Source organism: Sapajus apella, unplaced genomic scaffold (assembly GCF_009761245.1).
Source record: "Sapajus apella isolate SASKATOON/1434 unplaced genomic scaffold, GSC_monkey_1.0 scaffold35, whole genome shotgun sequence".
Taxonomy (NCBI): domain Eukaryota; kingdom Metazoa; phylum Chordata; class Mammalia; order Primates; family Cebidae; genus Sapajus; species Sapajus apella.
The window spans coordinates 9,992,878-10,064,846 of record NW_022436975.1 but is presented as its reverse complement, the minus strand read 5'-3'; the positions used below and the strand labels follow the sequence as shown (position 1 = coordinate 10,064,846).

Below are 71,969 nucleotides of genomic sequence, written 5' to 3'. Positions count from 1 at the left end.
ACGGAGTTTCACTCTTGTTGCCCAGGCTGGAGTGCAATGGCGCGATCTCGGCTCAGCGCAACCTCTGCCTCCTGGGTTCAGGCAATTCTCCTGCCTCAGCCTCCCGAGTAGCTGGGATTACAGGCATGCGCCACCATGCCCAGCTGATTTTTTGTATTTTTAGTAGAGACGGGGTTTCACCATGTTGACCAGGATGGTCTCAATCTCTTGACCTCGTGATCCACCCGCCTCGGCCTCCCAAAGTGCTGGGATTACAGGCGTGAGCCACCGCGTCCGGCCCTCAACTTCTGCTTTTACCCAGTTACAAAGTCACTTCCACATAAAGTATCCTTATAGCAGCACCCCACTCTCTGCAGTACAAATTTATTGTATTTATAGCAGTACCCCACTTATAGGACTTATAGCAGCACCCCACTTATGGCAGCACCCCACTCTCTGCAGGGCAAATTTATGGTCCATTCTCATACTGCTATGAAGAAATACCCAAGACTGGGTAATTTATAAATAAAGTGGTTTAATTGACTGACAGTTCTGCATGGCTGGGGAGGCCTCAGGAAACTTACACTCATGCTGCAAGGCACTTCTTTACAGGGTGGCGGGAGAGAGAATGAGTGCTCAGCAAAGGGGGAAGCTCCTTATAAAACCACCAGAACTCATGAGAACTAACTCACTATTATGAGAACAGGATGGGGGAAACTGCCAGGTGGAGTCAATTATCTCCACCTGGTCCCTCCCATGACATGTGGGGATAATGGAAACTATAATTTAAGATGAGATTTGGGTGGGGCCACAGCCAATCATATCACAGTTTCAGGAAGAATCTTGTCTGCAAACAGGGAACAAGAAGTTGGTGTGACAGCATAGGTCTGGGAGTGTGGAATGGAACAAGGCAGATAAAGAAAAACTCCAAGGATGAACAGTTGGAAGGACTTGGAAATAGAAATGTTGCCCAGCTGTGGTGGCTCACATCTATAATCCCAACACTTTGGGAGGACAAAGTGGGCAGATCACTTGAGGTGAGGAGTTTGAGACCAGCCTGGCCAACATGGTGAAACCCCGACTCTACTAACAATATAAAAATTAGTCGGGTAGGGCCGGGCGCGGTGGCTCAAGCCTGTAATCCCAGCACTTTGGGAGGCCGAGGCGGGTGGATCACGAGGTCAAGAGATCGAGACCATCCTGGTCAACATGGTGAAACCCCGTCTCTATTAAAAATACAAAAAATTAGCTGGGCATGGTGGCACGTGCCTGTAATCCCAGCTACTCAGGAGGCTGAGGCAGGAGAATTGCCTGAACCCAGGAGGCGGAGGTTGCGGTGAGCCGAGATCGCGCCATTGCACTCCAGCCTGGGTAACAAGAGCGAAACTCCGCCTCAAAAAAAAAAAAAAAAAAATTAGTCGGGCATGGTGGCATGCACCTTGTAGTCCCAGCTACTTGGGAGGCTGAGTTGAACTGAGAGGTGGAAGTTGCAATGAGCTGAGATTGTACTACTGCACTCCAGCCTGGGTGACAGAGTGAGACTCTGTCTCAAAAAAAAAAATAAAAATAAAAAAAATGAACAAATGTTGAATATTCTGTTGCAGTTGTTTGTAATGCTGTATTATTTCATTCTTCTTCTCCTGCAAGCTTCTTTTGTTAACATGGGCTGCGAAAATCAAGAAGGTTTTGTGTATTGAGTTTTGTGTTTTTTTCTTCTAGGGTTTTCCCTTTGGGGAGGGTAAGGTGGGTGCAGAGACCATAGAGGTCTCTAAGTTTGACATCTGTGTGAAGGTAGTATGAATAGATACTGCATGCGGGGGCACAGGGATGATCATATATCAAACTGATTAAATAGAAGCAAGGGGTTTCAGGTAAGGATGCTCATAAAAATGAAGTCTCTTGGGGATGTGGGGAATGTGGGGAAGGGCTTTTCACTTTCACAGAATATAGGATGGAGTTGGAGCCAAACTATCTAGAAGTTAAAAAGAAGAGAAAGCACAGCTACTTCTGGTAAAATTCCCTTGTCTATTTGCCTGTCTCTGTCTCTCTCTTCAGGCAAGGAGGAGTGTGCCTAGTAAATATGTAAATATATTTACATAACTTTTAATGTTATTACCTTTGCAGGATATTATTAGCTTCTTTTTTTTCTTTTTCTTTTTTTTTTTTTTTGAGATGGAGTTTTGCTCTTGTTACCCAGGCTGGAGTGCAATGGTGCAATCTCGGCTCACCGAAACCTCCACCTCCTGGGTTCAAGCAATTCTCCTGCCTCAGCCTCCCGAGTAGCTGGGTTTACAGGCAAGTGCCACCATGCCCAGCTAATTTTTGTATTTTTAGTAGAGACGGGGTTTCACCATGTTGATCAGGATGGTCTCGATCTCTTGACCTCATCACCCACCTGCCTTGGCCTCCCAAAGTGCTGGGACTATAGGTGTGAGCCACCGCACCCGGCCTAGCTTCTCTTTCATTTTACAAATGGAGACACTAGCGCTCCGAGTAACTTCTCCACAGCCACTCAGGAATAAGTAACAGAGCTAGGAATTAGCTGAGCTCTGTCCAACTCCAGGGCAATATTTATTCCACCAGGCCACACAAAAGTGATATGAACCCTTCTGGAACTGAGGAAGGGCATGGTTATGGGAATGGGGAGAATGGCTGGTGACACATAATCTAAAAATCTCAGTTTGCCATATATTATTGACCCTAATTATTTATTGATCTATATATTCAGATCACTAAATAAATTAGTAGACGCTTTCAAAGGAATTAATTACCTTTGCTATAATATCATTTTTATTTTATGTTTCACTATTAGTTCTTCCTTAGAGTCGGTTTTCTTGGGTGAATTTACTCCAGAAGATAGAATGTTTCTGCTATTTACACAGACATTGGAGGAATTAAAAACTAAATATGTGAAAATATGGGGAAACATTAATTATTGGTAAATGAGGGGTGAATGAGAGAGAATGTCAAGTAGACTGAAGTCAAATGGTAGAATTAAATTACTGGGAAAGTAAGAAAGTTAGATGGAAATTAATAAAGATGAGATTGTATTTTAATTACAATCACTAGTAACTGAAACATTTGAAGATTTCAGCTAACAATGGGGATTTTGAATTTAGTTAAGAAAGAAGATGTTAAAAAAGACATTATGGTTGTCTGACAACCAAGGGTGACAGAAGTAAGAGCCCAAATTGAGGAGAGTATTGGAGAGGGGACAGCTGAGGCAATTCAAGTGCATATCCAAAGAACTTCAGAAGCAAACTTTGGGTTGGAGTTTACTCTCTCTCAAACTTTGGCTTAGGTACAAGATAAAGAAAATATGAGAATGTCAGAGGTGTAGAAACTTTCAACAAGAAAAGTGATTTTTCCCTTACATCCCTTAGTACTGAGAGTGAAAGGTCTATATGGGAGGGTGTGGGGGGTGAGGAGAGGGAAAGAGAGAAAGAGAGATAGAGAGAGAGAGAAAGAAGAAGGAGAAGGAGAAGGAAGAGGAGGAGGAGGAAGAGATTTTAGGAATGAATGGCTAAAGAAGATTATGAAGAGTCAATAAGAAAACAGGTATTGTCCTAAATGAAGAGCTATAATGTGACTAAGAGGCAGGGATTGTTGAACTTTTTAGAGACAAGAAGACCTAAGAGGTGAATAATTATGTAATGGGGTACTCAGTGGCATAAACACAGGTAACAAAGGGTAACTTCACACTGAGTTCTCATAGTGCACAAACAGATCGAAAGAATCAAGAGTGGGAATAAGAATGAAATCCAGTGAAAGCTTAAAACAGAGAGGAACAAAAAAGAGATTAAAAAGAATTAAGAATAGAAAAAAAGAACATGGGCCAACCAGCAGTATGTTAGTGGGGAACTCACAGTAGTTCAATGTTAGAGTACATTATATGCATCATGTCATGCAATTCCCATTATCTTTGAAGGGTAGTACAGCCAGATGAGGTTATTAAGGCAGAAAGAGCTTAATGCCTTGACCAAAGGTCACTAGCTAGTAAATGAAGTCAGGTGTCACACCAGGCCTTTCTCCAAAACCTATACCCCATCATCATTTGCATTTTTGAAGACTTTTTAATTTAAAGTGTACAATGTGACATTTCAATATAAGTATAACTTATGAAATGATTATCATGAAGCTTGATTTAAGCTTCATCATCTCACATTTTTTTTGTGTGTGGTAAGAGCACTTGCAATCTACTCTCTTAGCGAATTTCAAGTATGTAATACATTATTATTAACTTCAGTCACCATGCTGGACATTAGGTCGCTAGAACTTACTCATTTTATAACTGAAAGTTCATGGTCCTTGATCAATATATTTTTGCCCCACCCCCAACCCCTAGTAATCACTGTTCTATTGCTATTAGTTCGACCATTTAAAAAAAAATTTCACATATAAGTGCTCATGCAATATTTGTCCTTTTACCTTTCTGCGCGTGGCTTATGTCACTTAGCATATTGTCCTTCAGGTTTTTCTATGTTATCACAAGTGGCAGAGAAAAAATAGAAAATTCCTATTTTTTTGAAGAATGAATAAATGGAATATATTTCGTTGTGTATATGCACCATGTTTTCTTTAAACGTTCGCCTGTTGTAGAACAAACACTCCGGTTGTTTCCACGTCTTTGAGATTGTGAATGATGTTGCAGTAAATATGGCAGTGTAGACATCTCTTCAAGTCAGTGATTTTATTTCTTTTGGACATAAAAAGTCTAATTTATATGCGGAAGTAGGATTTCTGGATCATATGGTAGTTCTATTTTTAATCTTTTGAGCAGCCTTCATATTGTTTTCCATAATGGCTGTACCCGAAGGACTATGTTCTATTCTCCTCGTTCTGGAGATGAGAAAGTAGAGACTTGCAGAGTTGGTGTTGGCATGCCTAAACATTTGGGACATCCAACTCCTATGCTAATTCTCTCCATTTTCATTTTGCAGCTTTGGCACTTACATCTCTGTTAGCACACTTGATAACTGTAAAGTTGCAACAATATTTTGCAAGAGGGAAAGGTAAAGATCAAAGTAGAAGTTGGTATGGTGAGAACTGGGGACTGCATAGGTAGAAAAGAGCCAGGAATTAAAATCCGAGAAATCAGAATTTAGCCAAGGAAAACAGAAGGAGATATGGAATGGGTTTAAAAGAAAAAAAAGGAAAAAGAGTTAGAGACTAATTTTTCTGACAGTGCATTTAAATAGAGAATGCATTATTGAGAAGGCAGGGGAGCACTCAGTGGGCATTTTAAATGCTGTCCAGGGAGCATGGTCAGTGAGTAATACAATCAAGTAATGACCATCTGGGAAATATCTGATGGGCAATATGACCCTAAAAGGACCCAAGGCCAGCGGTGCAGTGGCTTATGCCTCTAATCCCAGCACTTGGGAAGTCCAAGGCAGGTGGATCACCTGAGGTCAGAAGATTGAGACCAGCTTGGCCAATATGGCGAAACCCCATCTCTACTGAAAATACAAAAAAATTAACCAGGTGTGGTGGCGAATGCCTATAATCCCAGATAGGAGGCTGAGGCAGGAAAATCGCTTGAACCTGGGAGGTGGAGGTTGCAGTGAGACGAGATCACACCACGGCACTGCAGTCTGTGCGACAGAGCAAGACGTCATCTCAAGAAAAAAAAAAGAACCCAAGGCCTACTACGCTGACATTCTCAATATTTTTATGTTTTGACATTAGCTATTTCACATTTCTGAAAATGCCAATTATATTCAGACAAATATTCCTCATCTATACTGCAGGAGATCACAGAAACTGTAGCTACATGATACTGATGTCTGGGTAATTTCTAATTCTTATTTGAACAAGTAGCTTTGATCCTGTCCCTTTCTTTTTTTTTTTTTTTTTTTTTTTGAGACGGAGTTTCTTTCTTGTTACCCAGGCCGGAGTGCAATGGCGCGATCTCGGCTCACCGCAACCTCCACCTCCTGGGTTCAGGCAATTCTCCTGCCTCAGCCTCCTGAGTAGCTGGGATTACAGGCACGCGCCACCATGCCCAGCTAATTTTTTGTATTTTTAGTAGAGACGGGGTTTCACCATGTTGACCAGGATGGTCTCGATCTCTTGACCTTGTGATCCACCCGCCTCGGCCTCCCAAAGTGCTGGGATTACAGGCTTGAGCCACCAGGGAAAGATACTGGCTTAGATTGTCTCCCAGGACCTATACACCCCCTGGTGGAGACAAGAACAAGTGACCGAATTCCCATACTCTGATGACCTGATGTTAACTTGTCAAAAGGTAAGTACCGTACACGATTTTGGTTTACTACCAGTAACACTTTGATTTTGTAAAGATTAACAGGCTCTTTGCCCCTAAGTATTTATTGCCAAATAATGACATGTTGGGGAATAAAAACCAAAAACTGTTCGTCACTCATTGTTACCTGACCATTGTTACCTGATGTGGCTGCTCGAACGTACATACCTATCAGCAGGTGGAAATCACACAGTTCTTTGTCTTACAGCCTGGGTCTCTGTATAAGATCTAAGTTACTCTGTCAAAGAAGTGCAAATGTAATAAACAATAGTACTCTTGATACTTCTAATTGCCGTCAACCGACATCTGATGTAGTCCTCTCTTTTCTGCCTTACAATTGAATAAGAATACCAGATTCTTGCACTAGATCAATGTTAAAAAAAGAATTTGATATTCCTATCTCCAGTTAAAGAAAGACATAATATACTTACAGAATTAGTGCCAATGCCTTTCAAATACTCTGCTTTTTCCTGCCACATCATTTTTGATGTAATAATGTTTCTTTTTTTGGGGGGGATGAAGTCTTACTCTGTCACTCAGGCTGGAGTGCAATGGCACGGTCTCGTCTCACTGCAACCTTGGCCTCCCGGGTTCAAGCGATTCTCCTGCCTCAGTCTCCTGAACAGCTGGAATTACAGGCACCTGCCACCACATCTGGCTAATGTTTTGTATTTTTAGTAGAGAGAGTGTTTCACTATGTTGGCCAGGCTGGTCTCAAATTCCTGACCTTGTGAGCCACTCCTTGGCCTCCCAAAGTGCTGGGATTACAGGAGTAACCCGTGCCCGGCCTGATGTAATAAAGTTTCTAGGATAAGTTTGAAAAACAAAAACAACAAACTTTCAAGGAAAATATATCAAAACATTAAAACACATTAGAACATTCAATACAGGAGAGTTAAATAGAACCCAAACTACCAAATCTTCATACATTAACATTTCATCTGAGGGTGTTTTTGGCAGTGAAGCCAAGAATTATATTTGTGGAATATCCATTGAAAAATTACTTAATATGCTGAATGCTATTTAATATGTTGAATACTCACCATATTTGCAGAATATCCTTAAACTACTTAATCCTTTATAATAATCTACAAAATGAATATTTCAATGTCTCTGTACCTACAATGCTATTTATTTTTAAGAAGGAGGCCGGGCGCGGTGGCTCAAGCCTGTAATCCCAGCACTGTGGGAGGCCGAGGCGGGTGGATCACGAGGTCAAGAGATCGAGACCATCCTGGTCAACATGGTGAAACCCCGTCTCTACTAAAACTACAAAAAATTAGCTGGGCATGGTGGCGCGTGCCTGTAATCCCAGCTACTCAGGAGGCTGAGGCAGGAGAATTGCCTGAACCCGGGAGGCGGAGGTTGCGGTGAGCCAAGATCGTGCCATTGCACTCCAGCCTGGGTAACAAGAGCGAAACTCTGTCTCAAAAAAAAAAAAAAAAAAAAGAAGGAGAGTGTTTGTTACCCAAAATTGTAAAAGAATGGAAACCGAACCATGTCAACCATAAAAAGACACTGACTTCATCTTTACTCACAGTGTGATTCTTCATGTCACTTAACTCTTACCCATGAACGTAATGGGGCTAAGATTTATTCTGCTTATCTCCAAGGGTTCTTGTGGAGGCCATATTTTTGAAATAATGTATGGAGGGAAAGCTATACAAACTCAAGTGCTGGCATAGTAGAAATATTTTAGGATTTATGTTTATATAGGATTTTACATTGTTGGTATTTATAGCTATATCTCTGTTTACAAATGAGATGACCCCAAGTGTTGAATGTAAACTTATTTTTATAGTTAAGTCATTCAGATTGCACTTAAAGGGACTCGATAGAGAATCACCAATAAACAACTATTTTATTTTGCAGTTGAATTGGCACCAATACCGATGTTATTTTATATGTAAAGATGTTCCTGATGAAAGCTGTCTGTGTTATAGGGTTTTGCTCTTCTAATCCTATAGTAAACCTTTTTAGAGCTGACGATGCTTCACCTCTACCCTGCTGCTGGCAAGATTCCACCCACACTTGTACTTCTCCTGACATGTTACTGTCAGGAGAACTCAATGTTCCAAGGAAAGCTCTCAGTGAGTCAGAAAGTTTTGGAAGTAATATTTAGAAGTATATGGAGAACAATGAGAAAAAAGAACATAAGAGGAATGGAAGTGAAAGTTTATGAAGGGTTTGAAACTTTGTGGAAAGTTTATGAAAGTTTATGGAAAGTTGGTTGGAGATTTAGAAGTATATGAATAAAATGAAAAACCACCACCACTACCCCACCCTACATACATATAGGATGAAGATTTTTGAGATATTTTGGCATATGTACAACAATGAGTAAAAGTAAACACTGACTTGCTTACAGCAGGAAGAATAATGAGGAAATAAACATGTTTTTGCATATACTTAAATGCATTATCTAAGTAAAAGCTTTGATTGGTGAACCATCAAAAGTGATAAAAAGTAGAATTAGAATATTTGTGTGCAAGTATAAAATAACTTGTCATAAATGTAACTTGTCATACATTTAAAAACTGTTAGAAATGCAAATATCTTTTATAATTTTATGATTTTCACTAATTTAGAACTAATTTGGAGAGAGAAAAAAATAGTTTGTGAGTCATCCAGTGATCCTTTGCATCTGAGAAGGTTGTGTCACGTTAATATATGCCATGCACTCACTGTGGCATGAACGTGACCTAGAAACCCATCAACGTTTTTTGCTGTTTTCATTATACCCAAAACAAAAGGATTGAGATGTGTGTGGATACAGTCCTATGTTAAAAGTAATTTCTAATTTTAAGAACTAAATATAGAGAACGCCTGATCTCTTGTAAACTTTAGTGCCATTTTTAATGTCAAATATACTTAAGATTTTTATTATGAGTAATAAAAACCCATAGAAATTAAGTAATTACTGGTTAAATATTTTAGCATGCATAAAAGGGCACTTTTAAGAACTAGCCAAATTAAGAGGAATTTATAATATCATTTTTTTCTGAAGAATAATTCCAAAACCAACATCGAAACTCAAGCATGTTTGCAGATATCCTTGTCTGTTTATAAAGGTTATTTGGAAATCTGTAACTCCAGGTCATTTCTACTGCCTTTGCTTGCGTGGAAGATTGCACAAGTGAGTTAATTTAGAGAACAAGAACAATGTATAATGACAAGTGAGAATTTTTTTGTAAGTTCAGCCAAATTGAGTGGGTAGCCAAAGTCAACAGCTACTTGAACTGGTTTGATTTCAGAGGCATGAGTGCCACATAATTAAACCCTCTAGTATCATCTAATCTTCTGCAGTTTTTTATTTAAAAAGTCATTACGTAGATTTAGAATCTCATTAACTCCTCTTTTACATTTTTAGGTGTCAGTAGTCAGGTAACAAATAAATAATGATGAGATATTACATTCAAAGCCTGAAAATGTTGGAATATGTCAGACTTACCAAAAAGAAATTGAAGAATGGCTATTGCACAGGCTTGTATTATATAGCCTGTGTTATATAAAGAGAGCTTATATATAAAAATAAAATCTGTAAGAATCATACTGTAAACCATCAGACTGCATGACAAGTGACCAGGAAACTGGTTGTTTCAGAGTAATCAAAAAAATAGTTACTGAACAGCTTGAGGTTTTTCTACAATGTTTTCATAGCACAGTGTTCTTCCTTATTTCCAGACTTCTAGAATCACAGCAGTTACTACTGCTGGAATCAAGAAAATCTAGCCAGGTCCGGTGGCTCACACCTGTAATCCCAGTATTTTGGGAGGGCGAGGTGGGTGAATCACAAGATCAGGAGTTCAAGACCAGCCTGGCCAACTTAGTGAAACCCCATCTCTACTAAAATTACAAAAATTAGCTGGGCATGGTAGTGTGTGCCTGTAGTTCCAGCTACTCAGGAGGCCGAGGCAGGAGAATCATTTGAACCCGGGAGGTGGAGGTTGCGGTGAGCTAAGATCGTGCCGCTGCACTCCAGCCTGGGCAACAGAGTGAGACTTTGAATCCTCGGTATTTCACACATTGTGAGTTCTTCATATGGACATTCCTTAGCCTTTTTCTTCCCAGTTCTACCATAGGGAACTGCCAAGGACACTTCATTTAAAGCCATATAGATATTACCAACACCCAGAAATGAACACCTCTTCTAAAATGCCTTTTTCCTCCCTTTAAAACCCAATAAAACATATATGTTATGTATAAATATAAATAAATATAAATTATATATAAATACAAATGTAATATATACATTTATATATAATTTAAAAAAATATATATGTATTTATATATTTTCCTCCCTTTAAATCCCAAGTATTTTATATATATTATATATAGTTTTTAAGACTTTGTCTTATATATGTTATATATCTTATATATTATATATATATAGTTTTTGAAGACAGGAGTCTTGCTTTGTTGTCCAGGCTGAAGTGCAGTGGCCTGAATATGGCTCACTGCAGACTCAACCTCTTGGGTTCAAGTGATCCTCCCACCTTAGTCTCTTAGTAGCTGGAACTACTAGACATGTGTCACTGCACCCTGCTAATTAAAAAAAATATATTTTGTAGACACAGGGTCTTGCTATGTTGCCTAGACTGGTCTCGAACTCCTGGCCTCAAGCAATCTTGTTGCCTCAGCCTTCCAAAGTGGTGGGATTACAGGTGTGAGCCACTGCGCCTAGCCAACATACATTTTCTATCACCAGCATCAACTTGGTTGCCACTGCTCTCTCATTTAAAAAACATGAATGTATATATTCTCCCAAGGTCCAGAGGGTTTTATTCTTCATTTGCTGATTTATTACAAATTAACCATTTACTGAGTGACTCCTGTATGTAAGATATTGTTCTGGGCTCTAGGGACACAAAGTGAAGAGTCTGAGGGAATGGGAAAGGAGCATGTTAGTCAAACAAGTTAACAAGAAAATATCAGGTATTGCTAACGCTATGGTAAAAAGTATAAAAACTGACTGAGAGAGAAAAGAGATGACTTTAGATTGAGGCATCAGCAAAGGCCTTTCTGAAGACATTACATTTATCAAGCTGAGGTCAGAAGGACAAATTGTGTAACAGACTGTCAGTTACCCTGAGTAACGTGCTGCCTGCAAATACAGGACTGTGTTCTTGGTAGGCCCTCAGTAAGTGATGGTCCAAGTAGTCATCTCTAAGTTATGTACTCCTGTCTGGGCGCAGTGGCTCACACCTGTAATCCCAGCATTTTGGGAGGCCAACGTGGTTGAATCACTTGAGGTCAGGAGTTCAAGACCAGCCTGGCTAAGATGGTGAAAACCCATTTCTACGAAAACACAAAAAAATGAGAAGGGCATGGTGGTACACACCTGTAATTCCAGCTACTCAGGAGGCTGAGGCAGGAGAATCGCTTGAACCCAGGAGGCAGAGGTTGCAGTGAGCCAAGATTGTGCCACTGCACTCCAGCCTGGGCAACAGAGCAAGACTCTATCTCAAACAAAAAACTAAAACCAAACCAAAACAAAAAAACCCCCAAAAGTTATGTACACCTTATTGCAAATGCACTGTACACATGCTTAATATTAAATAATATAAAGTCAGATTAGTTTGGGTTGCAACAGAATACTAATGTACACAATATTCTAGACACTAACATCTAGTCACATTACAAATACTTATAATAGGTTTTCAAGGGGAAAAGAAAAACCTCCTAGCCTCAATATTATGTATTTTCTAAGTACATGTATAAAATATGGTATTTGCAGGTAATTTTGCTATATTAATAAAAACGACCACCTCATCCCCTGAAATGTTGAAACTCCACTTGTATCAACTAGCTCATGCTTTTACTTTCAAGTCTACTGGTGCTCTGAATATCTGTTGTATTTATTGTTGCTGCTTTTTTTTTTTTTTTTTTTTTTTGAGACGGAGTTTCGCTCTTGCTACCCAGACTGGAGTGCAATGGCGCGATCTCGGCTCACCGCAACCTCCGCCTCCTGGGTTCAGGCAATTCTCCTGCCTCAGCCTCCTGAGTAGCTGGGGTTACAGGCACGTGCCACCATGCCCAGCAAATTTTTTGTAGTTTTAGTAGAGACGGGGTTTCACCGTGTTGACCAGGATGGTCTCGATCTCTTGACCTCGTGATCCACCCGCCTCGGCCTCCCACAGTGCTGGGATTACAGGCGTGAGCCACCGCGCCCGGCCTTGTTGCTGCTTTTTAATCAACATAGATGCTTATAGAAAACTAAACATTAGGCCAGGTGTGGTGGCTCACTCCAGTAATCTCAGCACTTGGGGAGGCCGAGAAGGGCAGATTGCCTGAGGTCAAGAGTTGGAGACCAGTCCATCCAACATGGCCAAATTCCCGTCTCTACTAAAAATACAAAAATTAGCTGGGCATGGTGGCAGGCACCTGTAATCCCATCTACTGGGGAAACTGAGGCAGAAGACTCGCTTGAACCCAGGAGGCGTAGGTTGCAGTGAGTTGAGACTATGCCACTGCACTCCCGTTTGGGCAACAAGAGTGAAACTCCTACTCAAAAAAAAAAAAAAAGAAAAGAAAAGAAAACCAACCATTATAGTTTTTACCATTCCTGATAAAAATGATAAAATCTGTTCAACAAGACTTTCCCACAAAGATAAAACTGAAGAATAAAATAGGGAAGATGTCAAATACAGAAACTACGAGGAAAGACCTTTTATAATTAAGAATGTTCTAAAAAGTACACTGAAAAGTATACTACGTAAGGTAAACACAAACAAAAAATCAATACAGGCATAACGGAAGGGACATGTCCTCATTTTAAATATTCTTCTATCTCCAAGGTTAAAGTAAGAAAAGGCACTGGCTTAAATATGGACACTATTTGTGAGCCATTTTAAACACTATTTCCAAGCCAGTGTAAACGGAAGGAGGTAAATGGAAGGAGGTAAAGGACAGTAAAGAGAATCTTGTGAGGAAAAACCTTTTAATTTCTTAACCCTGTTTTAATGTTGCCTAATTAGCATACATACCATAATTCAATAATAATCATGAGCCATTAGAAAGCACTGTATTGCTAATTACGTGTGAAGTCTTTAAGTCCATGCTGGTAGGTTAAACTGTTTGTTACCCCCTCCAAAGAAAGCAAGAAGTGTTGCGATACAATCAACAAAACAGTGTTTTACCAACATTCTCTTTGCCTGTAGCTTCCCTTTGAGTAGCTGCACTTGGAATTGTGCCAGAGAATCCACATGAAATCAAACTATAGGATTCAAAGGAAAATTTAAGGTAGCCACTGCTTAGGAGGATTCTGAGTATCTCTGCTTTACATAGAAACATTTATCTAAAGGACAATGAATCATCAAGTTCAAACTTTCTAAAAGAGTGTTTTCCCCTGAACACGTCCCCAGGTCATAGCTATAAATCCCAAAGAGGCAAAACTGTTAAGCTAAGTGGATTAGAGCTAGTTATTAGTTCTGGGACACACATGCTATTTTCATACGCTATAAAACACACACACACACACACGCACACGCACACACACACACACTTTGTTCCACATGTGCACTAGGGCTCTTTATAAACTATTTGGGTTAGAAGATACTTTAATTAAAAACTTGACAGAGGATTATATATATTCACACCATTGATCAGGGACACTCTTACGAGGCAAACAAATACAGGAGCTAGAAATAAATTATTTAGGCCGATAGTGAGGGCCAAAGAATCCTCGGCAGAACTTCCCTTTTAACAAGAAGCAGACCCAGAAATCATTTCTTTTCTAATACAGCAGCCTGAAAGATTGAGCTGCAAACACAGGTAAGGAAGCTGGAAGCTTCCATGGGAGGATGCCTGCAGCTATGCCAATAGAAAAGGGCTACCTGGGGGCCAGGCACGTCCACCATGGAAACTCCATCTTCCTTTGTTAGCACGTGTACAGTAAGAAAGAAATGGGCAACATGGAGAAACTCAGGCAGAGAACCCACCTGCATAACAGAAGATTGGGTTGGGGGCTGCCAGAGATTTGCACCCTATGCTGATGGCACACCTGGCCCTAACTGGTTTTTCATACTCTATGTACACCAGACACTACCTCCCCATTAGCTCGTCTATAACCCTCCCTGCATTTCACTGCGGATCAGCAACAAATTTTTCCAGGACCCCTCTTGGTAGTAGAGAGCTCGTCTCTTTTTATTTTTTTAATTATTTTTAAATTCTATTTATAAAATGCAATCTGCACATCCAAAAATCTTTTTATTTATTTATTTATTTTACTTTAGGTGCATACTATATCTGGCATTTCTCCCCATGTTATCCCTCCCCACTCCCCACTGTCTCTCTCCTACCCCACCAACTGTCCCCAGTGTATGATGCTCCTCTTCCTGAGTCCACGTGTTCTCGTTGTTCAACACTCACCTATGAGTGAGAACATATGGTGCTCGGCTTTCTGTTCTTGTGTCAATTTGCCGAGACTGACGGTTTCCAGATGCATCCAAGTCCTGACAGAGGACACAAACTCATCGTTTTTTATGGCTGTGTAGTTTCCATGGTGTATATATACCACATTTTCTTTGTCCAGTCTATCATTGATGGGCATTTGGGTTGGTTCCAGGTCTTTGCTATTGTACACAGGGCTGCAATGAACATATATGTGCATGTGTCTTTATAGAACAATTTATAGTTCTTTAGGTATATATCCAGTAGTGGGATTGCTGGGTCAAATGGAATTTCTATTTCTAGATCCTTGAGAAATCACCATACTGCCTTCCACAATGGTTGAACTAATTTACACTCCCACCAACTGTGTAAGAGTGCTCCTATTTCTCCACATCCTCTCCAGCATCTGTTGTCCCCAGATTTTTTAATGATCGCCATTCTAACTGGCGTGAGATGATATCTCATTGTGGTTTTGATTTGCATTTCTCTAATGACCAGTGATGATGAGCATTTTTTCATGTTTGTTGGCCTCCTATATGTCCTCTTTTGAAAAGTGTCTGTTCATATCCTTCTCCCACTTTTGAATGGGGTTATTTTTTTCTTGTATTATCTGTTTTAGATCTTTGTAGATTCTGGTTACTAGCCCTTTGTCAGAAGGGTAGATGCAAAAATTTTTTTCCATTCTGTTGGTTGCCGATTTACTCTAATGATGGTTTCTTTTGCTGTACAGAAGCTCTGGAGTTTAATTAGATCCCATTTGTCTATTTCTTTTGCCTATTAAACTTCAGCTCCTAACCTCTTTGTGTGTTGGCATCCTTGATCTCCATGGCCATGAGACAATAAACCTTGGCTGTCATCCCAGATAAGGCCACTTCGACATGATACACTTTTCAACAATATACGTTGCACGAACTCCAAATACCTGAGATGGGTCTCAATATAGGAAGTTTTGCCAAGGTTAAGGATGCGCACCTGTGACACAGCCTCAGGAGGTCCTGATGACATGAGCCCAAGGTGGTTAGGGCACAGCTTGGTTTTGTAGATTTTGGGGAGACATGAGACATCAATCCATATATGTAAGATGAACATTGGATCAGAACAGAAAGGCAGGACAACTCAAAGTGTGGGAAAGGAATTCCAGGGCATAGGTAGATAAGAGACAAACAGTGGCATTCTTTTGAGTTTCTGATTAGCCTTTCCCAAGGAGGCAATCAGACAGGACTTTATTTCCATGAGCAGAGGGATAACTTTGAATAGAATGAGTGGGAGATGGGAGGCAGGTTTGCACTAAGCAGTTCCCAGCTTGACTTTTTCCTTTAGTTTAGTGATTCTGGGGTCCTAAGATTTATTTTCCTTTCACAGTTGTTACAATGTTTTCAGAAATCCACTGTGGCAAAAAAAGAAGCACCTGAACGTTTTTATTTGGGTAGAATAAAAACAGAAACAGTAACAGGAAATTCGGGTAATACTGCTACAACCAGTTCCTTCTCTGTCCCTGAAAAAGGTGCACCAAGGGTAATTAAACCATAGGAAATGTTATTCATGTTAAAATAATCTATTCGGCCACTCAAAACTACAAATCAAGGAAAATTTGAAAAACCTTTAGAATGAAAACATTCTTTATTGATAAGCAGACACTTCAAATTTTTTGATTACATAGATCATGCAAAAATGACTGACCTTACACATGGTTGTCTGTTCACTGTGACATCTTTTTTGACATGATTATAAGAATGACTGCAGTAGTAAAAATAATTCATGAAAATCTCTTAATGAGCAAAACATTACATAGCACACATGAAATACTGTTCATCCCTCCTGGATGTTTAATTCTCTCCTAATGTAAATCTCTGTATTTTGGAAGACTATTATATACAAAAATGGCAGTTATTTCTGTATGTGCATCCATAGGCACCCAACTGATAAAAACAAGAAAATTTCAAATAATTTTACAAGGTTTGGTTATTTTTCCTGTTTTGTTAATCCAAAACAGGACAATGCCCTTTAATTTAAAATGTTCATTTCTTTTAAAAAATCATTTTCTTCAGAAGATGATTTTGACTCCTGAAAAGGTTGTTTTACACCTGGTAATCTTTTTGAATTGGGGCTGGCTGTATACATGTAGTTTTCAGTAAGTGAAAAGGAGTAGGGCTTATTTTGAGAAGAATTCCTCTTCCCTGTGGTGCTGGGATCACCACTTTCATCCTGTGGTAGGTCTGGTAGTACTCTCAGTATGAAAACCCTAGCACAGGTAAATTCACCTCTTTGAAATAAGCAGTGACCCTGGAGAAAGGTGAATTCCAAATCTCCTAGTAGCATATTCAAGTCTTCTGGCAGTGAAGTAGGCATAAAAGACTTTTCTAGGTACTTGGAGTGGTGCTGTAACAAACACCTAAAAATGAAAAAGTAGCTCTGGAGCTGGGCAGTAGGTAGAGGCTGGAAGAATTCTGAGGAGCATGACAGAAAGAAGCTAAATTGCCTTAAACAGACTGTAGTAGAAATATGGAATGTTAATGCTAGGGCAGGCTCGAAGGAAGGTCAGAGTATGATAGCGAATATTTAGACTGCCATAGAATATCTAACTCATCATGAATAGATTATTAATTGGAATAACATTAAAGATGCTGCCATTGAGGGCTTAGAAGAAAATGAGGAATATGTTATTGGAAAACTGGAGGAAAGGGGACCTTGTTACATAGTGGCAAAAAAATAAGCTGAATTGTGTCCTGCAGTTATGTGTAAAACAGAATTTTTAAGTGATGACTTCAATATGTAGCTGAGGATATTTCCAAGCAAACTGTGGAAGGTACAGCCTGCTGTCTTTTTGCTGATTATAGTAAAATATAGAAGGAGGTAGATAAATTGAGGGAAGAGCTGTTAAATAAAAAGAAACCAGGACTTGATTTGGGAAATTCATGGCCTATTCAAATGGCAAAAGCTGCTAAAACTAAAAGATTCACTGTCAGGACAGCCTTCTCTAGAGAAAGCGATGAAGGTATGGCTGTATAACCTTTTGCTAATACTTCAGAAACATCAAAAGGTCTGAGTATCAGGTCACACAAAAGGCTCTTTGAAGAGATTAAGGGTGTGTAACATGCATCCGCTCAGCTATTTCAGAAAAAGCCACAAATAGAGACAGGATTTTCCAGCAAAGATGTGAGCAGCCTCCTATCTAAATGAGAGAATCCCCATGACATATGTAAGAGACCCACAGTTTCCTGACAATGTTATAGCAGCAGAAACACCACCATTTTTAACAGAAAGCTTTAGAAAATATAAAAGAAACAAGCTAATAAGCTGATACTCAGTTGGAAATGTGGGCTACCTTTTGTGAAAAAGTAAAAATGACTCTGAGACAGTCACAAGCCCAGAGAACTGAGATATCACACCCAGATTCTCTCCCAAATTTAATTTAGATGGCTTTAATGTGAGATTTGAGACTTTTGAGTTGGTGAGACTCATATAAGATTTTGGATTTAGAGTTGATGCTGTAATAATGGGTTGTGACTTTTGAGCACCTATGAGTGAGGTAAATTTATTTTGTGATGGCTCTGAATCTTTAATAAAGGGCCACCCTGAATCTTTAACATGGGCTGATGAATGTAGTAGGCAAGAATAATGTTCTATGTAAAATGTTCATGTCCTAATCTCAAAATCTACATGTAACCTTAAATGGTAAAAGAGATTTTGCAGATGTAATTAAGGTTACTATGGATTTCAAGATGAGGAGATAAGCCTAGATTTATCCAGTGGGCCTCATTTAATCATGAGTACTGCAGAGAACCTCCCCAGGCTGGTGTCAGAGAGATGTGATAATAGAAGGGTCATAGAGATGGAACAGTGCTGGTTTTTAAGATGGAAGAAAGGTCACAAGCCAAGGAATACAGATATCCTCTAGAAGGTGGAATGACAAGGAAATGATTCCCCTGTACAGCCTCCTGAAAGGAATGCAGCTCTGCCAACAAACTGATCTTAGCACCGCAAAACCCATTTGGATTCCTAACCTATAGAATTTCTAAGATAATTAATTTGTGGTATTTTAAGCCTTACTTTGTAACTTGTTATGGCAGCAATGGAAAACTAACCAGAAGTGATAACTAAAGATGAAATGGTGTCTCGGAAGAAGGAAAAGCTTCTGGCTTCAGGAGAAATGCAAACATTTATGCTGGTAATTCTTTAGATCCAGTCTGTCTGACAGAATTTACACTCCTGTATTTCTACACTAGTCTTGTTCTGGAGAAGACATTCTAGGTTGAGCACATAGAATAGTGTTTAATGTAAATAGGGAGTTTCATAGAAAAATGTGTTGAATGAATAAATGAATGTGATCAAGGCAAGCTCTGGGAGGAACTGTAATTACTGGATTTTAAAATGTTGTTGCTGTTTACTGTATCTTCTTAAGAACTGCTGACCTTTACGTGTTTTTGTTTTAAGTTCACGACGGTCACAATTCTATAAAACACAAGGCAAAATTGTATTTTCTGATACTAGGAACACACCTAAATCAGTAAGTAAAAAGGATGTGTAAAGTCTTAATAGAAGAAATAATTATTGTATGATCAAACAATTTCAAAATCAAAATAGACGCTTTTCAGTATATATTACAGACAAATTTTCAACTTATGTGATCAAAAGATTTCTTAATGGCTGTTGGTCAATGCTGCATCAAGAAACTTTAGTGCAAATTTTACCGAATGCATCTTATCAAAAAGGGGTTTTGTTTATTTTTTTCTGCAAACAAATGTTGTTACATTAACACTAAGCATGGAACAAACTGATCTGCCTAGAAATCCAAAAACTATCAACATAAGCCAGTCCTTCAACTAAAAACTCAAACATACTTATCTCGAAGTCTATTCCTAATCCAAATTTGTCTATATTCAGGTTGGAAGACAGAATAACAATAAAACCAAAATTTATCTGTAGAAATAATAAAAATAATTTGGTTGTTTTTAATGCTGGAAGCACTGTCCTTATTAATATGGCATATCATCTATTCCCACATGCTACTGCATGGACAGGAGCAGTATTATTTTAGTTGCTGGAGTAACACAGTGTTAAGGATATCTGCTTCTTGCAGTGTCAGGCTTTCATCTGTTAGCTCTTTATTCGGAAATGAAGTCACGAGAATAAAGTCAAGAGTGGCAAATTCAGGACGAGACTGTACAATAAAGTTCCGGACATCCAGGATCCTGAAGAAACAAGACAAAAAGAATTTATAACGTAAAAAATCATATTTTCATGTAAGCTTAAGTTAAAATTAAATCATAAAAATCACAAAATTTTAGTCTTTATAAAAGGTGTTATAACTTTCTTTAATATATAGTATTTCAATTGAAAGATTTATCTTAGGCTTAAGTTAAAATGTAAAGTAACTTTAGAGTGTACTTAACATTTGCTTTTCCTGTAAAATATAAAAAATCTTAAGGTAAGTTATGCATAAAGTAAGTGTACTAATGTTGTTATTTTAAAAGTGCAGGGCTGGCTGTGCATGGTGGCTCACACCTGTAATTCTAGCACTTTGGGAGGCTGAGGTGGGTGGATCACTTGAGGCCAGGAATTCAAGACTAGCCTCACTAACATGGTGAAACACTATCCCTACTAAAAACAGAAGAAGTTATCTGGGCATAGTGGTTGGTGCCTGCCTGTAATCCCAGCTACTCAGGAGGTTGAGGCATGAGAACTGCTTGAACCTGGAAGGCAGAGTTTGCAGTGGGCTGAGATATCCTGCCACTGCACTCCAGCCTGGAAGACGGAGTGAGGCTCTGTCTCCAAAAAAAAAAAAAAAAAAAAAAAAAGGTGCAGGTCCTACAATTTTTTTGGAGTATAAAATATGTTAGCAGCATATGATCCAGAAAAAGGTAACTATGATTGGTCTGTGGCAAAGTGAGTCTAAAACTATGAAATGTGTTGTCATAATTTTAAATAATTACTCTCACATAAATACAGTAATTCAACCAACATCATAAATATATCTGTTAGGGTCTTGCCTCAATGGACAAATCATATGTTGATGTACAAATCAATCAACATAAAAAGAACATTTAACACTATCTGAAGTTCCGGACAAGAGTACAATTCAACTTTATTTACACTATACATTTATATTATGAAGTATTTGCTACATAGAGAATTAATCCCCATCAAAATTATAACAAATTTTTAAATGAATAAAGTCCCAAAAAGGTTTTACAATGTTAAATCTGATTCTACTTCATTATAGTTTTGGCAACAACACAAAGCTATAGTTCTTAATTTATTTTTGTGTGATACCTGAGATCACATTACTATTTTGATAGTTTATACAAACTGTTTAAACACCATATATTTCATTTCTTATACGCAGCTATTATTCTTTTAAAAATGTTTCTTCTGTCAAAAACTTACTTCAAAAGTAAACCTAAAGAATATCATATTCTTCACTACTCATGTTACATAGTTTTACTTAGGTAAGCAACCCAGCGTATAATAGCAAACAGGACCCCCATTGGTCAAGAAGCTTACCTGTGTGTACTATTGAATCTTTGTATCAAACGACTCCCATCTGCTAACCTGATTTGAATTTTTGTTGTTGGGATTGAATCATCAATAAGAACAACTGCATTAAGTATTGATTTATCCTCCTCTTCTGGAGAAGAAGGTGTACTGACTATTTCAGGGGTAAGGCTAAGAAAGAAGAATTAAAGAATTAGAACACAAATCTGAATATGTCAAATATATGAAAAACTGAAGAGAGCAGATAAACACTCACAATATGGCTTCATTTGAGTCTCCTATACTTCTTTCAACCTCTTTCTTTACAGTAAAGTTATTTTGGATCCTATGATTCTGATTTGGTTTATCTAATCTCTCTCAAAAGCCTAACTTTGCATCCTTTTCTCGTTTAACTGTCTGCAATTTCATCAGACTGTTTAGCAAATCAGTGTTAGAAACATGAGCAACTCTGAGTTAGTGTCAAAGAATGAGAGCACAGATAGACATAGTTTCACATCCCAGCAATGTCAATTGTGTAAAGCTGAGTAAGTCCATCAATCATTTTGAATCCCAGTTCTATCATTTACAAAATGAGGGAATAATACTATGTTATGAAGGTGTATTATGCCAGTTAAGTCCTTAATATTGTGCCTAGAACACAGTGGTTCAACAGGTGCCAGCTATTGTGTACGTATTATCAGCACTAAATTCACTTAAACTTGGCTAATATTACTTAAAACCATCTGATTCAAGCACTACTTTGCAAAAGAGAATTTTTAAGTATTAGTGAAGAGTAAAATGTTAAAACATGACAATAAATTCATAATGAAGCTAATTTAATAGAACATCTTACCATCTGAGCTTGGTTACTAGTGACCCTAGCATTGCTGTGTTAGCCCCTTCTAACACTAGCTGGATGATCAGACAGTATATGCCAAAAGCGACTGTCAAAAATACAGTGCCTTTTGGTTAAAAGATTAAAAGAAATTTAGCCCAATTTTCTCAGTCATCTCAAGGGATTTTTGATAGCCTTGAAGTTTATTCTCTTGAACAATAAGATTTACATGGTTTTCTATACATTATTTGGAAAAAAGACACACATCTATCTACATATTTATCAGTATAAAAGTTCTATGAGCATTTGGGCTTTAGTCCAACATAAAACTAAATCATCATGATTCTTACTCCCAATCAAAAAGTTTCTCAGAGTACACAGCAAAGTGGTAAAATTATCTGGTACTAACTGCTGACACTTTTTCATTAGCTATTTCCTGACACTAATTTTAGAAGTGATATGAAAATATATAAAGATATACAAAAGGTTAAAATTATGACTTACAATAAATGACCAGATATTAAGGAATTTCTTTTTAATTTGGAATTGAGGACCTAAGTAATTGCACTGCCAATCTGGTTTACTGTGCCAAAGGTCGAGGGTTCCTTACAGAAGGGAGGGGAACGAAAAGCCAAGAGAAAAGACACGAGACATTGAATGCAAAGGACATCTTTACCTCTTCCTCACTGATAATCGGGTATACACATTATCATCATCAGTACCACCATTACCACCTCTGCCACATTGTTATTTCATTCACATCAGCTTGGGAAGCAGTGTTAACAGCATGGTTCCCGGAGCCGGATTACCTGGATTCAATCCCAACTCTGCACTTACTATGTTACACCAGGCAAGTCACTTACCCTTACTGTGCCTAAGAGACAACAGTAGCATTGTTATAAAGATTAATTAGGACACATACGCACTTCAAATGGTGCTTTTACATAGCTGGCACTACTAACCGTTGGCTATATAATTATCCTAATAACAAATACTAACAGTTGGCATTATAATTATCCTAACAACAACTCTGGAAAAAAAGCCCTGATACTCCTATTGGTAAGAGAGCTGAGGTTTATCTTGGGCTCTTTCCAGACATCAAGTTGCCTCCTTGTTCTGTTGTTTTTGTACTCTACTGCTTTCTGTTTATGGCAGATTCTGACCAGGTACGCTTCTTCTCAAAACAGAAAATACAGGGTGGGGAAGCTACGTAAGAAAATGTATATCTGTCACAATGAAACTACTGTATATGGAATAATAACATTTGAGAACTGGAATGGATGGACTTTCAATATAACTTAGGCTAACCACATCATTTTACCTAAAAGAAACTGACTCACAGAGAGACTAAAAGACATGCTCAGAACCACTCAGACAGACAGCTGGATAAGCTGGTAGTGTGGTATTAAAAAACCAGCTTAAAAAGTTATGTTATTTGTTTTACTTTATTTTTCTGAGACGCAGTTTTGCTCTGTTACCCAGGCTGGAGTGCAGTGGTGTGATCTCAGCTCACTGCAACCTCTGCCTCCTGAGTTCAGGTGATTCTCCTGTCTCACTCTCCCATGTAGCTGAGATTATAGGTGCCTATCACCATATGAGGCTAATTTTTTTTTTTTTTTTTTTGGTATTTTTAGTAGAGATGCGGTTTTGCCATATTAGCCAGGCTGGTCTTGAACTACTGATCTCAAGTGATCTGCCTGCCCCAGCCTCACAAAGTGCTGGGATTACAGGAGTAAGCCACTGTGCCTGGCCAAGCTATGTTAATTCTAATATTTAGCTTTCAAAATCACATCTGTTTGCTATTTAAAACTTTCTCCGTATCATTCAATTGATCAAACCATGGTAAAATTTTTACATTAAAAAGAAACGTTAAGAAAGAAAAGAGAGAGAAATTAATTGGTACAGGTTTCCAGGCAAAAGGCAGGAAAGGACGTGGGTTGTAATTCCTTCAGACAGAAGCACAAATACCCTCTTCTTCAAACTTATGGAGGGAGAGGAGGATGGAAACGACCATTAATAATCCTGAAGGCTGGAGGGGAACATAATAAGATTGTGAATTCCTGTTAGATACTATTTTCTCAGTGAAGCTGGAAGCAAAGAAATTTGCTGACAGTGAGGGGCAGGGGTCAAGGAGGGGGTCTAGAAAAGCAGCTCAGGCTTGTAAGACTGGGGAGGCACAGCACTGCCTGCTCAGCACAGCTGAGACTGTCCCCAGAAGCACTGAGACGCACGGGGCAGACAACCCAGTCAGGCCACAGTTGTTGAAGAGCTGGGATAAGGAAATGCTTTGAAGTTTTAGAGAAGAGAGCCCTCAGGGAGGGCCCCAGATGAAGTCAAATCTCAGGTGAGTGAGAGTGGCAAGCACAATCTTTTGAACAGAACAGTAGGACAAACAGGCAGTGGCTGTTTTTATGCAGATCAAATCACAATTTTTTATCACTATACATGTCAGCTCAAAAGCCTACCAAGCATGCCTACTCACTAGTCCTTCCTATTAAAAATGACTTCGTGACTTTGTAGGTCTTTTAGCTGTTAGGCACTACTCTAGCTCACCAAACTATTTTTTATACCACTGTAAATTTGCAGTTTTACATCTATGGTTTGCTTTCTTCTATTATGTGAGGGTACTATGTAACATTTTTACTGCATTTTGGTTTGTACCACAATTGTATATTACATAAAAAGATTGTTTCTATCTATGTAACATTCTGTGTGTACTTGGACTGCCATCTATGGAAAACAATGGATTATTTTCATTTCTGTTTTACTTGCTTCTTTTTATGTCCTGTTCAGTAAATCTGGAACCCTAGGGAACCAAGCTATTTTAGAAAGTTACTTTCTAATGAAGGTTAACTATTAAACTCTTAATATATGTCTTAATGTAAATCTTTAATATACAATGTTCTATATGTAATTCTTTAGAATATACGATATTTGCTTATTCAACATTTGGGTTTGTGTACATATAGGCTCACATCAAGCTCATCTCCTTCTAGTGTAAAGTCTCTATTAGAAGCTGAAAATTCTAAAGACTACATCTCTCAGACTCTCTTGCAGCTAGGATTTCATAACTCTACCCTTCCACCAAGGAAACAAACATCTACTTGTTTGGTGGAAGTAGCACTGCAAAGTGAAAACTCTGTAGCTCTTCTGGTTACCAAGGCAGTGGAGGCACTTCTTTCTTTTATGACAGAAGGTCCTAGTATCTAGTCCCTAGTTTCATGGGGACAGAGCACCTGATTGGGGGGCATAGGTATGTCTCTAGAACACTGTTCTATTGTGTTTGTTTCTCCTGGCTAAGGAAAGCTTGGTTTGTTTGTCTCTTCCAGATATTCTATAAACTACACAAGATCCCGTAAGAAACCTATTACTACTAGCAAGTAGATTCTGTTTTTTATAATCAGAATCCTGATCAACATGGCTAGTAAATTAACATGGCATTATTACCACTGATCTCTCACTTTCTTCCATCAGTTTCTCCTTTCTTTTCTATTATTTTCTCTACCTATTTGCCTTAAAAGGAAAATGATCTTTGTGAGATAATATCCTTATTTTCATGCATTTAATAACTGCTGGCTCTTCTCAGATGCCTTCCCTTTATGCTACCTTCTTTAATTCCAATTCCAGATTTACTGTATGTCTACTAACAAGGATGTGAGGTCTAACATAAATTCTTGGTCATACATTTAAATAATAGAGAAGGAAAACGTACATAGCAAAGAGATGACCAGGCATTTTATCTGCATTCTACTTAAAAATCATAACCTCAATAAATATTAAGTAAAAATGAGAAGTGTGAGAAAATTTAAAAAATATATATACATATGTATGTTGATCACAAGAGGAGTAAAAACATAGTATTTTACAATTCAAGATAAGCCTGGCCATGGATAGTGGCTCATGCCTGTAACCCAGGCACATTGGCAGGCCAAGGCAGAAGAACAGCTTGAGGCCAAAAATTCAAGACCAGCCTGAACAACATAGTGAGACCCACATCTCTACAAAGACTAAAAAGAAAAAAAATTAGCTGGGCTCAGCAGTGCCTGTAGTTCCAGCTAGTCAGGAGAATGGGGTAGGAAGCTTGCTTGAGCCCAGGAGGTCAAGGCAGCAGCGAGCTATGAGTGTACCACTGTACTCCAGTCTGGACATGGCAGGAAAGAAAGATGAGGGCGAAAATTCCAAGTAGGCCTGTGACTGAAAATTGAAGAGTTTGTGTCCTGAGAAAAACAGGTCAACATAAATTCCTGTATTTCCTTTAGGTCCCCAGAACCAGTCACTATCAGGAGAATACAAAAAGGAAGACTAGAGATAGCAAAGTATAAAGAAGCAATAATGAATTCTTTCCTATCTTGAAAAATGGGAGGAGAAGAGACAACCAGTGTGCACCAGGCAGCTGAAAAGGGCTTGGAAGGGAAGGAATCACATGAAGAGAAGCAAAGGATGCACCAAAGGGTACACTGGAAACATCCCCAATGCGGCAATTCTGTATCACCTGCAACAGTATGTGGACAAGTAGAGGGTAACTTTTACCAACATATTTTACAATTTCTAAGATCACATTAAGCCATGACTATCATAAAGGAACCACTAAACATTCTGCCATGCATACTGGTTTTTAAACTGTGCTCTTCAATGTCCTAAGGTTCTTTGGAAATGTCTGAGAGACAATGCCTTCCTTCACCGACAATCAGAGGAGCTCAGGTTTTACATACCGGGCTTCCATAACTTGACAAGAGTTTGGCTGTTTAAAAACTATTGAAAATCACAAAGCTAAGCACACTGCTCCTGCTGCAAGAGCTTGGTATTACTGATGGCAGACATGCATACTTCAGTTATGATGTAAGATATCCATTATTCTATCTCATCAACAATCCTTTACAATTCTCTCCTTTGAAACCAGGTAATCTGAAAGAGGCATATAATACAGTGGTGAAAAGCACAAGCTCTGGAGTCAGAGTGCCTGGGTTTGAATCCCACATGCTAGCCATTTCTTAGCTCAATCATCCTGGGCAAATTACTGCATCTGCAAAATGAAGTAATAACTGTGTTTATATCAAAGGGCTGTTGTAAGTGAGATAATGCAGATGTAGGTCTTAGAGGGCCAAGAACATGGTAACTGCAATCTCAATATTAATATTATAGTATTATTAATATCAATATCATAGTGATATAACAACATAATACTATTAACAGATTTGTATATCTAATGGGCATAGTTCATATTTTGGTTTTTACTTCACAGGTCATTTTGCTTTTCTTATTCTCAAAGAAAAATTCATGTTCAACAAAGGTATTTTTTTCATTTTAGGATTTTTACCTTCCAAGTTTTTGCCCTTCTCCACTAAAAGCCTTGAACCTCAATCTAGGTTTTATGTATTCTTGATCTTGATGATCCTCCATATCCAAATTCACTTGGCCACCATGAACAAGGCGCTGAAGCTCCAGGGGAATCTCTCTTTTAAAAAGGGGGAAAAAAGGTTATCATTAAGTTTTTCAAAAATTAAATTACATTGTTGAGATTGCTGTAATTATTTCATAAGCTACATTGGAAAACAGAATTTTCTGCTTAAATTATAACACAAAAATTTCCATGATGATTGATTAGTCCCTGTAGATCTTTCTTAAAATTACTTCACATTACTCCTTGGTGGCTCTCAACACAGGGATGCTTTGGTTGTCAAAATTGGAGTGCTTCTGGCATTTAGAAAGTTAAATTTTAAGACAGCAATTTATCTGTAAATTAGCACTAAAAAATTCCTGTGAGGATAAAAGACAATGTGGATATGTATTAATAAACTCTTTGGAGAAAGTTCTGAAAATTGATATGGGTGTTTTGCTTGTTGGGTGTATTAGCCCATTTGTACTGCTAAAAAGAAATACCTGAGGCTGGGTAATTTATAAAGCAAAGAGTTTTACTTTGACTCATGGTTCTGCAGGCTGTACAAGCAACAGAGTACCAGAATCTGGCTTCTGGTGAGATCTCAGAAAACTTACAGTCACAGTGGAAGGCAAAAGGGGACCCAGCATATCACACAGCAAGAGCAGACACAAGACAGAGGAGGGAGGTTCCAGGCTCTTGAGTGAGCTACCAGGCTGAGAACTCACTCATTACGATGGGGATGGCAAGAGGCTATTCATAAGGGATCTACCTCCATGATCCAAATACCTCCTCCAGCCCCACCCCAAGAGCAGAGGTCACACTTCAACATGAGATTTGGAGGGAACAAAATATCCAAACCATATCATTTCCACCAGTGCCCCCTGGCCAAATCTCATGTCCTTGTCACACTGCAAAATACAATCATCCCTTCTCAATAGTCCCCCAAAGTCTTAACTCATTCTAGCATTAACTCAAAAATACAAAATCTCATCTGAGATTCAAGCCATGTTCTTTCTACCTATAATCCTGTAAGATAAAAAAAAAACTATTTACTTATAAGATAGAATGTTGGTACAGGCATTGGGTTAAACATTCCCATTCCGAAAGAGAGATCCTCCAAAAGAAAGAGGCAACAGGCCTCACACAAGTCTGAAACTCAGCAGGGCAGACATTAAACTTTACAGCTCCAAAATAATCCTTGACTCCATGTCCCACATACAGGACATATTGGTGCCAAACAAGGCTTTGGGCAGCTCTGGCCCTGTGACTGCTCTCATGGGTTGGAATTGGATACCTGTGGCTTTTCCAGGCTCAGGATATGAGTTGCTGGTGACTCTATCATTCTTGGATCTGGAGGGTGGCACCTTCTTCCAACAGTTCTACTAGGCAGTGTGCCAGTGGGGACTCTGTCTGGGGGCTCCAACCTCACATTTCCCTTTGGCATGGCCCTAGTAGGGTCTCTCTGAGGGCCCTCTGCTCCTGTGGCAGGCTTCTGCCTACGCACGCAGAATTTCTGATACATCCTCAGAAATCTAGGTGCAGCCTTCCATGCCTCCTTCACTCACACATTCTGTGTGCCTGTAGGCTTAACACCATGTGGAAGCCACCAAGGCTCACAATGCCTTGTGCCCTTGAGAACAAGCAGAGGCCCGTGCTATATCTGGGGCTCTTTGAGCTGTGGCTGGAGTTGCAGCAGCTGGGATGCTGGGAACGGCGTCCAGAGGCTGCACAGGGCAGCTGGGCCCTGAGTTTGACTTCCAAAACCACAATTTCCTCCTAGGACTCTGGGCCTGTGATGGCAGGGGGCTACCATAAAGGCCTCTGAAATGCCTTCAAGGCCTTTTTCCTGACATCTTGGTTAGTAGCACTAGGCTAGACTCTCTTCTTTTCATACAAATCTATCAAGTGGTTGCTCCACAGCCGGCTTGTATTCTGCTCTGAAAATACTTTTTCCTTCTCTACTACATGGCCAGGAAGAGAATTTTCCAAACTTCAACTGGCTCTGCTTTTCATTTAAATACGAGTTCCAACTTTAAGTCATTTATTTGCTCCTATGTCTGACCACAGGTTGTTAGACGCTGCCTTAACACCTCTTGAATGTTCTGCTGTTTAGAAATTTCTTCCACCAGGGCTGGGTATGGTAGCTCACTCCTATAATCCCAGCACTCTGGGAAGACGATGTGGGTGGATCACGAGGTCAGGAGTTCAAGATCAGCCTGGCTAAGATGGTGAAACCCTGTCTCTACTAAAAATATAACAAATAGCTGGGCATGGTGGTGGGCGCCTGTAATCCCAGCTCTCAGGAGGCTGATGCAGGAGAATCGCTTGAACATGAGAGGGGGAGGTTGCAATGAGCCGAGATAGTGCCACTGCACTGCAGCATGGGCAAAAGAGCCCAACTCCATTTCAAAAAAAAAAAAGAAAAGAAAAGAAAAAGAAATTTCTTCCAGATACCCTAGATCATCACTCTCTTAAGTTCAACCTTTCACAAAGCCTTAGAGTATAGAAACAATGCAGCCAAGTCCTTTGCCAGGGCATAACAAGGGTGGCCTTTACTCCAGTTCCCAATAACTTCCTCATTTCTATCTGAGAGTTCATCAGCCTGGCCTTCACTGTCCATATTTCTATCAGTACTTTGGTCACAACCACTTGAGAAGTCTCTAAGAAGTTTCAAACTTTCCTTTGTGTGTCTTCTTCAGGGAAATCCAAACTCTTCCAATCACTGCCTATTACCCAGTTCCAAAGACGCTTCCACAACTTCAGCCTTCTTTTAGGCGATGCCCACTCCTTGGTATCAATTTTCTGTATTAGTCTGTTTGTACTGCTATAAAGGAATACCTGAGGCTGGATAATTTATTAAGCAAAAAGATTTATTTCGGCTCATGGTTCTGCAGGAGGTACAAGTAGCATGGCACCAGATTCTGCTTCTAGTGAAGCCTCAGGGAACTTACAATCATGGTAGAAGGCAAAGAGGGACCTGGTGTGTCACACAACAAGAGTGGAAGCAAGAGATAAGGGGAGATGCCAGGCTCTTTTAAAGAGTCAGCTCTCGCTTGAACTGCCAGAACAAGAACTCATTCATTACCATGAGGATGGCACCAAGCCATTTGTGAGGGGTCCACCCCATGATCCAAACACCTCCCATATGCCCACCTCCACAGTGGAAGTCACATTTCAACATGACATTTGGGGAGGTCAACAACATCGAAACCATCTAAACATCATGGGGATTTGTGAGCACTGCTGTTATTCAGTGTCAAGGTGGGGGATATCAGACGCTCTGCATACTTCTTATAGCATTTGTTGCCTTTGTTTGGTATCCTGACAGTATCTGAATATAATTTAAATTCAAGATTCATGTTAATTAGTCTTCTAAAATACCTTTCCTTCACAGTTCCTCCACTACTTCTATTCCAATGAATTTAACCTCCACTCCATGTCAGCCACTCACCCTGGACATATTTCAACATTTGGAAAAGATCCACCTCCTATTCCTCTATGGAGTATAATCCTGTATATATAACTCTGGTTATAACAGTATGACTTGATCCTTTCCTACGACTTAATTCCCCAGTTTATGCTCGACTTTGGCTTCAACTGTATTTCTACTGAGAAATAAACCCACTTTCAGCTAGTTTAATTATAACACAGAAAAGCTTTTATTATTATATCAAAATCATTTGGTTCCTCATTCTTTAGCAAAAAGAACTGGTGAGTTACAATGTTCTCTGCAGAGCACTGAGTATCTGAGTTTATTTTCACAAATTATAACTTCAAACTAACCTTTTGAAATCTTCTGCCAGCAGTAATGCCACATTAAAAGATTTCTAATGTTAAGTTGCTGAATTTCAGGCATACATGAAATGAGAGTCACCCTGTCAACAGTAAGCAGGATAGTGGCTTAGTTGGTGGGCAGCTACATACTAATTAATTCATTGATTGTCACATTAAGATGTTTCTTCTTGGAACTGGGTCCATAGTTTCATCAGATTTTTAAATGGGCCAATGGAGAGAGAGATCCAAGATGGCAGTTTAGGAGCAGCTCAGGATTGCAGCTCCCACCGAAAGCGCAGAGGGTGAGTGGATGCTGCATTTCCAGACGGATTTTTATTGCCCACAGACCAGGAGATTCCCAGGCGGAGGAGCCCCACGGGTTGCCGGCGTGGCTCTTTTGACTGGCGCAGCTGTTCTCAGTACAAAATACACGGGACTAGGTGCCCTTTTGGCTGGTGACTGGAGCTCCGGGAAGGCAGAGACGCCCATTCAGCTGATTAAAAAGCGGACCAAAACAGGGAAACAGGCCAGGAGATTCCCGGGTAGAAAAGTGCCATGAATCTCAGCGCTGCTGTTTCAGCTGGCACAGTGGGTCACTGCATGGAAAATCACACAGATCCTGGGGCCTTGTCAACAGGCAACTGGAACACCTCGGAGAGAGTCGACCGTTCAACTAAAAAAAAAAAAAGGCTCCGAGCCAGGGAGCCAGGTGATCAGGCTCAGCTGGTCCCACTCCCACAAAAAAAACAGCAATTGGAAACGCTGTGGGTTGAAAGTTGCATAGCAAGCACAGCTGAACCCGGGAAGGTTCAGCTCTGTGGAGGAGGGGCGTCTGCCATTACCTGCTGGGCAGGGCAGCCCTGAAAAAAAGGCAGCAACACAGCGAAAACCTATAAATAAAGCCTTAACTTCCCGGGACAGAGCACCTGGGAAAAAAAAAAGGGGGGTTTATGAGTCCTGCTGCAGCAGACTTAAACGTACCTGCCCAGCAGCTCTGAATGTACAATGGAGCTCACAGCCCAGCCCCTGAGCTCCTATAGAGGACAGATTGTCTCCTCAAGGAGCTCCCTGATCCTCATATACCCAAATAGCTACCTCATAAACGAGAGCTCAGACTGACATTTGGCGGGTATCCTTCTGGGACAAAGACAGCAGAAGAAGAAACTGGTAGCAGCCCTTACTGTTCTGCAGCTGTTGTAGGTGATCCCCAGGCAAGCAGGGCCTGGAGTGGACCTCAGCAGTCCTACAGCAGAGGGACCAGGCTGTTAGAAGAAAAACTAAGAAACAGAACTAACTTCATCACCAACAAACTAGACGTCCACTCCGGAGACCCAATCTGAAAGTCAGTAACTACAAGGATGACAGGTGGATAAATCCACAAAGATGGGAAGAAACCAGCACAAAAAGGCTGAAAACACCAGAAACCAGAATGCCTCTCCTCCTACAGGGGATCACAATTCCTCACCAGCAAGGGAACAACACTGGATGGAGAATGAGTGTGACGAATTGACAGAATTAGGCTTTAGAAGGTAGATAATAAGAAACTTCTGTGAGCTAAAAGGACATGTTCTAACCCAATGCAAAGAAACTAAGAACGTTGAAAAAAGATTTGACGAAATGCTAATGAGAATAGACAACTTAGAGAGGAATATAAGTGAATTGATAGAGCTGAAAAACACAACACAAGAACTTCGCAAAGCATGCACAAGTTTCAACAGCCAAATTGACCAAGCAGAAGAAAGGATATCAGAGGCTGAAGATCAACTCAATGAAATAAAACAAGAAGGCAAGATTAGAGAAAAAAGGGTAAAAAGGAATGAACAATGTCTCCAAGAAATATGGGACTATGTGAAAACTAACCTACGTTTGATAGGCGTACCTGAATGTAACGAAGAGAATGAATCCAAGCTGGAAAACACTCTTCAGGATATTATACAGGAAAACTTCCCCAACCTAGCAAGGCAGGCCAATATTCAAGTTCAGGAAATACAGAGAACACCACAAAGATATTCCTCAAGAAGAGCAACCCCAAGGCACATAATCGTCAGATTCACCAGGGTTGAAATGAAGGAGAAAATGCTAAAAGCAGCCAGGGAGAAATGTCAGGTTACCTACAAAGGGAAGCCCATCAGACTCACAACAGATTGCTCAGCAGAAACCCTACAAGCCAGAAGACAGTGGGGGCCAATATTCAACATCCTTAAAGAAAAGAACTTTCAACCCAGAATTTCACATCCAGCCAAACTAAGCTTCATAAGTGAAGGAAAAATAAAATTCTTTGTGAACAAGCAAGTACTTAGCGATTTCATCACCACCAGGCCTGCTCTACAAGAGCTCCTGAAAGAAGCACTATACATAGAAAGGAACAACGAGTAACAGCCACTCTAAAAACATACCAAATGGTAAAGAGCATCAACATAATGAAGAATCTGCATCAACTAACGGGCAAAACAGCCAGCTAGCATTAAATGGCAGTATCAAATTCACACATATCAATATTAACCCTAAATGTAAATGGACTAAATGACCCAATCAAAAGACACAGACTGGATGTACTTGGTAAAAAAAACCAAAACCCACCGGTGTGTTGTATCCAGGAAATCCATCTCACATGCAAAGATACACAAAGGCTCAAAATAAAGGGATGAAGGAAGATTTACCAAGCAAACGGAGTGCAAAAAAAAAGCAGGAGTTGCAATTCTCGTCTCTGATAAATTAGACTTTAAAGCAACAAAGATCAAAAGAGACAAAGAGGGACATTACATAATGGTAAAAGGAACAATGCACCAAGAAGAGCTAATGATCCTAAATATAAACGCACCCAATACAGGAGCACCCAGATACATAAGGCAAGTTCTTAATGACTTACAAAGAGACTTGGATTCCCACACAATAATAGTGGGAGACTTTAACACCCCATTGTCAATATTAGACAGACCAACGAGACAGAAAATTAACAAGGATATCCAGGACTTGAACTCAGACCTGGAACAAGCAAACCTAATAGACATTTACAGAACTGTCCACCCCAAATCCACAGAATATACATTCTTCTCAGCACCACATCACACCTGCTCTAAAATTGACCACTGGAGTAATGCAGTTTTGGAATTCAGAATACTGAAAACTTTTATCATTTGTTAAATTTCCTTACATGTTTTGATAAAAATGAAAAGCTTCAGACAAATACTAATTGAAAAACTTATACTGAAAGGTATCAGCTTAACAAGTTTGATAAAAGAGCAATTCCTTTACAAGGAAGGTAAAGATACTCGAGCTCTGTCTCTAAATACATATATGCAGACACACACAGTTGACCTTTGAACAACATGGGTTTGAACTGCACAGGTCCACTTATATGTGGATTGTTTTCAACCAAACATGAGTTGAAAAATACAGTATTTGTGGATGCGAAATCCACATCTATGGAGGACTCATTTTTCATACATATGGGTTCTGCGGGACTGACTATGGAACTTGAGTACATATCAATTTTGGTACATGTGCAGGTGCTACAAACAATTCTCTTCAAGAAACGACTGTATATAAATAGCAATTTTAAGAAGGTTTTGTAACTTTTTTTCATGATTACAAGACAAATTTGTTTTACTATACATAATTTGGAAAATGTACCTACATTTATTGGGGAATTTAAAGTGTAAGTTTAGATTACAGACCACATTTAAGAATCTCCAAGGCTTTTTAATAGCTGTAGTATTAATCTTTGTAATTAAATGTGGTAAATCCGGTAAAATTTTTGCAAATTTACTTATAAATCATTATTATTGTATGTTTACTAATATTTCCCTGTACATATTCTTATTTGTAAACAAAAAAAAACTTCAGCTGCTCCCACCTGGATAAATTTCCCTCTCTGGATTCCCCTCCCACCATAATAGCGTGGGAGCTTCTCTCTCTCTTTCTCTCCCTCTCTCTCTCTCTGTTTCATAAAAAATAAATAAATAAATAAAATGGGCCAATGTCCAATGCCCCTGCCCCACAAAGAACCAGTGACTTGCAGGTAACAGTATATCCTTTATATACTTAAGAATATCTATACCCCAGCAACCACTTATTTAATATGTTCCGGGAACTACTTCTTAAAAACCCATAGTGCACTAATAATTAATAGTCATAAAAAAAAAAGTCCCACTCTAAGTAACAAGAAGAATACAAAAGATACATCTTACCCTCTCTTAACAGACTCCAGAAATTGAGCATTTGTTGGGTCATTGTAAGGTCTCAATTCTCCATCATCTAAACTGAAACCGTTGCTCCACAGTTTAAGCAAAATCTGAACCTTTTGAGCATAGAAAAAGAAAAAAATATATATATATATACATATATATATATGCATATACACACATACACATATATATAAGAATACATCTCCCCCAAACAATTTTAAGTTCTAAATGTGATATCTCAAAACATATTTACTTTTTAAAATAGATAGTTATTTCTATTATTCTTTATTCATAGTGAAAGACATTCATGAAATCACGTCTTTGCTTAGGTAGTTTGTATTCAGCTTAACAAACTGACAATGGTTGCAAATACAAAAGGTCCCATAGCTGAACCCTGGCCTTGAAGTACAATTATTCATGGCTGGTTCACTAGAAAATGAAAGTAATGAGAAGAGGTGCACCCATGACTCCCACCATTTTCCTTCATCTGCATCCATGCTCTTCTTTACTACAGAGCCAAGGGAAAAGACAGAATTTTCAGTAACCTTCCAAGAAACTATAAATTTTTAAAATAAAATTAAAACTCTAAAATTTCAAAAGGCAACAGAAACAAAGAATGACTTTAGGTGTTCTACATGTATACCTCACCTCAATTTAAATTATGAAAATATATCATTTTAATAACTATATATTTGTTCAATTTTTTAAAATTGATTTTTTTAAACAGCCAGGCTCTCATTATGTTGCCCAGGTTGGTCTTGAACTCCTGGGCTCAAGCAATCTGTCCACCTCAGACTCCCAAAGTGCTGATTATAGACCTAAGCCACTGCCCCTGGCCAGAGTTCATTTTTTTAAACACTTTTCTTTTTCTTTTTTTTTTTTAAAGAATTAGGGTCTGGCTATGTTTTCCAGGCTGGCCTTGAATTTCTGGGCTCAAGTGATCCTCCTACCTCAGCCATTGGAGTAGTTGGGACTCCAGGTGCAAGTCACTATGCCTGGCTGCAAATTCATTTTGACAATGAATCATACATTCTTTCAACAAATAGTTACATATCTCTAAGTGCAAGGCGTAAGTGCGATACAAAACATAAAAATTGAGACTGAAAACTCACACATCATTGGTCCTTTTAACCCATGTTTTAAAAAGTAACAAAAAGATTATCACTTTTTAACTTAAAAAGTTTTAGAAACTAGAAGCAAATATTTATATTTTTTCATTTTGATTATTGTACCTACATCTTGCAGCTGATTTTCTCCATAGATATATTCAGACCGCTTACAAAAGGAATTACCCAATCTGTATCCTCCACCTGTAAATGACTAAAATACATAGGAAATGAGTTAAAATTCACTAACGATTATTCAGCAAAAAGTTACTATGTGATATGTATTTTAAAACTAGATAAATTCTAATTAGCCAAAATGGTTCATATTGGAGAACCTTCAAGAATCAAAATTGCCATAAGACTTGACTAAAAGATAATTTCAAACCATTGATGAATAATGAAAATAAAACCCAAAATTTAAGTTCCATTACAGCAGTGGCTCTCAACAATGGATGTCGAAATTATCAGAGATTTTTTTAAAAAGACATGTTTCTAGGCATACCCCAAATCTATTGAACCATAATATCTGAAGCCATGAGGCAGTTTAGATAACCTCCCCAAATAATTTTGAGGGAGAAATTTCAGGTTGAGAAATGCTGCTTATAAGAATATATGAAATTATACTCCAAAAGACACTTAAGTGTTGATCTTCAGTATACCAATATTGGGTCAGTTGATAATAATTAAAAGATGTATAGAAGTTTTATAGAAATTTAGAAAGGTACAAAAGCAATTCAATGGAGAAAGGAGTGCCTTTCAAGAAGTGATGCTGGAGCAACTGGACATCCATAAGCAAAACAATAAACTCTGGTGTCGACCTCACACCTTATATAAAAAATTCAGATCGATCATAGCTTTAAATGTAAAGCTATAACATTTTTCTAGATAACAAGGAAGAAAATATTTGGGACTGACAGTTAAGTGAAAAGTTCTTAGACAATACAGCAAAAGCGTGATCCATAAAAGAAAAAAAAATTGAACTTTATCAAAGTTTTATCTTTTGCTTTACAAAAACCCTGTTAAGAGGATAAAACTCAAATGACATTCAGGGAGAAAATATCTGCAAACCATGTATCGGACAAAGGACCCATACCTATTAAAATATACAAATAATTCTCAGAACTCAACAGTAACAAAATAATTCAATTAGAAAATGGGCAAAAGTAATGAAGAGATATTTCATTGAAAAGAATTAATACAGATAATGGCAAAGCAGCACATGAAAAGATGTTCCTCACTAGCCATTAGGAAAATGCATATTAAGATCATTAGTCATTAGAGAAATAAAACCACATTGTATTATCACTACACACCTACCCAAAGGCTAAAATTAAAAATAGTAACAATACTATATGCTGAAAAGGATGCAGAGCAACTAGTTCTCTCATATATGTGGAAATATAAAATGGCAAAACCACTCTGGAAAATAGTTTGGCTGTTTATTAAACTAAACATACACTTAATGTATGACCCAGCAATTGTACTTCTGAGCATTTATCCCAGAGAAATAAAAACTTATATAAGTAAGAAAATCTGGACCCAATTGTTCATAGTAGCTTTATTTGTAATAGTCAAAAGCTGGATACTAAAATATTCCTCAATACATGAATGGTTAAACTGTGGTATATCTAAACCATAAAATGCTACTCAGGAATTAAAAAGGAACAAAGTTGTGATACAAGCAAAAGCTCTGATAGATCTCAAGGGCATTATGCAGAGTGAAAAAAGCTATTCCAAAAGGTCACATATGTTATGACTCCATTTGTTTAACATCAGAGTTTCACCATGTTGGCCAGGCTGGTCTTGAACTGTGATCTCTCTGCCTTGGCCTCCCAAAGTACTAGGATTACAGGCATGAGCCACCACCACCAGCCTGTGTAACATTCTTAATATGGTAAAATTACAGAGATGAAAAACCAATTGACTGGTATTGGCTAGAGGTTAGGGATGGTAGGAGAGAGGGGGTGGGTGTGAGTATAAATGGGTAGGCTATGAAGAAGAGCTTCAGTTGGGTGATCACACATGTGATAAAAAGATATAGACACAGAGAAATGCCAAATTCCTGGCTTTGATATTCTACCGTAATCATGTAAAATGTAACCATTAGGGAAAACTAGGTGAAAGGTACATGAAACTTCCCTGTATTCTTTATGCAAAAGCTTATGACTCTACTAATCATTTTGAAATTAAAAGGTAACTTAAAAAGTTGTTCAGAAATGTAAAAAATTATCTCAACTTTCAATCAATAGAAAGATTATAATTTTATAGAAATGAAACAAATATTTAAAACAGAAATTACAATTAGAAAAACATGTTTGCAAATAATATAAAAATGAAAGAGGAGGTAAATAAGTGTATTTAGTTTAAAACTGTGCACTGACCTTAGATTTATCATCACCTGAAGCTCTTGTGGCTTCATTCAGAGGGACAGCCCCATGTTCCCTTGCCTCTTTGAAAAGTTCATTCACAATTTTCCCAGTTGAAGGTCGAACTATATGTAATCCACTGTATTCATGTTCACTTGAGTAAAACCTTTAAACATTTTAGTTCATGAATAAAAACTCAGAACAGCAGACATAAACTAAATAAAAAGCTAGAGTCTTATGAAAATAAAAGTTTATACAAAATATTTTATTTAAAAAGAGGCATTCTTTTGACTTCTCTGAAAATATTTAATTTTTAAAGTGGGATTAAGGAAAAGAATAAACAAGAAATAAATCATATGCTTTCTGAGTTTGCAGACATTGACTGTAAGGGCAAAGCCTCCAGCACGACAACTGGCTTGCTTGCTGATCCCTCAGTCTTCTGTAACTGCTTATTACATACATCTCATTCACTAATTCAGCACTTCTGATGTCATAGGGAAAGCAGTATCGACAATCAGAAGATAGTCAGAAGATAGTCCCTTCTCCCTAACAAGGCAACACTCAGTAGAGACCTAGTTACTGACGAGATCTCTAGATTTAGACAGTATAAACAGCTAATTCCAAACTAAAGGATTATCTATAGAGGATTTACTCTTCAGAGATTTTTGGATTTAAAAGAGATCTACTCCCTTATAATCCCCTGTGTTTGTTAAAAGTACATAATTTAGGCAGTGATTCTTGGTGACCAATTTCTACTTTGATTCCAACTTTAAAAATGGTCCTAGGAAACATAAAAATTACCTTTACATAAGATTAATAACCTACTTTTATCTTTCAAGATTTTTTCAATCAAGGATATCAGAAACTATATAACCAATGAAGCATCAACATGGAGACTTCCAGGGTAAGATGACAATCAAACCTCATTTGTTAAAATACTTATAACTCTCCAATCCAGTTCCAAATTCACACTGAACTGACACACAGAACGAAACAATGGGGGGAAATTATATCTGCTCTGGAGACTAGGAATGGAAGTCACCTTCAAGGCGGCTTTCTCCTAAATTAGAATATGCAAAACTGAGTGAGCTAGAGGAAAAAGCAGACCAGTTCTCACTTTGGAGTAAAGGAAAGAAAAGATCCATCTTGATGGAGAACAAGGAGACACCAGGAGAATCCTACTAACGGGTGAAGGCGAAGGCGGGGCTTCATCTTGCCAGTGCTCTGGAGAAGTACACTGGGCCCAACTTTATCTAGAGCAGGAGCCTACAGAAGCCTTCCTCCCAAGCTTACACTCAAGGGCCCAGGGTAGCAAGCAAGGTTGAACACTGCCCTAGCTCTCTTAAGACAAGCCTTAGCGTTAGAAGATTATTTTAGGTAGCTACAACAAACACAGAAAAGCAACGCAAAGCTTCCTGCTGCAGCTGTGTGCTGCTGTAACACCCCTTCCCTCCCTGTCCCACATCTCTAATCTGGCAAAGTAAATAATCATTCCTTTTTATCTCAGTCTTAGTGAGAAAGACCTTACTGCAAAAATCAGTCACAGCAAATGATTTCCTACCTTGTTTATGATTTCTATTTGTTGAAATCTTTGCCTACTCTAAGGTCATGAAAGTATTCTATTTTCTTCCAGAAACTTTATTGTTTTAATTTCTCTATTTAGATCCACAACCCATATGGAACTGATGTTTGTAGGTGGTATAAGGCAGAAGGTCAGTAACTTATTTTTTCTCCATGTAAATGTCCATTTGTTCCAGTATCATAGAATGAAATTCTCTCCCTCACTGCTCTGCAGTGTCATAAATCAAGTTGCTTTTATGTGTGACTATGATTCTGAGTTCTCTCTTTTAGTACATAGTCTACCGTCAGTTCTTACTCTCTTAACTATTGCAGCTTTATAATCGGTCTTTGCATTCAGCAGTGGAAGATCTCAAATTTAATTCATGAATGTTCAGGCAACAATATTTATTGACTCCTGAAGTAATTCTCTATACTCATGCAAACTAACTCATTAAATATAAATGAAAAGGAATAAAAGATGTTTAGTACAGAATTGGTACTTAGCTGGGCCTTAAAAGGATTTAAGACATTAGGACTTAGATAAGCACAGAGGACAAGGAACAAAATTCTACGAATGAAGAGGCACACAGGAGGAAAAAAAATCAAAATGACCAGAGAAATCAGAAAAGGAACCAGAGTCTTATAGTTTTCTTTGTATGCAATTATGTCACTGCACATAATAAGCTTTATTTATATATTTTTTCCAATTTGTATACGTTTTTCTTATCTCATTGTGCTGACTAAAACCTCCAGTACAAGTTGAATGAAATTGGTGATAGGGGTTGTTACCCATTGATAGTTCCCAATTTCAGAAGAGTTGGGCGGTTTCAATCTTTTCACCTCCTAATGATGATTACCCAAACCTTAAACATATTATCTGTGACCAGTGCCCATATTTCCCATGCATTTACTCCCTGCAGTAAGATTTTTGCTCCCATTTTGCTACTGAATCTTCGTTATTTAAAGATTCTGAGTTATCTTCTCATTGCCAAACACAACAGACTTCCGTCAGTTGTTACCCACTTTCTGAAACATTTGATCCTTTTGAGCCTATCCTTCTCCCTTTTCTTGTTTCATAATCGAACTCTCCTGGACTTTCGTTATACCAAAATTGCTTGTTTCTTTGCCCAATGGGATCCAACATCTCCTTCTCTACATTAATGAGTTTTCTTTCTCCTTCTCTTACATAAATCCGCCTATATCCTTGACTTCCACTCCCCTCTATTTAAGCTCATTTGATCATCAAAGTATTTATCCATTGTCAAAGATAACCTCTTCTATACAGATGAACCTCAAATATATGCTTTTACCATTAACTTACAGTCCAGTGTTGAATTTAAAACCACCTGCTAGATAGTTTTACTTGAATCAAGTTCATCTCCAAAACTGAAGCTATTTGTACACATAAGCCCTCCCATTAACAATCACTTTCTCCTGTATCCCAGATTAAAAACATTTAAGTCTTCTCTCTTTCCCACTGGCTTACTCCCTATATCCTATGTCACTACATTTCTATAGTAAACACCTTAAAAGTGTCCTTTATTAATTTCACCCTTTTCTCTCCATTCCATTGCCACCACCTAAATCCAAAATTTATTTTATTTATATATTTTTCGAGACAACAAATGGCTCTATTGCCCAGGCCGGAGTGCAGTGGCATGATCTCAGCTCACTACAATGTCCCCTGCCAGGCTCGAGCTATCCAGCCACCTCAGCCTCCCAAGTAGCTGGGACTACAGGCATGCACCACCATGCATGGCTGCTTTTTGTATTTTTTGTAGAGATGTGGTTTAAGCCCTGTTGCCCAGGTTGGTCTTAAACTCACGAGCTCAAGCAATCTGCATCACCTCGGCCTCCCTAACTGCTGGGATGACAGGCGTGAGCCACCATCCTTGGCCTTGAATTCAAAACTTTATTACCTCATTCCTCAGTTTATCTCAATTGTTTCTGTCTTGATTTCTTTCCCTACTTATCCTATTCTCCCCATCATCATTAATTTTATATAGTATTGCCTGTCCTGTTTTCCTAAATGAATAGAACAGTAATAGCTAACATTTATCAAAAGATGACTATGTGTTTAGTTAGTCCTAACAATGTTATTACTACTATTTTACAGGTAAGAAAACTAAGAATGAAGGAGTTTAAATAACTCACCAATTGCCAAAACCTTATTAGAGGATAGAGAAAAAAAATTACAACTGAGATGTGTCTAACTCCAGAGTCAAAGCTTTTAACACTATATTATAGTTTTGTCATTAAATTTTTAACAAAAAAAAAAAAAACTAGCTTTCCACCACCTTCTACACAGGTACAACTCATTTTCGTGGGCTTCAAGGTTGTATCTAGAACTGGCTACATAATTTGTGGGACCCAGTGCAAAGTGAAAATGGGAGTCCTCTTGTTCAAAATCTATTAAGAATTTCAAAACAGTAACAGCAAAGCATTAGTCCAAGCACAGGGCCCTTCTAGGCATGGGGCCTTGAGCAACAGCACAGGTCACATGCCTATGAAAGCCTTCCTGGCTGCACTCCCATCTATCCAATCTTATTTGCTACTAAGCTACTAAAGTTCTGCTGGTTCCTTTTCTGAGGCCTCTGGTCATTTTGATTATTTTCTCCTCTGTGATTCTTTGTTCCTTGAATAGTGTCCTTTGTTGTTTGTGCTTATCTAACTCCTAATATCCCAAATCCTTTTAGGGCCCAGCTAAGTACCAACTCTGTGCTAGGCATCTTATCTGCTTTATCTCATTTAATTCTCAGAAGCAATACTACTATATAATGGCTTGCAGAGGACATATCTAAGTTCCCTTTATGATATGTAACTTTTCACAGATGAGTATGTCAAAACAGGTGTCGGACTATATCCTGAGGGTCTTTCTGTAGGCTACATAACTCCTCTTGTAAATTAAAAACACAGACCATCTTATGTCCAGAGTTTCAGATAATAAAAATATCTTGGCTTAAAATGACAATGAAACAATAACTGTTTTGATTTCTAATACTGCCCAAGGAGGTGGACCATGAAAATAAGCACTGTTTTCTGTACCAAACAGATTAGCAGAAATACAGTGATACTGTGAAAATGTTGATACTAAATATGAAATCAAAAGAAGTGTATGCTTAATATTGGAAAATATCATACTTAGAAAAAAAGATTGCCAATAGTTTGCTATAAATTGTATTATAAACAGAATAAACACAGTCTATATCCCAGCCAATATATTTTGAGGAAGCTCAGCTCTTGAAATGTTAATAATGCTAAAGATCAAATGTTAGGCACAAAATCCTTAGAAACTGACTTACTGAATTATACCTATTAATGGAAACATTGTTTCAGACAACATAAAAGAAAACCTTTCACTGAAATATCTTAGTAATTATATTTGAATAGCAAGGAAAATATTAATACAGTAATCTTATGATAAGAGCTCAAATATTAAGTCATTCAACGTATGTTCAAACTGGAGAAACAGTGACCAAATAGTGAGTAAAATGTAAGTACACAGATAACATATGAAGTACTTTCAAAGCTTGGGAGAATATATAAATTAAAGAAGCAGCTAAAAATACAGTATTTTATATGTATAAAGATAAGAATTAAATGAAAGAATAGGATGTTTAAACAGTGTCAAGATACCAACCTGCTGATTACAAAGCACAAACAGTGTCTATCTTACAATGGAGTGGTGTGGTGGTCAGTGCCTTAACCAAGTGAACATAACACCAATGGTGGAAATTACTGCAATTATGACTCCTGTTATAACGTAATAAACAGCAGACAGTATCACTTATTTCGCATTTTTGACAAAAAATTTAATAAAAATCTAATCACGAGGAAACAATGATCTAGAATTTTAGACATTTTATACGACATCTGGCCTAGACTCTCTAAAAAAGTCAATGCAGTAAATCTTAGATTACGTAGCTGAGCTAAAAATAAAAAGATCGGGAGAATGCTCTGTATTCAAAAATTCAAAACAGGAATAATTAAATGCAATGTCCTTGGTTGAATCCTAAATCCAAAGATAAGGCTATAAGAGATATCTGACTACAGACTATATATTAAATGACATCATAGAATTATTATTATTATTATTTTTGAGACAGTGTCCTCCTCTGTCATTCAGGCTGGAGTGCAGTGGTGCCATCTCGGCTCTCTGCAGCCTCTGCCTCCCAAGTTCAGGCGATTCTTGTGCCTCAGCCTTCAGAGTAGCTGGAATTACAGGCCTGTGCCACCACACCTGGCTAATTTCTATATTTTTAGTACAGACAAGGTTTTGCTGTATTGGCCAGGCTGGTCTTGAACTCCTGACCTCAAGTGATCCGCATGCCTTGGCCTCCCAAAGTGCTGGGATTACAGGTGTGAGCCACTCCTCCCGGCCTGAATTACTATTAATTTTGTAAGATGTGCTATGTTATCAAGGTTATAAAAGTGTGTGCTTCTTCTTGGGAGATGCATGCTGAAGTAATCAGAGGTGAAGTATCATACTGGCTACAATTTCCTTTCAAATAGTTGAGTAAAAAAGAGAGAATCCGTGTGTGTATAAGCGCAATGCAACGTTTTCACAACTTGGTGAATACAGGTGGAATAAACAGTATTTACTAGTCTTGACTTTTGATGGATTGAAAATTTATAAAGTAGACTTTCTGAGACTAAGATATAATGGGAAAACTGATGTTTCTTCCTCAGGGATATTTATAATGCTAAAAAGATGTTAATGAAAATACTCCTGGCAACAAGAAAACTCACAGCAATAAAATACACGTGGTTCTCATCTCTTAAATCTTCATAGTTGGTTGTTTTTATAGTTCAGGGATTTTAATAACAGCAAATAATATTTAGGAGGTCACACATTAGAGGAATCATCACCTAAAGGAGGAAGAGACAGACTTCAGAAATCACAGATTCCTAAATGTAAGACAAAAAACCCACAGAGGCTCCATGGAGAGGCTTCAAGAAGCACACAAACCCTTAAAAACGAATGACAAACTTGCACATGAAAGTTGTTTTGAGAGGAGAATTCTGTAGCTTTCATCAGACCCTTAATGAGTCCCATGACTCAAAAAATATAAAAAAACCATTGTGCCCAAGAAAAACAGTATTCAGGATATAATTTTACATATCTACCAAAATATTAGGTATTTTAAGGTAATTTTTCTGTAAGTTTCTTTTAGCTTTCTGACTGTAAGTTTTTAAACTAGCACCTAAATGATATTAATCATTTCTATTTTTTTAACTGAATCTGCCTCAATCTTGGAAGGAAATAATAATTTTAAAAAATTGTTGAAGAAACCTTGAAGAAGGCCATTTAAAATAATTTGTATGTAGTACATTTTTAGAAAAAGTTATAATTTCTTTTTACAACAAAACAAAATAAAACTTACCGTTGAGGTGGTGTTCGTGGGCTCTTGAAGACTGCAGCTTTAGGTCTATCAGACTTGGAAGATTTGCACTTCACTTCATCTTCATACAATTCTGCCAAGGCCAGCTACATGATAATAGGCTTGTTATAAAGGATAACACTAGCAATAACCTCTTCCATACAACTAGGAGTTACATACAGAACATTAACTTAAAATTGAGTGGTAAAGACTTTTCATGAAAGAAGCTGATGCTTCAAAAGATGATTCCTTTCTGAAATAAACTCACTGAATCTCATTTTATAGAAATAATCAAAATGTCACATCTAAGAGAGTAACTCTAAGTTGTAATAATTATTTGATTATTTTCAATTAACTATTCAACAGTATCAAAAATCTGTTTTAGGTAACAAACCATTTTCAAATTTAAACCTAAAATTCTTGTGCAATTTTTAAAGAATTCCTGAAGATGTTTCACACTAATGTCAGCTTCTTTCATCAGATCTCATAAAATAGTTTCATTTAGCTATTCAAGTTTTCAAACTCCAAGCACATAAAACAATTTCGGAAGTATTCTATTTAAAAATCTACCAGACATAAAATTTCATGGTGCTTAGGAAAATGAGTTTCTGAAGAATACAATACCATAAATTATATATGGTTTATATACCATTTAGAAAGTAATATTACCAAATTATACATCACAGATATTTGCTGGATAGTTTATTTCAAAATGAAATATATATTTGTTCTCAAAATGGAATTTTAAAAAGGAATCCAATATTTCAGTATTGTATAGGTTATTTTTTTCTGACTTTTGACATCTTTGGATAACAACTCAGCAACTTTCCTTAATGCTCCTGCAGCTATTCAATTGTAACTGGCATGACCATAATCTCTGGGTTTTTTTTTTTTTCCCAAAACAACAACAATGAATAAAACCAAAACAAAACAGATTAAAATGCTTCTTTTAGACAAACAAATGATATGAAAACTACCTATAAGAAGAACAGGGCATTGGGGCAAAGTTAATTCTTTGACAATTCTATTAGTCAACTTTTAAAATACACACAAAGAAAACAAAATGAAAGACTATTCTATTCTAATTTTTTTTACTCCCACCCTCCCACATTCAATAACTTTCATATTTGTACCATGGCAACTTTGCTAGAAATCTAAATTATAAAAGTGGTAATCTAAAAGGACTGAATTGAAATCCTAATTTAGGCACTTACTGTGTGATCTTGGGCAAATATTTTTCTGAGCCTTAGTTACCACATCTTCAAATGCCTATTAAAAAATTACCTTAGAGAGTCATTTAAAAGATTAAAGAATGTATGGAAAGCACAAAGCATGTGCTCTATTACTAGAAGATATTATTTTTAAATGTTTAGCAATGATTGTAACAGTATTTCATTTTCCTCAAGATTTTTTTTCCCTAGAGTGTTAAATCTACTAATGGTCCTTTACTACTCTAGCCCCTTCAAAAACAAAACAAAAAAACCCAAAACAAATGACAGAGGAGAGACAAACAGACATGCACATACATATTCTAACGACAAGGTTCTAAAGTTTTCAAAAATTATACCTCCCTGAAATTTCTTTAAAGCAGTATTATTTTATAGATTTCCTTCTGAGCTGATTATGTCAGCTTTATGAATTACTTTTATGATATTCCTATTCTCCTCAATGAAAATGTCGTCTGTATCTCAAAGGCCCATTTCAGCACTCCTTCACAAAACCTTTTCTAATTTTCTTAATACCTTTTTTTTCTAAATACTCATAGCATGTGATACCTCCAATAACATTCATATTAAGCACTATGTTGTCATTACTTGTGTACTTTTGCTGTTTTATTTCCCCAACTAAATTTTAAGTTTCTCAAATTGTTTCTAATATTGTACCTAAGAGGCAAGAAATTCATGCTGAATTATATAAAGAATATAAAATGAATCAGAAATAGATATAGACAGATGGATTTTAAACTGGGGTTATATTTGCTTTAACAAGATTTGAATAAATGCTTCCAATCAAATAACAATTTTCTTTGGTAACATAAATAAAAAGGCAAAAATGTCTCTGACTCCGTGGAATGTGGAACATATATTAACAAAAGAGGAATATGAGGAAAATGATTAAGAGTCTACCTGGCTGAAAGATCCTAGTTATTAATGGTACATCACTAAAAACTTAGAAGAAAATGAGCAGTATTTAGAGGGAGTTGATGCCATGTGGCATCATATGGCATAAGTTCATTATTAAATATTACAAAGAAATTTAATTTATATTATTTAACATAGCAGATGGTATCACATCAAGAGGAAATGATAATTTAAATTGATAAATATTAATTGAAGTACTGGTCAAAACTAACACAACAAAATCTCAAAACGTAATTAAGAAAATGTTTCAATAATACGCAGAGGATAAAGTATCTAAGTAAAGTATTGATAATCTTTCCTCTGGAATTTGAAATGTGAAGAACTTGCAACCTGAAAGCAAAGTAATTGCGTGAGAAAATCAAGTATATAGCAAAGATTAAAAGTACTGGAATTCTAGCCTAAGAGTAAGCAATTCTAGAAGCAGTAATAAATGTTTATTATACAGACACCCGGGAACTTGTAAGAAATGCATATACGTAAACCCCACTCTAGAACCAATGAATCACACTTTGGGGTATGTTCCAGCAATCTTTGACAAGACTTCCAGGTCATAGATGCACACTAGAGAATCAATGATACAGAATAAAGATATTCAGTAGGATTAGGGTACTTGTGGCAACACAGTATCAGACATTTTAATTCTTCTCATTTATAGTACCCACTATTGAGTCCATCCTAACAAATCCAATCATAACCCTGATAAGTACGGAAGTTAACCCTGTTCCCACTCCCCGACTCCAACCTACATAGCAACACAGAACATGTGGAGGAAAACTGGGACATAGTATACGACTAAATACCTTAATGAACATGTGTGTGGATGGGCTGAGGGACACCAGAAGGGAAAGCAATTCAGAAATACTACTGAATACTGATGAGGTTTAGGGCTTAGTTTTGTCACTAACAATCCCACTCCTAACTTACCCTCTGACCATTTCCTTATTTGTGGGGGATGAAGGGAGCTATGAAAATCTATTGTGTGATATGCAAAAAAGATTTCTGAGTCTGCAGTTTGTAAGTTGGGGGCTCCCATGGCTGGGAGGCCTTTTGGGAAACAACTATGCAGCTGTCCTCTGGTGGCACCTGGAGCATTCCCTCCTGATTTAGATGCTGACAAACCCTACACTGCATGGCAGCTAAGATATACTTACTTAGGGGTACTTATACTTGTTCCAATCAGTGATACGTTACCCCTTTACTCGCTCGGAAAGACTCTTAGATCAAGCTGTTTGGGAAGTAAGAAATATCTACTGAAAGCTGCACGAACTGGGTTAACTCTTAAGCATATCTAGATTAAATGATAACAATATAATCTATAAATAATCAATATCCAAGATACCATTTGGGAAGAACATTAGTTAACTCTTTTAAACTTTGATACATACTTTATTTCTTGATATGTCATCCCTTTGGCTGTTTTCAAGTTTCTTTGCAAGTTCTTCACATTCATATTAAGTTCTAAAGAAAAGATTATCAATACTTAGATACTGTACTTGATATACCAAATCACATTAATAAAGAAACCAGTTTTCTTCCTACTGCCCTACCTACCAGAAATAGACAGATGAAAAAAAATTCCCATATTCTAACTTAGGGTGGAAATGAAAGCATTCTCACAATCAGCAACATCTACCAGAGTATCTCCAAACATTAATCATACTTTGAGCCACCGGATTAAGTCTGCAAACAATTTGCCAAGAATCAGGTGGCCATTGCCAAGCTGTTCTCACTTTTCACATAAAAAGCAGAAATGGATTTAAGTTACGGAAAGGACATTAAGCTACATACTATATTAACTTTAATGACATTAAAATGGACTATCCAGTGAAAGTTATAGCATCTTTCTCATTGAGGAAAAAGGAACCAAATATTTGCTCAGTAACAACTGAGCCAGAATAATGTAAGAATTTTGCATAGGCCCTTTACAACATTTAATCCTTACACTACCACCAGCACCCTGACCCTCCACAGTTTACAAATGAAGACAGTGAGGCTCAGAGAAGTTAAGGCATTTCTCCTAAGTTCATAAAACTACTAAGTAGCAGGACTAAGGCAAATCAAAACTGGTGTGACTACTAACTCCGTGCTGTTTCAGTGATGTGGGTTTAAATAGGAAAGATGAGGTACACAACAGCGTCCTATCCCTTGATTATGTTTATTGCTGCTGAGTCAACTATGGCGCTGGGACTATTCTACACTGAGTTCACCTCCTAATCTTACACTCATCTTTCCAGTCTCCAAATTCTTCACTTTGTGCACTGCTTATTTTGGCACCCCATCATACTTCATGGGGTGCCAAAATGTTATGCTAAATGTATTCACATCCCATTTCTCCGAAGAAATCTGTAGGCTTCCAAAAGGTAGAAATGTCTTTTACACTTACATACGCATCAATAGAGTTTAGCACGGACTAAGGATTGATGTCCTACTTATTTCCACATTCCCCAAAGCTTAGTATGTCACCATGGATGGTGGTTTGTTCGCGTTAGAATGAAGTGTGGTTTTAAAGTAATACAGTAGAACTGCTCTACCAAGATTCTCCTTAGTATCTCTCTACTGATATTTACTTGTTAAATAATAGTCTTATAGTGAGACACAAAAAAAGCCTAAAATGAGAAAAATGGCGTCAGTATCTGATAAAACGGGATTTGGTGCACTAATATTTAGCTAACTAATATCAGTGTCCTATACAACATTACGAAGTTTTATTTCCCTGTTTCTTGTGTGCAGTGTTTTAAAGACCATGACTTAGACAACTAGGCTGTATGAACATAGTGTGCATTGCTTTCCTTTGCCTCTTTAAAAGAAAAGGCTACATGATAAAATGGAACCATTTTTATATGTAAGTAATCAAGTCAGAAATAGCATCCAAGACAAAAAAAAAAAGAACAAATCACGCATCACTACTGTTTGGGTGACTGCCTAGTCCCCTGCGGCCACAGTAACCTTTCTTCTGGAGTAAGCTCCAAGAAGGAAGCATCAACCCGTGAAGCAACCAACTGACCCCACAAAATGTCATTCTAAACGAGTAGCTGTTTTTACATCGTACGTGGGGTAGAAGGGAGACAAGGCACCAGTGCTGGAGGGTCGGGCACTAGTGTACACGACCACCACCGTGCTAAGCGCCGACCTGGGGAGACCGGGCGCCGAAGTCACGATTCCAACCCAAGACAGGGTCCGGGAAAGGCTCCGCAGAGGATAGAGTCGGCCTCCGACTCGCACCAGCCCGCGCCGTCACCGGCCCGCGCCCACCGCCGCGCTCAGTCCCCCGGCTACTCGCCTCACCTGCAAATCCCGCGCGCTTGGAGGCCGCGGCCCGGAAGACCTCCGCTCCTGCTCGCCGGGCTCAGGGCCGCCGCCCTCCGCCATCTTCCGCCGGCTAGCGGCGCCCACTGCGGACGCAGCTCCTGCGACTTCCGGGGCCGGTAGCCTGGCAACCGCTGGAGGGGCGGAGCCTCGCAAAGCGCGGGCGCGCCCCCGTTTTCCGAAGCTGTGCCTCCATTTCCGGTGCTGGACCACCTGTCAGGTTTCCCTTTCTTCCTTAAAGGAAGTTGGCTCTGGGAATTTCTCCGCTGGGAAACTTCTGTAAGTTTCGTGTTGCTATTGCTGCACGCCTCAAGGCGCTGTAGGCCGCACTAGAGGGCAGTCTAGACTTGTACATTCATTTAGCTCAACAATGAAAACATCCTCTGGATTTTTCATCTGATGAAAAATTGCAACCCTCACTTCTGGTTTTGGTCAGATTCTCTCATCTTTCCTATCAAGGATTGATAGTACATCGCCTCCACAGTGTGAATTGGTATTGAGGGTGAAAAACACCGTAAAAAGTGCCTGGAATAATTTACTGAAAGCAGAACTCGGCCGGGCGTGGTCGCCTATAATTCCAGCAGTTTGGGAGGCCGAGGCGGGCGGATTACTTAAGGTCAGGAGTTCGAGACCAGCCTGAACAATGTGGCGAAAACCCCGTCTCTACTAAAATTACAAAAATTAGCCGGGCGCGGTGGTGGGCGCCTGTAGTCCCAGGAACTCGGGAGGCTGAGACAGGAGCATTGCATGAACCCAGGAATCGGAGGTTGCTGTGAGCCGCGGTGGCATCATTGCACTTCAGCCTGCGTGCCTGAGAGAGACTCAGTCTCAAAAAAAAAAAAAAAAAAAAAAAAAGCCACCTGATAAACAGCAGGTGCAAGAAGAGCACTCTAACCTTCTTTTCTTCCTGAAAGCAGGAAAATAAACTACCATGTGATAGATGCCGTCCCTATATCAAGAGGAAAGATACTCATCACCAAAGAAGGGAAGTTGAGGCTGAGAGAAATCTGTACAGACATTGTTAAAGTAACCCGTATCTTCCTAGATACTCTTCCATAATTGCCTTTCTTTGTTCAACTTAGTATAGGCCTAGACACTTATTTGGGTCTGTATTTTCTTGTGAGGACACCCACTTACATGTAAAGTTTTATTAAATAAAATCTGTTTTTTAATATAAATTTTTTTTTTTTTTGAGACAGAGTCTCGCTCTGTTGCCAGGTGCCAGGCTGGAGTGTAGTGGTGTGATCTCGGCTCACTGCAACCTCCGCCTCCCAGGTTCAAGCAATTCTCCTGCCTCAGCCTCCTGAGTAGCTGATACTACAGGCATGTGCCACCACGCCCAGCTAATTTTTGTTATTTTTAATAGAGACGGGCTTTCACCATGTTGGCCAGGATGGTCTTGATCTCTTGACTTCGTGATCCGCTCTTCCAGGCCTCCCAAAGTGCTGGGATTACAGGCGTGAGCCACCGTGCCGGGCCTAATACAAATTTTGTATGTAAAGTTTTATTAAATAAAATTTGTGTGGTTTTTTTCCTGTTAATCTGTTTTGTGTCCGTTTAATTCTTTGGACCCAGCTGGAGACTCTGAGAGAGTAAAGGAGAAATTTTTCTCCCCCCAACTGTGCATTCCCTGTGTAATTTCATTTATCCCTCTGCTGGGTAGTTATGATTACCTTGTTATACCTGAGGCAACCAGATGATAAAGTCTAACTTCATCCTGTAGTAAAGTGTTAGATACTAAACTGCACTTGTTTTCCTGATACTCTTTTTAACACAGGATTCTGCCCTAGAAATCTCTGGATCTTTAACAAGAAATGCCTCATAAAGCCAAAGACATTTTAGCTAAGTCTTGAAGGAAAGTACTTCTAGTGGAAGTATTGGACCAGAAAGAATCTTGGTAAAGGCAAGGATATGTACAAAGACACCGAGATTTGAAATACTACATTCGTGTCAGCAAACTACTATATGGTTGCAGCTTAGAAATGACAAAAGATGGTTATGGAATGGTGGGGAGGAGACAGATCTAAACTGGAGGCTTCAGACACATTCTGAACGATCTTGCCTTAGGTTGGGGATTGAATCCTCTGAGCCAGTGATTCTCTAACATTCTTGTACATTAGGATCACTTCTTCTCTCCCCTCTCTAGGAACTCAGGTTTATTAATAATTGGTATAGGGTGGGACTCAGGTACCATATGTCTTAAGATGTTCACCAAGTGGATTTTGCTACTGGCCATGACAGTATACCTGGTATTGGACTTGTCCTCCCACTCTTAACAACTAAAAACTAATACACACACACACACACACACACACACACACACACACCTCAATAATTTACAGGTAGCACCATTGTTGTATATGTATATATAACAACGGTTTTAAGGCATTGAGCAACAGGCAGTACAGGTCTGTGATATCTGGGAGAAGGAAAACAAACAAGGTGACTGTATTTGCCCAGGCTTTTTTTTTGAAACAGGGTTTTTCTCTGTTGCCCAGGCTGGAGTACAGTGGTGCAATTATGGCTCACTGCAGCCTCAATCTGTCTGGTTCAAGCAATCCTTCCACCTCAGCCTCTTGAGTGGCTGTTGCCCTAGCTTTCTGCATGGAACTCTCATACACTGCTAGTGGGTCCTAGAATGGGACAGCCACTTTGGAAAATAGGTTGTCAGTTTCTTCTAATGTTAAATATTCTATTAGCATAAGAACCAGCGATTCTCCTAAATATCGACCTAAGAGGGATGAAAGTATATATTTATAAAATATTTCTACCCAAATGTTCACAGAAGCTTTATCCATAGTAGCCCCCAAACTGGAAACAATCTAAATGTTGATCAGACAATGAATGGATACAATTTTGATAATTCATACAATGAAATATTACTCAGTAGTAAAAAGGGAGAAATTATGGATTCACACATCTTGAATGAATCTCAAAGATACTATCTTGGGTAATAAAAGCCAGGTGCAAAATAGTAAGTATTGTCTGATTCAATTTATATGAATTTTTAGGACAGGCAACACCTTTAATGACTAAAAGCTGATGGTAGCTTGGGGCTGTCTTTTTGGGTAAGAATAAGCTCAGGGAATTGTAGGATATGTAGGAACTTTTTGAGGTGACAAGAGTGTTTTATTGCTTGATTGTGGTGGTAGTTACACAGGTATATATTAATACATTTGTTAAAAACACACTGAACACTACACTTAAGATGCATGCATTTTATTACATGTAAATTATTCATTTATAAACTTGATTGAACAAAATCCTTGCTCAGCTGCTTCTGTTGTGCAGCTCTGTTTGAGAGCCACTGCTCTAAGGCAACTGGGACCTATTAAAGGATTTGTGATTTACAAAGAACGCATCAATGTGTATGATGAGTCAAAGTTAGGAAATAGATTGTTACAACAAGGAGAAGTAATTAGGACTCAAGTTTTATCAATGGAAGTGAGAGCAGAAAGAAGCAATACTTGGTAAAAATATTAAGATCAGAACCACTAGGAGTTGGAGTCTTCAATGTGGAACACATGAAAGAAAGAGGAATAGAAAATGGCATCTGGGGATTTGGCTAGGTGCTTTGGTAAATGGTACTACCTGTAAATTATTGAGTTGAAAGGGGGAAGCAAATTTCAAAGGAAATAAACAAGTTAGTTATGGACATTTTGAGTTCAAAAATGTATGCTGAACACTGGTGAAAATGCATCATGAAGCAATTGCAAATGTGGGTCTAAAGATTAGAAATTAGGCAAGAATTTTGGTTTGGAGATACAGATTTGGGTGTTGACTGCAGGTAAGTGATACAGAGTAGATGATGTTTCCCAGGAGCAGTGTGAAATGTGAGAAGCCACGAGGATTAAAAATGAGGATTAGCTGGGTGTGGTGGCTTACGCCAGTAATCCCAACACTTTGGGAGGCCAAGGTGGATGGATCATGAGGTGAAGAGATCGAGACCAGCCTGGCCAACATGGTGAAACCCCGTCTCTACTAAAATATAAAAAAAGTTAGCCAGGCATGGTGGCATGTGCCTGTAGTCTCAGCTACTCGGGAAGCTGAGGCAGAGGAATCACCTGAACCCAGAAGGTGGAGGTTGCAGTGAGCCAAGATCGTGCCACTGCACTTGCAAGAGAGCAGGACTCCGTTTCACAAAAAAAAAAAAAAAAAAAAAAAAAAAAAATGAGGATTAAGAACACGCAGAAACACCAACATTCAAGAACTCAGTGGAAAAAGGAAAGCTTTCAAGGTAGCCCTGAGAAATAGAGAGGTGAGAGGAACATAAGAGACTGGAAAAACTGGTGCTGAGGCGGTTTCAACAGGAAGAACAACGATGTCATTTACTACAGATAATCAAGAAAGATTAGGACTAAAAAGTATGCACTGGATTAAAGGAAAAGGAAATACTGTCCCAAAAGTTACCACCAATTTCATACTTAGAGAGGAAAATCCATATTTGATTAGTTTCAGAGTGACAGATAGGACTGTGAAGGCTACATGTTCAATATACTGAAGGTCAGTGGTGTGCAGAAGTTGCCGTGCACTGGCTTATGAGAGCCTACTGTTGAATTTTCAGGAATTTTGCAAGGCAGTTGTTAAAGATTATTAAAAATTAAATGATATAAATTTACTACTAAATTATACTAAAAACCCCTGGAATAAATATTCAAACTCATCATTTCCTAGTTATTTTAACACATTTTGCTATTATCTATGCTCCTGAGGAAATTGACATCTATTGGATCTATATGGCGGAGATGCTAATGAGCACCTCTTCCCAATGCCACATTCAGTGACAACATGTTAGTATCTTGAAATCTACCACAGTGTAAGAATTCCTACCTCAGAAATTGGTAAATGCCATAAGTAAAAGTTCGATTTCTTGTTTTGTTGATTGTCCACTGTAAATTTAAGGATCTGCTGGAGAAAATGTTTACAAGGCAGATAAGACTTAAAAGCGTGCTGTGCCTGCCACTGTTATATTGTGAATAGCAAAAGAAAAAAATTCCTCTAGTATTCTTCTAGTATTTGAATATTACTAGAGGAATATATTCCTCTAATATTTGAATATTACTAGCTTATTCTGGAAGAAGTTGCTCACATCATTGAGTTACTATGACTGTTTGTGTTTCACTTGCATCTTATGTGTGTCTTGTTAATGTGAACCAAAATATCAAGATTTAAGTGGTCTCCTTGAAGTCTCCTTTCTTTTGGCTTATGATGAAAGTTATATCTTTCCCCATTCTTCTTCAAAGAACTATGACCAACTACCTTATTCGCCCTTGATTCTCTATTTTATATTCTCAAAGCGGGTGAGGAGGTTGAAGAATCATGACGTTCACCATCTATGAAACATTTTCCAGGAGCATCTTTCTCACATCCATTTTGACCTATCGTATATATTATTTCTTAGGCGCTTAAGCTGGAAACTTAATGTTAAACATTTTGTTTTATTTATTTTCTCCTTTCATTAGACTAAGCTCATGGAGGATATGGGCCAGGATTTTATATCTAGTGCCTTAACATAGAACCTGAAACCATAATATGTACTTTTAACAACTATTTGCATGAGTGAATGAATGAATGAAGGACGTAGGGGCCCTGTATTGGTCCATTTTCACACTGCTATAAAGAAATACCCAAGACTGGGTAATTTATAAAGAAAAGGGGTTTAACTGGCTCATGGTTCTGCAGGCTATAGAGGAAGCAGAGCAGCTTCTGCTTGGCTTCTGGAGGCCTCAGGAAAGTTACAATCATGGCAGAAGGCAAAGGGGAAGAGAAGCAGGTACATCTTACATGCCTGGAGCAGGAGGAAGTTGGGGGAGGTGCCACACACTTTTAAACAAACAGATCTGTAAGAACTCTGTCATAAAAACAGCACTAGGAGAATGGTGCTAAACCATTAGAAACAGCCCCCGCTATTCAATCACCTCCCACCAGGGCCCCCTGCAGCACTGGGGAATACATTTTAACATGAGATTTGGGTGGAGGCACAGATCTAAACCACATCAGATCCATAACTCAAACCACATTTGACTATCTCCAAAGCCCATTTGCCTTTCATGGAAAGTCAAGAAATAAGAAGACCTATCAACAGATATCTTCATTAGATATAGACAGGACAGACGTATAAAATGCAGGCCTATCTATCTTGCACTTCTAAACCATATCCAGCTCCAACTTCACAACCTAAGTGAAACTCACGTTTGTGTAATTTTACATATGCTAGAGATCCCTGAGATCAAGATCAGAGGTCACTGTAACACACAATAGTCTTGTTTCATCCTTTTAAAACATTTTTTTTTTGAGACAGAGTCTCACTCTGTTGCCCAGGCTGGAGTGCAGTGGAACGATCTCAGCTCATTGTAACCTCTGCCTCCTGGGTTCAAGCGAATTCTTCTGCCTCAGCTTCCTGAGTAGCTTGGGACTACAGGCACACACCACCATGCCAGGCTAATTTTTATATTTTTAGTAGAGATGGGGTTTTACCAGGTTGGCCAGGCTGGTCTTGAACTCCTGACCTCAGGTGATCCACCAGCCTCGACCTCCCAAAGTGCTGGGATTATAGGCATAAGTCACCGTGCCTGGCCCCTTTGAAATATTTTTTATGCCATTCTGAAAATATAAATAGAATATTTACAGTTGGTAATTTTCATGGATTGCACATTATTTCATGTAACCTGCAACAACTTTCTGGGGTAGGCATTGTCTCCATCTTACAGAAGTAGTTGGGAACCAGAGAAATAAGATGAATTTCCTTATGTCACTTAGCTATTAAGTAGCAGAACTAAATTTTAAATTCAGGTCCATTACACTCAAAAGCATATGGTTTGTTTTTGTTTTTGTTTTTGTTTTTTGCTTACAAAATACCATCTCTGTGAATCTTGGGAGCTTTCTGCAGCCTCTGACTCCTGTGATTGTACCTTTCCTGAAATTTCCTCATGATAGTTCTTAACATTGCTCTTTTTACCTACCCGACCATTCCGTTTGAGCTTCTCCTAACATTTTATCTTCTGTCCACCCTATAAATAATCATGTTCTCTAGCGCTCTGCCATTGCCACTCTTATATTCTCACTGTGAATAGGCTTTCACTGTTCAACAACTTCTACTCTCAAACCTACTATTTATATACAGCCAATTCTCATTATTTATAGTAGTTGTCATTGAGGACGCTGAATTATTGAATACTGAATCATTGCTGCTGGGGAAAATACAGGGCAGGTTCCTGTGAACTTCTTACATTTTCATCAGCTGATCAATGTATAACCTTGTTTCGTGTCTATTTCTGTTGAAGACCGCATGTTTAATATGATTGTTGACCCACTCACATTGAACTCATAGCCACCAGCACCAGCACTAAAACTCCTGCATGAAGGCGTAGTTCAGTGCGAGTGCCTCCGTAAGGCACATCACAGCCTCTTGTACTTAGGAACACTAGACAGTACTTCAGCACTACCCTTGGGGACCATCTCAAACAGCAAAATCACCAAGAAAAGCACAAACGTGGGAAAAGCATGGCACTAAATAGACTGTGCAAGGACACTTATTTAAAGTATAAAGCTGAAATAAAAAGCCAGAATGTCGCCTTGTTTGAGCTCAGCTGGGCACGTGCTCATGGGGCAACATAAATATTTTGCTCCTTTGTGCCTGTCTGGGGTTGATCACAAAAGTGCTGCAAGTGTCGGTTAGGGGGTTATAGATACATTTTGTGAGTAGGTGAACATGCAAATATGGAATCTACCAATAATAAGAATCGACTGTATCTAAGATTCCTAAATCTGTTTTTCTAATACCCAGGTCCCTCTGTTACTCCACGTCTACATTTCTAGTTGTCTTTTTAACCGATATTTTGATTTGGATGCCTCAAAAAAATTTTGTCTCTAACTAATCCTCTGTTTTTGTCCTACAAACCCACTTCTTTTTCATCCTATCATTTATTAGATCAGCATCTACCTTCAGCTAGAAATCAGGATCATTTTAAATTCTTCTTTTGCCTTTAACCTCACAGTTTACTGTTTACCAAATCTTCAATTTCTCCTCCAGAATGTCTCTTTTATCCATCTTCTCCTCTTCACCCTTGCCTCCACGATCTTCACAGACTTGCTGCCCGCGTTGTCCTTCCTGCCTCCCAACTGGGGCCTCTGCTTTCATTCTGCCCTCTGTATTGCTCTCAGAACTATTTTTTAAAAGTGCAAAGACTATCATGTTGCTGCTCTGACTATAACCCTCCACCTAGAGGGGATAAAAGGCAACTTCTTATTATGGAACATAAAGCTCTTTTTCTTCTTCTTCTTCTTTTTTTTTTTTTTTTTGCAAAATGAGTATTACACTTTATTTATAACATTTACATAAAAGTGAAAGGGAGAAAGGCATGGAGGTAACAATAGCCTCAGCGTCCAGGTGACAGGACCTTGTTGTGAAATGAACTGGTCCTCCTGGCCCTTGTTAGTAACTCCCCCTCCATGAACAAGATCCAAGGCAGACACCTTTCAGGGAATGCCAGCTGGAGTGAACTGCATGCATGACATGGAGGTTTACTGGATCTATGACTCAAATATCAAAGTCCTAGAAATAAGTCACGTCCATTACAACTATTTCAACCTGACATGATCATGAAAGATGAATACATGTTACTAAGTATAAAGAGGACACGAAAGCTCCATAAAAAGGAAACAGTAATGAGGTGCAAAATGACATGGCATATTTGCAAATCAATCAGTGGCTTGGAACAGCTAAAGCACAGGGAAGGGAATGAAGTAAAGCTGATAAAACAAAAAGTTTACAGATTAAGAAGAGCTTGTGAAAAATATTTTTCATGCGAGGAAAATATTCTCTGCTTATTTTAGCAATTGCATTTGGTATGTCAGATGGACTAGGGGAGTAAGAGACTGGAAGTCAGTGGATGCCAGTGGAATGTTCTGCGGCAACTTCTCAGTAAAGGGTATGAGGCCGTGAACAAGATCAGTGACAGTGAGGATGGAGGGGGACATGTGGATTCGGGGCTTCAGTTGAATTGGGCCAGGTTTACTCCTAAATTATTACACAGGAAGGTATTTTCTATCTTTGGATATGTGAATATTCCCTTTAAATCTCAAATTGTATCTCTTGTTTTTACAGTTAAGCCTGTCTGCATTATTATCCACCCCTGACTCAAAGGCTTTGCTTGGTTAGTAATGAAACCTATACATTCCCACGTAATTTATTTCCTTGTATCAGAATTTAATCCACTGAAATTATTTTATCCCCATAAATTGCCTAGCAATCATCATATTATTCTCTTCTATTTATAATTTAAACTTTATTATTAAGCTCTTTCTAGGTTGGGAGCAGAGATACTTGAGATAGCACACTGGCCAGTCACCTATAGGTCAGTGACAGGGAAATGAAGATGGTCTTCCTTGTTTATGGGTGAATGAGTAACTTTTGTAAACACAACCTCCAACAACAGTTCCTATAGTAATTTTGTTTGATTGCTTATACTTGAATAAGCAAAAATGATTTGTGACCTCATTGTAGATGCTTTTAAGCCAAACTGAATTTGTTGAAACATATTTTTATAAGTTTTACATTAAAAAAAAAAGAATTCTAAGAAGCACATAGAAAATCTTAAAATTACTAGAGAATAAGAAGATTACCTCGCAACAGTACTGGATTCAGCTTCAGGATATCAGAAAGTGTTATTTTCATAAGATGGGTACAATATCCTCTTATGACTTTATGTTATCTGTAAGAACGATAATGGTATTCCTTTTTCATTCTTGATTTTGGTTAATTCTGTCTTCTTTCTTTTCCCCTTTATTAGCTTTGCCAGGATTTTATACATATTATTTCTTTTCAATCAATCAACTTTTGACTTTGTTTATCCTCCTCATTATATGTTTATTTTTTGTTTCATTAATTGTTGTTTTTTTCTTTCTTCTACTTTGAGTTCAATTTACGATTTTCTAACTTCTTTAGAAAGATGCTTAACTTATTGACTTTTCGGCCATTCTTCATTTCCCCTATATGCATTTAAGGCTGTAAGTTTCCCTCTAACAATGGTCCTGCTTCAAATCCTATGTGAAAGAGAACTACAATTGTATTTCATTTCAGCCATCGAAGACATTTTTATCTTGGTTAAATACAGCCAACTTACATCATATACAAATGTAGGAACTGAGTTTCACATGTGAGCAAAAGTTATTGGAGACAAAGCAACATCTGTAGTATGTAGAGTAGAAAACACCATTTCAGTTGAGGCTACAACACCCGTTGCCAAGAGACATCCTGAGAACATAACCCACGTTTCTCTCTCCATGTCCCACTCAGGAAGGTCACAGACTCTAGAAAAGGACACTTAACTTTTCAAAGGAGTTTAGGGGATTTACAGCCACTCATATCAGGATCTTAAGCACTCAAGAGACTCTGCATGGCATTTGGGTACATTTTGCCTTAGCTTTGCTGGAATGAGTGTTGGGTTTTTTATATCCATTCATAAGTCTGTCCTGAACCCCGACCCGGAGTGCTCTGGATCAAAGGCAGAATAGTTATTATGACTTATATTAAGATAATTGTGTCAGCCCCTCCCCAGCACACACCAGTGCTTTCTCCTGAGGTGTCAGATGGCCCAAGATGCTCCATAGGTGAGGGATGGGGAAAATGGATTTTCTTTGCTTATGTACAGGACCTCCTGTTTCCATCTTGAGAGGAGTGAGAGAAATGTTTTTCTCCCTGGAGATGGGATGGAAGGGTCCTGGGCTCTCACTTTAATCTTTTGGAATAGAAAGACATCTCTCAAGGGCCACAGGAGACCTGGCGTCTCTGTCATGACCTAGAGATGTCTCCAAGGTCTTGGACCTCACTTTCCCTTGAAATGTAAACACATTCCATGACAATCTCTGGTGTTCTCTCACTATAGAGTTACAAATTAACTTCCCAACACTTACTGTATGCCTTGGGAAGTCTCAGTGATATGGTTTGGCTGTGTTCCCATTCAAATTTAATCTTGAATTGTAGTTCCCATAATCCCCATGTGTCATGGGAATAATCTGGTGAGAGGTGATTCAACCACATCATGGTTACCTTCATGCTGCTCATGCTGTTCTCATGACAATGAGTGATTTCTCCTGAGATCTGATGGTTTTATAAAGGGCTTCCCTCTTCGCTCAGCACTCATTCTTCTCCTTCCTGCCACTGTGTGAAGAAGGATGTGTTTGCTTCCCCTTTCAGCAACATTTTAAGTTTCCTGAGGCCTCCCCAACACTGTAGAACTGTGAGTCAATTAAAGCTCTTTTCTTCATAAATTATTCAGCCTTAGGCCCTTCTTTATAGTAGCATGAGAACAGATTAATATACTCAGGATCCAAAGTTTTCAGCAAAATTTATTCAGAAAGCCTTAACTCTGCAGAAATACAAAAATATTTTCTCAAAACTCCACAATTACTTTATGCCAAAGCAAATGCCGTCATCGTCTTTTACTTACACCTCACCTCCTACATACTCAAAAATGTCAGAAGAGTGCACATCTAAGCTCTAGGCTTATGCTTGCTGCATATAGTTTAGGTTTATTGCAATAACTGCTATTTTTCTGTCATCTGATTTGCTTCCCTATCTACTCCCAATGTGTAGAATTATCTTTTAAAAGGTATTTCCAAAAACGTGACTAGACATTTATGTATTCTGGAATCTGAAATTTTGTCATTGACATAAAGGAATACAAAAGTAAAACCACCTCTATTAGAAATCTGATGTGGGAAATCTAGGGAATAGGATGGTTCAAGACCAGTGTGCCAAAATCATGGATAATGTCAGAGTCCGCTAAGGTATATAGGTCTGTGGGCTTCTGATAAATAACCTGATGGATATAATATCTTCTCTCTCTCTCTTTCTGTCTCTCTCTCTCTTCCTCTTTCTCTCTCTCTCTCTCCCTCTTTCTCTCTCTCTCTTTCTTTCTTTCTTTCTCAGAGTTTTGCTCTTGTTGCCCAGGCTGGAGTGCAATAGTGCAATCTTGGCTCACTGCAACTTGCCTTCTGAGTTCAAGGATTCTCCTGCCTCAGCCTCCCTAGTACCTGGGATTATAGGTGCCCACCACCATGCCCAGCTAATGTTTTGTATTTTTAGTAGAGACGGGGTTTCACTATATTGGCCCGGCTGGTCTTGAGCTCCTGACCTTGGGTGATCCACCCTCTTTAGCCTCTGAAAGTGCTTGATTACAGGCCAGAGTCACCGCTCCTGGCTCTGATTGATACAATTTCTTTTTCTTTTTTGAGGGGGAGGAGTGGGAAGAGGCGTGAGAGGAGAGATTTCTTTCCCTTCTGTTTGTTATAGTTTATATGTATTTCATTTTGGCTCTCAGCTGTTTGTTTCAAAGACATGTAGTAAATCTACTTGCAGAAGTAAGGGCCTTTTAATTTATTGAATATTGCATATTAGATAATCTAGGTTTGCATGAACTTGTGAAGATACGACAACCTTTGAGGAGTGATATAGGAGTCCTTCTGTATGTACAATTACTGTGTGCGTATGTATTAGTAAGGAAAGCATACTATGGTAACAAATAATCCATGAATCTCAGTGTCTTGTAAGCAACAGGGATACTGATATATTGATGAAAGGCTCTGTCCCATGTTGTCCTCACTCAGAGATGGAGACTGATACCACTTACACCCTCCAGGAATAATCCCTGACATCACACAGTGGGGTGAAATTTGACAAATTGTGCTCAGGCCCTGATGCATTTGACTGAAAGGGACACATTACTTCCATTCTTATTTCTTTGACCAAAGCAGGTCACATGGCTGTACCTAACAATCATGGAATTAGGAAAGTGCAACCCCCCATGTGCTCTGGAGGAGTAGAATGGGAAATGTCAGTTAGTAGCTCTGACAATGATTTCAGTGTAATTCACACATTCAGAGCAGGGGAGTGTTAAAAGTTTTTCTGCAGTGGTCCTGAAGCACTGGTCCTGGGACTTCATCTTACTCTGAAGTTGTAACAAGGATACTCCATGGGCAATTAGAAAATGCACCTAAGAAAAAAATACACATGTTCCGGGATTTACAATGGGGCTACATTCCTATAAACCCATCATCAGTTGAAAATATTTTAAGTAAAATATGCATTTCATACTCTTAGCCTACTGAACATCACAGCTTAGACCAGCCTATCTGAAACATACTCAGAACACTTACATTAGTCAGCAGTTGGGCAAAATTATCTAACACAAAGCCTATTTTGTGATAAATTGTTGGATATCTCATGGAATTTATTGAATACTGTACTGAAAATGAGAAACAGAACGGTTGAATGAGTATCATTATAAAGTTGGAAAGTTGTAAGTGGAACACAGTAAGGGAAAAGTCCAGACTTACAAAATTGGGGGTAGTAATCCGTGTAAGAGTCCCAGAAAACGGTTTTTTCACCTCTAAAACTACCAATATCTCCCCTCTGTCATAGCAGTAAAAGACGTTAGAATTGTTCCCAGTTCCCAGTTTCAGAATTATGCAAGCATCACATCAGTCTTACATACAGACTTCGCAGTATCTATTTTGGTTGTTCAGAGGCATTTTTCTTCCCTTTTTGCTTACTTCCCTGTTCTCAATTGTGCAATGTGTTACTGTCTTTGCTTGTGTTAGTCAAGTGTTTAGACATAGAAAAATGACCAGATAGAGCAGGGATAAAAACAAAGAAAGAGTAACAGACGCCAGAATGACAGCATTTCTCTTCATCACTAAGTATAGAGTCGTTGTGCGAATTTAAAAGCCCTGTGAGCCGGGCGCGGTGGCTCACGCCTGTAATCCCAGCACTTTGGGAGGCCGAGGCGGGTGGATCACGAGGTCAAGAGATCGAGACCATCCTGGTCAACACGGTGAAACCCCGTCTCTACTAAAACTACAAAAAAAATCAGCTGGGCATGGTGGCGCGTGCCTGTAATCCCAGCTACTCAGGAGGCTGAGGCAGGAGAATTGCCTGAACCCAGGAGGCGGAGGTTGCAGTGAGCCAAGATTGCGCCATTGCACTCCAGCCTGGGTAACAAGAGTGAAACTCTGTCTCAAAAAACAAAAAACAACAACAACAAAAAAATAAAAGCCCTGTGGAAGCCAGCCAGGCAGAGGGCAATGCGGTACTAGATTCCAGTTATGACAGGATGGTGCAGAACAGGAGAGCTCAGAGAGACGGATTTTAGAAGTTGAGCAAGGCCTGGCACAGACCTGAGACCTGGCCGCTGCCCAGAGGTTTACTGCTGCTTCTCCTGACCAATCTCTGCTGTAATCTCCTCCAGGCCCTCACAGCCCACCTGCAGCAGGACCTCCCGCAGGTGTGCCTGGAGTCTACAGGGATTGTGCTGATGGGTTAACGCCTCTCAGCGCTTAGGACGCAGTGCAAGGACAGGGTGTTCAGAAGTCACGAACATGACTTCTGTCGGCGAGCTGGACACGTCACGTCCTGTGGTTACCTTCTTGTGAAATAGATTGCTTAACCCTGACCTACAGCATCGCTTTTGCCTTTTTCAGAGACTGCCATAGTGCAGATCCAGAGATATTTGAGTTTTTTGGATTCAGAAATCCCTCCGATGAAGGACCATGGTGCTTTGTATGGTAACATTGGTCTCCTACATTCAGCTGTTCTTTCAGCCTTTGGATCGGTGTTTAAAGCAACCTCCTTCAGCCCCTGGCTAAGTCAGCTGCCACAGCAAAGAACCACACCCTGGGTAGTTTTAACAGCTGAAAGATTTACTCAGAGTTCTGGAGACTGGAAGTTCTAGATGAGGGTGCCAGCCAGCATAGCTGGGTCTGGTGAGGGTCCTCCTTCGGGCTTGCTATGGCTGCCTTTTTGCTGTACCCTTGCATGAAGGAGAGGAAGAGAGAGATAGAGAGATAGAGACAGAGACACACACACATGGAGAGGTGGTGCCTGTTCTTATAAGGGCACTATTCCCATCATGAGGGCCCTACCCTCACAACATAATTACCTCCCAAAGGCACCACTTCCCTATACCATCACCTTGGGGATTAGGGATTCTTACGTTTCATTCACATGAATACAACGGACTCATATTGGGAGAACACAGGTCAGTACATTGCAACCCCTCAAATCACATGAGACATAGAATTAAGCCCCTTTGCCGTATTCCACGGTAGGACCTACATATATCTGCTGAAGATTTGTAGGGTGCCGAGAAGGGCTTAACATGTTAGACTGCGCAAAGCATTTCACTAGAATGTTCTCTCTTCAACATGTAATTTCTCTGTGGTACCTACTGTTCTGTGCTACACTGTCCCAGGGCAAGGTTGAAATTTCTTCCTCCCCAGTCCTCAAATCTAAATTCCCCATCCTTTATCAACGGAACAAACATTTTATTTAGCTATTTATTCATTTATTTTCAACTTTTATTTTAAGTTCGAGGCACATGTGTAAGATGTGCAGGTTTGTTACAGCGGTAAACATGTGTCAGGAGAGTTTGCTGTACAGATTATTTCATCATCCGGGTATTAAGCCTAGTATCCACTAGTTACTTCCTGATCCTCTCCCTCCTTTCACCCTCCCCCTGTGACAAGCCCCGGTGTTGTTCTTCCCCTGTAGGTTCCATGTAGAAGAATCATTTTTTTAAAACAACTATTACAAATGAGCTATTTTCTGGTGCTTTATCAAGTCATTTTTTTCCTTCACAAATTATCTGAGAATTCTGGTGACTACAATCAGCTCAATGTCATCGAACACATGCATTTTTGACCAGGCAGGGATGTTTTGAGATTACATTCCTGATTGTTCTTGGCTTTGCAAGATGTTTCTTGGCCTTTGAAATGCTCCCGCATTAAAAAAAAAAAAAAAAAAAAAAAGGAAAGAAAGAGAAAGAAAAAAAGAAGGAAATTTGCAACGCGGCAAATTTCCACCAGAGGGAGCACCAGCCCGCAGACTTCCAGCGTAATGTGACGTGAGAACAGTCCCAGCCCCAGGTTCCTCCAAATCTTTATTGGGCATTAAAAGAGGAAATCCTCAGAAATACAGTATTATCTAAAATATACATTAATAGAGAATTGACTATATTACTGTGACTGTTATTATGTAGAAATGTAAAGTTGATTTGGGGGACAGAGAGAGAGGGAGAGAGAATGCTGTGATGTGAAATTCCAGCTGCTGTTTTCATTCATATCCTAACAGCCTAGGAAAAAATGTTTAAAAGGCAATCTTTAAAGCATCTAGCATAATAGGATTTTGATTTTATTAAATGATTTGATGGAAAATTTTAGTCAGATGATTCTTTACATCTTCATCCTTTTGTAGAAACGCTGGAGGTGTAATGAACATCTGACTTTTGCTTCTCCATTTTTCCAAGGCCCCCTCAATTTTCACCCTTCACTCCTCTTCCTCAGCCCCCAAGACAAGCACAGCCACTCACTGTCCTCAGAATTAAGGACCAGCCAGAGGCAGCGCAGTGAAGAGTAAGTAACTACTGAATATCACAAAAGAGTCACGTTCTTGTTCAAGAATGCAATAAATGAAACTGTACCCCAAGTCCCTACTATTACACCAGGGCTCTTCTGCCTAGAGAAGTGAGCCTTACAGGTGAATGCACATTTCATAGAATCCAACAGGCTACTCTTCATTGTCGAAGTGAAGCATTAGTCTTTTTTTTTTTTTTTTTTTAAAGGCCATCTTTGAGTGAATAACGAGATGCTTGCCTTAATTTGATTCTTAATTATAATGATATATCTGGCCTTTGAGAATGGATGAGACTGGCTTGGGCCTGCTGCCATTTGACTCTGACTTTAGCCAAGAAAAGACTAGGCCAAGGTTAAACAGCCTCAACTTTATTCCTGTCCATATTTCTTTACCTTTGATAGTACAGAAAAAAAAGGAAGAAGCTTTTTCTGATTCCCTCTTTTAAGTTTTTGTCTTCCATTTTTTTCCCCAGGTAATGTGAATTAATTTGATATTAATTAGGTTTCAGTCTCCCACTGTTCTATAGCCATCAGCAGAGCCATGAGTGAGGGCCTTCATACAAAGCATAATGATATAAACACAGTGCCACCCTATGGGGCAACAGGCTTAGGCAGTAAGTAACTATGGCCAGTGGTAAGTGGATGTATTATGAAGTGGCAGTCACGGCTATTTCCCATTGTTGTCAGCCCAGTCACAAGTCCTAGATTTTCAAAGCGCATCACTGGTTCCTGTGAAACATCACCCAGGGAGATCAGGAGGTAGTAAGTAATTCATGTCAAAAAAAAAAAAAAATTCTAAAAGTTCTTCACTTTAAGAATACTTAAGTACTGAAGTCCATAAAAACAAAAGAATAAGAAAACGACTGTATAATTTCAGAAGGATCTTTTACTTTTCAAAAGGATATTTTCTACTAGTCTTATAAATTAAAAACATTCTATAGCATGTTTATATATATAAACATATGTATGAAGGTTGATCTGTGCATGTTTTTAGAAATATAAGTGCTGTTAGCGAAGTGATACTGTGTAAATATTTTTATATTATAGACATTATATTCCTTTTGTATCAGTACTCCTAGCCCAGTCTCAAGCATATATAAGTACACATCATGGATATCCGGTTGATTGAGAGACGCTAACCTCCAGCACCTGAAGTATAGGAAGGCCTTGGGGATACGTAGGATACATATCTACTTATTTCCCAAGACTACTCGGATCCTTGAGAGAATGTGCCTTGGCTTGTTTTTCTTCGGGAGAGACTGATTTTATGTATAGATAGAATAGGGTGGCTACTGTGTCATTCAAAGAATCCTAGGTCTTACCATCTCTGTTTTTCCAACCTTCAGCCTCTGCTGATCAGCTGTGCTTCCTAAAATTCCTCTAGTTGAATCATCAGGACTTGGAGCTTCCAGAGGCCCAAAGCACCAGATTCAAATAGCTGGGAAGCCTCAGGGGAAGTAGAGGACAAGGTTGTTGGCGTATACTTCCAATTTTTGTCTCTATGTGTATTAATATTTCAGGGCTGCCATGACAAATTACTGCAAATTGGTTGGCTTAAAGCAACAGAAACTTATTGACATGGTTCTGGAGGCCAGAGGTCTGAAGCTGAGGCGTGGACAGGTTGGTGCCTCTGACATCCCTGAGCGTGAGTCATTCCACAGCTCTCTCTGAGCTTCAGGTGCCACCGGCCATCCTTGGCACCCCTTCCCCTGTAGACATGTCACTGCCGTCCCTGCCTGTATTCACATCTCCTTCTTTGTGTCCCTGTGGTTTTTCCTTTTCTGACTCTATAAGGACACTCATGGGATTCAGGAGCCACCCTAATCCAAGATGATCTCATCTGAAACTTTACCTTAATTACATCTGTGAAGATCCACATTACAAATAACGTCACATTCTGAGGCTTCAGGTAGACCTGAATTTAAGAATGGGGACACTATTTAACCCAGTACACTATATCATCAATATCCTGTCTATGTGGAGATGATGTGCCCTTTTAGGGGCATGCAGACTACTTTTGAGGATGGCCGTTGTAAAAAAGCACATTCCTTTTAGAAAATTAGAGATTTGTTAGATTGTAAAACCTTTGGTATGGGAATGTTTGATTATGTTGGAAATCTATTCACATCATTGAATAAATTTTAACATTACATTTATCAATGAAAGAAAAGGAAAAGACATTAAATTAAAAAAATAGACTTTCAGCTATGTTACAATTTGTACCCAGTTGTAAGGTAATTAAAATTTTAAATTATATAAAAGTGCAAATAGAGGTTTGTGTCAATGGAGGCCATGAAGAATTAGATTAAATTTTAAATTAGATTAAATTTAAGAACATTTTAATTTATTTTTAATTTTAATGGATACTTGATAGATGTACATATTTATGGGGTACCTGTGATGTTTCAACACAAGCATACAACGTGTGATGATCAAATCAAGGTAATTGGGACATCCATTTCTTTAAACATTTATCATTTCTTTGTGTTACAAACATTCCAATTCAACTCTTCTAATTATATTGAAATATACAATACATTATTGCTAATTGTAATCATCCTATCATGCTACCGAACACTAGATTTTTTTTTTGAGACGGAGTTTCACTCTTGTTACCCAGGCTGGAGTGCAATGGCACAATCTCGGCTCACCGCAAGCTCCACCTCTTGGGTTTAAGCAATTCTCCTGCCTCAGCCTCCCGAGTAGCTGGGACTACAGGCGCGTGCCACCACGTCCAGCTAATTTTTGTATTTTTAGTAGAGACGGGGTTTCACCATGTTGACCAGGATGGCCTCGATCTCTTGACTTTGTGATCCACCCACCTCGGCCTCCCAAAGTGCTGGGATTATAGGCTTGAGCCACTGCGCCCGGCCTGAACACTAGATCTTATTCCTTCTATTGAAGTGTATTTTTGTACCCATTAACCATCCTTTCCTTATTCCTTTCTCCCTGCTGTTCTTCCTAGCCTCCAGTGACCACCATTCTACTCTCTACCTCCATTTGATCAACTTTTTTTAGCTCCAACATATGTGTGAGAACATTTGATATTTATATTTTTGTGCCTGGCTTCAATTAAATCATTTTGGAAGAGTTCTGACCAGAAATTGCATGTAGCCATTTGTAGAATAAAATTGCCTACTAAAAAATAATATTGGAGATAGCAAACTTAGAAATGCATCAATATTTAAAAACTTTTCAAAAATTTAAATCAGTAGTTAGTATCTTCCCAAATACCGTGTAGTTTTAATTGTAATTTTGTAATATAAAGAAAACATCATGAGTTTTTAAAATACCAAGCTTCATGTAGATGCTTTTACATCCCCTCTAGTTTGGGATAATTATTTTGCTATGTGAGTCATAACCTGAAAAAGGTGTAATGCATTATGTTAGGGACCTTTCTGTGGATAAACAAACGTGCATATTTGTTTGTGTATATACATATAACACATAGACAGTCCCTAACTTACCATGGTTTGGCTTAACAAGTTTTCACCTTACAATGCTACAAAAGCCATTGGCATTCAGTAGAAACCGTACTTTGATTTTAAACTTTGGTGTTTTCCTGGGCTAGTGATATGTGGTATGTGCTGAGCAGCAGTAGCAAGCCACAGCTCCCAGTCAGCCATCCGATCACAAGGGTGAAGGACTTGTGCGCTGCAGTGTGCAGAGCTGCCAGATGATTTTGCCCAACTTTCAGCAAATGTAAGTGTTATGAACACATTTAGGGTAGGACAGCCTCAGCTATGGTGTCTTAAATGCAGTTTTACTTCATGATTTTTAGCTTACCATGGGTTTATCAGATGTAAGCCCATCTTAAGCCAAGGAGCATCTGTATACACATTTATTATTTTTATTTATAAAATTAAATCCCATAATGTCATATATTAATATATTTTGTATTTATGATATATTTATAGCATTCCATATTTTTACACATGTGAAATGATAGTACACATATAAAGTAGAAGCTGGCTCCTTTCCTTAAATAACTTTAATTGTCTTTTAAGTATGCACAGTACTATGTCATTTAAAAAAATGGCCAAGTAATATTTTCTATAGTATGTCTATATTGATATCTTATAAATTGTCAGCCTTCTATTAATAACATGCAGGTTGTCTCCAGATTTGTCTTTGCTATTACCAATAATGCTGTAATAAATATTTGTGCAAAACTATCTGTAGACTAGATTCCAACAGTGGAATTGCCATGTCAAAGGCTGTGTGATTTAAATTTTTGATAGAGACTATCGAATTAGTAGCAAACTTTAGCACTAATTTACTCTCTCACTTACAGTTGATGAGGGAGGCTCTTTTTCCACACCATTGCCAACCATTTTAAGTTGTCTATCAAAAGTTGAAAAATGCTGCCTGTTTTCTTTCTTTAATTACAGGTGAGAAAATAAAGAGTTATATG

At 38.6% G+C, this 71,969-nt stretch overlaps 1 protein-coding gene across 2 annotated transcripts; it reads right to left on the bottom strand.

Annotated features, from left to right (window-relative positions):
- Nucleotides 1-15,563: 15,563 nt before the first annotated feature.
- Nucleotides 15,564-51,323, bottom strand: UBXN2B (UBX domain protein 2B). Of its 2 annotated transcripts, XR_004274427.1 has the most exons (9): nt 51,125-51,262; nt 45,702-45,805; nt 38,773-38,923; nt 36,522-36,605; nt 35,289-35,398; nt 31,108-31,199; nt 27,262-27,399; nt 21,140-21,301; nt 19,551-19,827 (listed from the first exon to the last, which is right to left on the bottom strand). XR_004274427.1 is itself a non-coding variant. In XM_032296149.1 (8 exons), the coding sequence occupies exons 1-8, from the start codon at nt 51,206-51,208 to the stop codon at nt 19,665-19,667; spliced, it is 996 nt and encodes a 331-aa protein (XP_032152040.1). In that variant the 5' UTR covers nt 51,209-51,323; the 3' UTR covers nt 15,564-19,664. The 2 variants fall into 2 exon arrangements, 1 of the variants encoding a protein (XP_032152040.1); XM_032296149.1 differs by lacking the exon at nt 31,108-31,199 and having other exon boundaries at nt 15,564-19,827; nt 51,125-51,323.
- Nucleotides 51,324-71,969: the final 20,646 nt, after the last annotated feature.

Excerpts from the sequence above, each read along its gene's own strand:
- UBXN2B (XM_032296149.1), bottom strand. The coding sequence starts at position 51,208 with ATGGCGGAGGGCGGCGGCCCTGAGCCCGGCGAGCAGGAGCGGAGGTCT. Across the intron at positions 36,606-38,772 it reads CAGGTGATGATAAATCTAAG|TCATTTACAGGTGGAGGATA; the intron begins GTCAGTGCACAG and ends TATGTATTTTAG. Across the intron at positions 35,399-36,521 it reads GAGAAAATCAGCTGCAAGAT|GTTCAGATTTTGCTTAAACT; the intron begins GTAGGTACAATA and ends TATGCTCAAAAG.